The sequence below is a fragment of the Apium graveolens genome, chromosome 5 (genome assembly GCF_009905375.1).
Source record: "Apium graveolens cultivar Ventura chromosome 5, ASM990537v1, whole genome shotgun sequence".
In the NCBI taxonomy this organism is placed as follows: domain Eukaryota; kingdom Viridiplantae; phylum Streptophyta; class Magnoliopsida; order Apiales; family Apiaceae; genus Apium; species Apium graveolens.
In genome coordinates this window covers 237,468,293-237,540,381 of record NC_133651.1, presented here as the reverse complement: position 1 = coordinate 237,540,381, position 72,089 = coordinate 237,468,293, and the positions used below count along the sequence as shown (strand labels likewise).

The following is a 72,089-nucleotide window of genomic DNA, read 5'->3' as shown; positions in this document are numbered from 1 at the left end:
AATTATTTGAGATTCTAAATGATTGACGAATCACAAAAGACTGTTTTTGTCACTTACCCTCCTAAGAGAGAGGCCACCCGCTGGTGAAAGGCCAAGGAAGGCACGGAGCAAGAGATTATAATAAACTGATTTAAGTTCAGTCAATTGTTTTCAGGAAATTACTTCCCAAGGTTATGGAGATAGTGTAAAAGCTTTAGAGCCAGAACAAAGGCAGACGAGTATGATGAATTATGAACCTAAGTTGTAAAAGTTGTCAAGATTCGTTCTGAGGACACTAATCCAGAATGACGGGATGTTTGAAATCAATGTTTATGTTGTGTTGGTTCATGAAATAATGATAAGAGAAAGGAAAATAAAAAGAAACTGAAGTGGAAAGGAATATAAAGGAAATAGAGTTGAGAAGTGATAAGGGAGTTAGGTATGGGAAACCCTAAGAAACCCTTGCAATAAATATAGAGAAGTGTGTCATCATCAGCGCGATGGTGACTGATCATGAGATAAATTCAAGGTTTGAAGGCGTAAGCGATACGTATAGTTAATCCCCTTGAAGTTGAGAGTATTCGATTAAACTTTGAGATAGACCGATGGATTAATAAGGAAACACGGATGGACTGAGGAGACAGGATAACAAGAATTTAGTAAAATGGGATGAAGGAAGTGACCTTCAAGAATGTGAAGTGTAAGACCGGTGGCTTGATACCCAGAAAGGGAGACACCAGGTATGAAAGATATCCCAACATTGAGATGACTGTTGAGATAAACAACAAAAGTAAATAAGGAATTATTAAGAAGAAGTTCACGTTGAACACGACCAATATCTTCCAGAACATCCATGTGATCATTACCAAATTAGGAAAGAAAAGTAGATAACCATTATCATTTTTTGGAGGCCATATTGATTGACCTCATTTTGAATACAGATGTTATTGTAAAATTAGGCATATACTATCGAGATGCGAATGATTGAATAAGACACCCTTATCAGGAATACATGACTTGATTTATCTATGGAAGGATGCAAGTACCTTTTTAAAAAAGGTGGAATTAAGGATGGAACCTCGATAACTTGAGATGAACCATAGAGGAATGCGTAAAGGTTGGCATTTCACCCTTAATAGGGACATTATGAGTTGGGTAGTATGGAACGAAGGACTAAGGTAACAACAACCTTTAAAGATCAGTAGAGAAATTTTTCAGAAGTACTTAAACAATGGTTCTAGTATTAGTAAATGGTATCTTGATATGCCCTGTACCTAGGGAGTACCGGATGAAGAATTTAAGGATAACCTTAGAGGTTTTACAAGGAAAAAGGTAATATTCAAAGTTCTCAAGAATAGAAATTTTGATAAAGAAAATATGACATAATTATAATAATGCCAGGTGGGCACGTGTTGAACCATAAGAAAGTACAGATCGACCCAATGAAGGTCGAGATTGGTGAAAACGAGAAGGACCCAAGATAAGAGACGTCCTAAGTATGATCGAGAGTCAGTCGTGACAATGTTCACATCTAAAGACTAAGGCAATGACTTATGGAAAAATGGTGATTTTTTTTCTCACCAGGATTTAAGAAAAGCATTTTCACATAAGCAGTGATTGAAATGAGGTAGAAAATTTAGTTGGAGGTGGTTAAAATGACATTGATTGTGAGGAAATTTTACTATCAGGAAAGGCCAAAGAGGTGGCCGACACTTTAAATATAAGAGGATAATTATAGGCGCTCGTGCTAGAGGAATACAGTGATGATGGTTGAAGCCGTGAAGGTTGTATTATGGTTTGGAAGATTGACATTCCTTCCGATGACTGTGCAATACTCAACCGTGATAGTAGTTTGGTAAAGATTTAATTTATGTAATCACCGTGAGCGGGCTATCTATCTTATAAGGACATATCTTGAGATAAGCCAGGACCATGTTACGAAAGGACTAAATGAACCTTTGAGCTTCATGTCTCCTGATAAAGACATATGATTAAGAATGGTATTACCTGCTATCGTTGCTTTTATTGAAACTCTTCTATAATTTTATCTGCTTCATGTCATGAAAGTACGTCAGGATCTGGAGTGTTCTTCATGAATTATGAATCGTGATTATGTTAACTCATTAGAAGAATTTGATATGACAGGTATGGACTCCGTATGGTTAGCTATTAATATTCCAAGGAAAATGAATGACGATAGTAGGTCAGTGGTGGACCCTAGTAATGCAGCAACGATTCTTTGAATAATGAGCCGATTATAACCGTGAGAGTTGTAGTGTAATGGATGTTGAGATTGGGTACCACTAATCGGGTTATGGTGATGTATAAGTTATCATTAATAGACTAATTAAGTCGATTATTTACCTATTGAATACTTATTTCTTCTTATCAATAGAGAGTCGTATTACTATACGAGGAAGGTTGCGATGCAAGCATAGAATTCTAGTAATGATGATGTCTAGAATGAGATCCCAGATTCGATTTTCGATGTCGAGGGAGTTTCAAAGGTGATTGTCTATAAGCTCGAGCAAGAGCATGGGTCCATAGAATGATGGACAGAATATCAAAAATATTTAGGCATGTGAAATACGATGCTATAATACCTGATGTTGATATATATACGTATATGTTTTGTTCTCCTATGACAAACCTCTATAGTTCAGAGGTAGATTCCAAGCCAAATATTTTGTGGCAGTATATTTTATATATATACAATTCTCTTCAATTCATTCTTTTCTCTCCTTTTCATTTCATGTAAGCTGAGAAGAACAGCCCTTCCAGAAGGGGAGGTATTGCTGCATGACTATCTATCTGTGTGATAGAAGCCTAGTAGGATACCATATATTGTTTAATTGCTTCTCAAATACTAAAGGCTGGCCACCTTCTGTACTAACTATGTGATGTAACAAGTGTTCATGATCATAGTGATCTCTCAGTAAAATCTTTTACTTCTATATGATAGATCAAGCTTTCGAAGATGGAAGCAGCTAGAAAGGACTAGTATCAGTGCGGTGGTATTCCGAATCTAACACGTTCGTGATACTAAGGTTGACGTGGTTATTAAAAGGTTATAGAACAATAACGGGCAAAAGTATAACCAATATAATATTAGGAACGGAAGATAGTAACGATTACGAACTAGAAAAGAATGGGTATTGAGAAGCAAAAGCTATAATGCAAAAAGCTATGATTAGATTCTGTGCAATAGACTTGAAAGAATTTGGAATGATCACTTAACGCGGATTGAGTTTTCTTACGACAATAGATCATATGTCAGTATCGAGATGTCGCCTTATGAGATCCTGGAGAAAACACAATGTTGATATCCCTTATGTTAGGAAGAAGTTATAGAGCGCAAGATGCTCGGACCAGCAGTAGTCCAAAGGACCAAGGATATAATAGATCTAATCAGAGGACGGCTGGTAGTAGCCCAAGATGGACATAAGAAGTATATTGATTTAACGCGAATGGACAAAGAATAGGAAGTAGGGGACCTAGTGATGTTATAGGTATTCCCTTGGAAAGGATGGATGTGGTTCGGAAAGAAAGGAAAGCTAAGCCCACGAATTGTTGGACCCTTGGATATATTAAGTCGTATTGGGAAGTTAACATATGAGCTAGCCTTACCCCGAACCTTAGAAAGTTCATAACGTGTTCCATGTATCAATGTTAAGGAAGTGTAATTCGGATTCCAGACAAATAGGGGCATATAAGTGCATAGACATGCAACCAGATGTAACCTATATGGAGCAACCAGGAAGGGTTATAGATCGAAAAGGGACAAGTGCTTAGGAGAAGGGTTATCAAACTAGTCAGAGTTGGTGGTAGAACCAAAATATGGGAAAATTTACTTGAGAGTTAGAAAGTGCAATGCTAAGAGAGTATCCCTATTCATTTTCTATCTGATTCCGGGACGGAATCCTTTTAAGGAGGGGAGACTGTAATATCCCCAAAATTTTGGACTTTTTGTAACCCTTATGAATAGTGATTTTGCTGATTATGCTGAATAAGAAAACTTTTCATGCCACACCTTGTAGAGGTTCTGTTATTGTTATTCTGAGATCTTATTAGTACTCTATATGGTATATAAGTGTATGTAAAGATCGTCAGAATCCAAATTCGAACACTTTGATTTTTCCCGAAAATCCACCAGATACTGAAAGAATTGAGTATAAGGTAACATGATAAAAAGGATTTAAATTCAAGGATTTTAAGAGAGGATCATAAAAGGAATATAATGTATTGAGAAAGGTTAAGGAAACCCAAGTAATAAGATCCCGGGTATGATCCCTCAAACGATAAACGAGAACGAAAGTTAAGCGAACCGTATAACAGATCAGCGGTCATTAGCCACGTAATTAGGAGTTAATCAAAGAGGTTAATGATGATGATGTCATCACACCAACAAGAAGAGGACAAGTGTGGGAAGATGACATAGGAAAATGACATAAGCATGACCAAAGGGAAGGAAGTGTTGGTTGATTATAAACCACACAAAATTTACCATGGTTAAAAGGTAATTAAGCAAAACAAAAGGCAAAACAACCAACAAAACAATTCATAACACAAAAACATAAAGTTGACCTTCATTTCCAACAAGAAGCTCTCGGCCTTTATCCATTTCAAAGGAAGAAAAAACTCAAATCCAAGTTCCAAGCTTTGTTAATTAGTGAGGTAATTATCTAAGGTTCCTTGTACATAGATATAGATATCCTATAAGTCTAAGCTTCAAATTCCTTCACAATCTCTTCCTAAAATTCATGGAAGAAGAGAGTGAAAAGTGTTTTTCAAGAACTTGAAATTTTGATCTTGTGTTTTTGTTTAGATAAAGCTTTAGTAAGGATTTCCAAGGTTGCTTCAAGCTCATTACTTACTCCTACTCACAAGGAAGGTATAATCTCTTAACCTAGCATTGTTATTGAATGTTAAGAGCTTATTATGAGTAGTATAGTTCATGGGAGGCATGATTATTGAATATTTAGAGATTGGTTAGTTTTGTAATGTTTTTGGAGTTGTAAATCTTGATGATTAGTTAATGAACTTAAGTAAGCTCTTAGTTCATGATTGAGAAGTAGTATAAATTGGAAATATTGAGTTGTTGGGGGCTGTTTTTAGTAAAGAATGGATGAAGTTTTGTTGTAGTGGTGATTGTGGGTTGAATTGTGAATTGATTGGAATGGTTTAAATTTGGTAAACGCGTAAACATAGCCATCATAATGCCCACTTTACTTTAGACTGTTTTTGTTCTTAACATCAGGAACCGAGAGCTCACTGTTACGTTTTGACCATTGCCACGCTTAGATAGTTCATGTTACGAGCTTCGTTTTGATATGTGGTTCGCTTGAATCCGATGTACGGTTTAGGAGAAACGACCTTTTTAAGTAACGGCGTTTCGCGACCGAACCATTACCCCTCGCCTTACTTTGAAACCTTGGTTAAGGCCCTTAAATGACTAATTGGAATATGAAACAATTATGTAAAGTGGATTAGGCAGTTGGTAGGGTACTCGTGAAAGAATCGCCTTAAAATTCTTAATGGTTAATTTATTAAAAATGGTGGAGCCAAGGGTACTCGAAGGACTTATGTGATTCGTTATGCGTAGAAGTGACCATAAACGAACGTTAAGGTTCAATTAGTTAAAGTCTAGTTTCTTAAGCGACCGGGGTTTAATTCCGACTTATGTTGTTGTTCATAGGTTATCGGACCCACTCTAAGCTTAAGTCTATCCGGGAACACTCAGGCAAGTTTTCTACCCGTTATACTGTTGTTGTGATGTAAATATATGTATATGCATTATCTTGTGATAAGTGCATGATTGTTATTAGCAAATCTTGCGATATATTTGAGCATGCTGATATGGTATATATGCATGTCTGTTTCATAATTTTTATATCTCTTTGTTGATTCAAATGCTTATAAGTTGCATAATACCTATGCTAGAGATAAGTAGTAGTTGGGTATACCCTTAGTATAGGGGACCCAAATGCGAACATTTTCTAAACCGGGAGTCGATGTTCCCGAGTATAATATATATATATATATATATATATTTATATATATTTATATATATATATATTGATATAGTTTTCAAAACTATTAATCGAATAAGGTTTATTCGATAACTTTATTTTATTTAATGAATATTATTTTGAATATTCATTCGAGGACTTACAACTCCGTTTATTTTATTTAAGGAATATTATTTTGAATATTCATTCGAGGACGTATGACTCCATTTATTTTATTTAATGAATATTATTTTGAATATTAATTCGAGGATTTACGACGCCGTTTATTCTATTTAAGGAATATTATTTTGAATATTCATTCGTGGACTTACGACTCCGTTTATTCTATTTAGTGAATATTATTTTGAATATTCATTCGAGGACTTATAACTTCGTTTATTTTATTTAATGAATATTATTTTGAATATTCATTCGAGTACTTACGACTCCGTTTATTCTATTTAATGAATATTATTTTGAATATTCATTCGAGGACATATTGTAATATCCGGGATATATCGTGTAATTATTTTTGCTATTAAATAATTATTATGTGTGTTCAGTATCTATTCTGTGAGTTAATTGTTAAGTGATATATGTACTTAGATATTCAAAAATAATATTAATTGAGTATTTTATTTTTATATGTCCAAAATAAAATAAAAATAATTGTCATATCTTCCTAATTATTTTTATGTTGATTTATGGATCTATATGAATCATATGAAATTTCTAAAATCTTTTTCCAAGTATGTAAAATCTATTTTATAAAAACGGGAATCAACCGACGTCAACCGTTGTTACGTTTTTGGAACCCGAAACTCTTCCGAGAACTCCTTCCTAACCTAATTGTAATATTCCGAGCATATTCCATGTTTCGACTTTTTCGATCCGGCGTACGGTTTGTTCTGCGCGGGTCCCGGCGCAACATTTTCGATACAATATTCGTTTCGGTAAATCAATAAAACCCGTATTTTTGATAAACGGGAGCTTTTTATTAAACTATCACAATTATCACTTCGTAATACGTGTAACCAGGCGCTGAGATCAAGACCGCAGTACAAATTGTACTGATTTGGAAAATTATCCCGAAAACCGATACTGTTTGGATCAGTTTTTATAAATAAACTTACCGTTTTATATCCGGAATGATCCAACGGGATACTAATTTTCCGGAATTATAAATAGTCTTTTACCGTATTTTACTTCGTATCAAAATCATTTGCAGATAGTTAATTTTATAATTTTCAGAGAAAAACCCTAATTACATAAACTGTTCTAAGAATCAAACAGCAAAACGAAGGCGTTACCAATCTCTGTTTTCAAAGCTTGAGTAACCAAAACGAAGGATTTGAAGTGTTCTACCAGATTCTGAGCTTTGTTTTACTGCAGAAATCAAGGTTTATTTTCTATAATTTTATTTATTTTCGAATTAAATTTATTAAAAATATGAATTTTTGTTCGGATGATAGTTTGTATGATTTGATGATTGCATGTTATAGAACTTGTTTTCCTGATGATTTTGATATATTATACGTCTGATTTGGAGTTCAATAACATGTTCAAATTTGAGTTTGATTTTCGAATTTCAAAATTAGGGTTTATAATCCGTATGAATGTTCTTAATTGAAATTTGGGGGTTTCTTATTCTGGAATAGATTGATGTTGTGATATAGTGGATTGTGTTCTCTGTGAAATTTGCAATCTAGTCGTATAAGTTTTATGAATCACCGAGGTCTGTAGAGAAGGGAGTTGTCTTTTGAAATTTTCCGAAGTTCGCCGGAAACTGGAAAACTTCACGGCCAAATTCCGACCAACTCAGGGATGATTAGAATGATTTGTTGGTATGGTTGAGTTCCTGGTGAAATATAGATGTTATCTGGAGGTGTTGGTGAGGACGCCGGGAACGTGTTCTCCGGCCACCCCTGTATTTTCCGGCGACGGGGCTGAAAATTACAGTTTAGTACCTATAATTTTGAAAACGATGCAGTTGGGTCCCTACAGTTTCCAGACTTTGCAAATTTAGGATTCCTGTTTTAAAAATGTTTAAAAATCATATTTCCTATTTATTTTTAGTATAAAAATTCATTTTTAATTTCTGAAAATTCTAAAAATTAGTATTTTAATTCCGAAAATTATTTTTAATTCAAAAATAAATCTGAATTAATTAGTTAATTAATTTCAGTTAATTTTTAATTGATTAATTGGTCAATTAATTCGAAAATTAATTGATTAATTGATTTAATTAATTATAAATTGATTTTAATCAATTATTTAATTAGATTTAATTATTTAAAAATAATTTAAAAATTCCGAAAAATAGTTTCGAGCTTTAAAATATTATTCTAAATTATTTCCAAGGCTCGATAATTATTCTAAAATTATTTCGGAGCCAGAATTGGCCAACCGAACCCTGGTTATTAATCCCAAATTGATCCAACGACCCGTTCTAATTCTGAAAAATGTTTTAAAAATACTTTTAAGTACCAGAAAGCCTATTTATGACCCGAAATGTCTTTATAAATGATATGTCACTGATTATGTGACGTATTATGTGTTATATGTGATATGTTGGTTGACTATCGGTCTATACATTCGTTGTTTACTTGATTATTGCATAACTTTTAATCCGTTAATCGGATTTGGGTAAAATGAAGGGTAGATAGAAGTATGTGTTGAATAGAATCCTATGAGTTGATGATTGATAGATGCTTATGATATGTGAGCAGAAGAGGCAAGGCATAGGAAAGGGAAACAGGTAGTTGAGGAGTACGACGATTGTGATTGGAAGCGAGTGCAGTGTGGTAAGCTAATACCAGGCAAGTGTTCTGAACTTTCTCGAGATATTATAGTACTTGATAGTCTTGTTGATATTGCAAGTGCTTGAAGCACTGAAACCCAAACCCTGATTCCAGTTATTGTTCTTGAGCCATGAACCTTATTATTTCTATACCATTGATTGTTGTATACCCAAACACGAACCTCAAGTATACAATACTACTCCACAAATACATACATATTAAATATAAAACACGGAACCAGATTGCTTATACCTTCAAACCATTGTATTTTATGCTTTGATAGCCCAAATCTTTGAAACCCTGAAATGTTGATTCCTTTGTTATCCAATTCTTTCATTACCCAGTATCCAAGCTTTTAAATTATCTTATTGATCCTTACAAAGATTGAAACCCTTTCATTGTTAAACACTCATTGTTGTTAATGATTCTGGTTATTGTTTATTATTGCATATTCTGTTATTATGTTAGAATTTGATTGTTTTTATAAAATTGTGGACCAGATTCGTGGTCAGACCATACAATGGTCAAGTTAGGCCAATGTGTGCCTTGGATCCAGTAGTTAGAGCAATGCTGTGTGCCTTGCTCGGGGTTAGTGCGTGACTGATCAGCAGCCTAACCTTGGTTTTTAAATTAAAAGTATAATATCCAATTCTAAATCATAATCCATTGTTCACTTGATATCATAATCATGTTCACCTGATGATCATTATTCTCAGTTTTGTCATTGTGACTTGCTGAGCTAGTTAGCTCATTTGTGCGATGTTGTTTATATTCTTTCCAGTTAAAAAAAGGAACCAGTTGGTAAAGAGGATCCCCAGTCCAGCGCGAGAGCTAGGGGTTCAGGTTCAGGTTGGGGAAGCTGAGCTAGTAGGCTTCTTTTGGGATAATTTAAGGTTGTAAAAGTTGTAATAAAGTTTAATACTCAGTTTTGAGTTTGGAATAGTTGGGATTTGAACGGTTTGTAATATATTAGTGTGTTTGGCTTGTGTGCATACTTTAACCTGTTGCGGTCCGTGGTGGTTGGTAAGTAGGGTCACTGCATATATTATTATTATCTTTATTATTGTTATAAGCAGGTTATAAATAAGGTGTGAGTGTGGACCCCAAACTTCTGACCCGGGTTTGGAGGGCGCCACAGGTTTGGTATCAGAGCTACAGGTTATAAGTCACTGAAACAAGCCTAGGTTGACGGGAATGGGTAGAGGGTTAGGATTAGAAGTAAGGAATAGAAAGATAGAACGTTGAGAGGTTGAGTGTTACAGTATAACCAGTAGTAGTATAATTCGCGTCGTGGTTCGAGATTCTTATAGTATAATTAGCTATACTACCTCCACCTGTGTTGCAGCCCGTACCACTGCAGGCTATTCCACCTCCAGGCATGAGGCCACCTGTTAGAGGACCCCCACCTGCTAATTCAGGCTTTACTAGTCATTCAGTTACAGGAGTAGCTTTTCAGTTCTCTTCCTATCCTGTCCCATATCATCAGTTTGAGGCTTGCCTTATGGAGCAGCGATTCCTTCAGGGTCAGATTCAGGAGTTACTACATATCATGCGTACCAGAGAGGTTGGGAGTGGTGAGAGGAGACTCAGAGAGAGGCTACAGGCATTTCGTAGAGCAGCTGCTGTGAGGATTACTGAGGCTACACATGAGGACATCACCCCTGATTTCCTTGTGGAGTGGGCTAAGTGGGTTCTAGAGGAGCTTGAGGAGATTGGAGGTCCAGACTTGTCCTGAGTCTGAAATTCTGAGCAGTGTTGATATGGTTACATAGTATGTGTATTAGTAAACTTTTGAGTTGTATTTATAGACTAGCTATGCTGACTAGTGAGTAGGTTGTTGTACCCTTTTTGCTTTTACTTCCGAAGCGTCTTTACGCTTGTACTACCTAAAACTTTTGATCTATATATATCAGTACCTTTTTCCTTTCCAGCACTGTCATTTACTTTATTGCACCTGTTTTACCTTACCTTATTTATTGCACCAGTTATACCCCTGTGATACCATGTACCCTATTTTCCATAACTGTTTATATTCTGTAAAGAAGCATGCAATTTATTTAGTTACAACTGTTTTGAAAAAGAAATATTCTATTTTGCAAAACTATTCTTTTATGCAAAAGATTGATTCAAAAGCTAAATAAGTTGATTGATTCTTTACAGAAAATGCCTCCCAAAAGAAATACCCGCACCAACACCCAGAATGAAGAAACCAACAACCACAACAATAACAACCAAGATGATACAAACCCGAATGTGAACCCAGGACCCATAGACCCAGCAATAGCCCAGATTCTTCAAATCTTGGCCCAACAAACAGTTCACCTGGCACAACAACAACAAAGACAGACCAACCCCCAGGTAACTTTTAAAACTTTTCAGGCAGTAAACCCCCCAGAATTCAAGGGTTCCTTAGAGCCAATTGAAGCAACTGTTTTGTTAAAGGAAATAGAGAAGGCATTTGCCTTAGTGAAAGTAAAGGAAGAACAGAAGGTTGAGTTTGCAAGTTACTATATGAAGAATGAGGCCACCTATTGGTGGGAAATGGTGAAGACATTGGAAGGTACAGATGTTATTACTTGGGAAAGGTTTAAGGAATTGTTTTTAGAAAAGTATTTTCATCAGTTTGTTCAGGATCAAATGGAGCTGAAGTTTTTAGAATTAAAGCAAGGGAACATGTCGGTAACAGATTATGAGGGTAAGTTTGAGGAATTGTCAAGGTATGTACCGTCGTATGTGGATACTGACAGGAAGAAAGCTAAAAGATTTCAGCAAGGTTTGAAACCATGGATCAGAGGGAAGGTAGCCATTTTTGAATTGGATACCTATGCAGGAGTAGTACAGAAGGCTATGATCGCAGAGACAGAGAGTGAGATGTTCCAGAAGGAAAAGGAAAGCAAGAAAAGGAAGGTTGAGGGAAGTGAGGGTCAGCCACAAACATGGAAGTTTCCAAATTTTAAGAAGGGCAAGTTTCATCTAGGAAGAAATTTTAATTTCAAGAGACAGAATGCATGAGATGGAGGCTAGAGCAACCGTCCAGTTAATACAAATCAGCCAAGTCAGTTGAGACTAACTTTTCCGGATTGTCAAGTATGTGGGAAAAAGCATGGAGGAGTTTGTAATAAGTTGAATGTGGTATGTTTCAAATGCAATCAGAAAGGGCACTATTCGAGGGAGTGCCGAAATCAGCCAGCAAGAGAACCAGCAAATAAGGATCAGCCTATCCGGAATCCAGCAGTGAAGGTTCCAGCCATTTGATTTATATGCTTTAAATGTGGGAAGCCAGGACATATGGCCAGGAATTGCAAGACACCAGCCCCAGTCAGTAATGCATTGAGGATTATGAGATCTACCCCAACAGTGAATGAGACTCCAAGGGCTAGAGTTTTTGATATGTCTGTGAAGGATGCTATTCAGGATACGGATGTCGTGGCAGGTACGCTTAATGTGAATTCTTTATGTGCCAAAGTGTTAATAGATTCGGGAGCAACTCGATCGTTTGTTTCACAAGATTTTGTTAGTAAGTTAAATTGGCCAGTTGAGTGTTTAAATGAAATAATGACTGTGGAATTAGCAAATCAAGAACGTGTAACTATTAACCAAGTTTATGGGAATTATGAGATTGAGATCTCTGGTAGTAAATTTTGTGTAGATTTGATACCATTTAAGTTAGGAGAATTTGACGTTATATTAGGGATGGATTGGTTATCTAAGCATGATGCCCAGATAGATTGTCGAAATAAGAAAGTAATGGTGAAAACGCCAGACGAAAGAATAGTAACGTTCCAAGGTCAGAAACAAGTAAATAAGTTCTTAACGATGATTCAAGCCAATAAGTTACTACGACAAGGATGTGAGCATTTCATGGCATATGTGATCGACAGAAGTCAGGAGCCAACAAAACTTGAAGATATTCCAGTTGTAAACGAATTTCCAGACGTATTTCCCGACGAATTACCAGGACTTCCCCCAGAAAGAGAAATTGAATTTGCGATCGATTTAGCACCTGGAACAGAACCAGTATCCAAGGCCCCGTACAGAATAGCGCCTGTTGAGATGAAAGAGCTAGCAAAGCAACTGCAGGAGTTGTTAGAGAAAGGAGTAATCAGACCCAGTGTATCCCCGTGGGGAGCCCCGGTATTATTTGTTAAGAAGAAAGATGGAAGCATGAGACTGTGTATCGACTATAGGGAGCTCAACAAGCTTACAATCAAGAATAAGTATCCGTTACCTAGAATTGATGATTTGTTTGACCAATTGAAGGGAGCCAAGTATTTCTCCAAGATTGATTTAAGATCGGGATATCATCAACTGAAGATCAAGCCAGAAGATATAGCAAAGACAGCTTTTCGAACAAGGTATGGACATTATGAATTTCTAGTAATGTCTTTTGGATTGACCAACGCCCCGGCAACATTTATGGATCTGATGAACAGAATCTTCAAGGAATACTTGGACAAGTTCATTATTGTATTTATAGATGATATTTTGATCTATTCAAAGATATAAGAGGATCATGCAGAACATTTAAGGACAGCTTTAGAGATTTTAAGGAAAAAGAAGTTGTATGCTAAATTCTCGAAGTGTGAGTTTTGGTTACAGGAGGTTCAGTTTTTAGGACACATAGTTAGTAATGAAGGGATCAAAGTGGACCCGGCAAAGATCGAGGGAATTACGAATTGGGAGAAACCGAGAACACCCACCGAGGTAAGAAGTTTCTTAGGATTGGCAGGATATTATCGTCGATTCGTTCAAAATTTCTCGAGGATTGCCACACCATTAACAAAGCTTACACGAAAGAATGAGAAGTTTATATGGAACGACAAATGTGAGGAAAGTTTTCAGGAATTGAAGCGACGATTAATCACGACACCTGGTTTGTCACTTCCAGATGATTAAGGGAATTTCGTAATTTATAGTGATGCTTCTTACAAAGGATTATGATGTATTCTTATGCAGCATGACAAGATGATTGCGTATGCATCAAGGTAATTGAAACCACACGAACAAAAGTATCCTACTCATGATTTGGAACTAGCAGCCATAGTGTTTGCTTTGAAGATTTGGAGACATTATATGTATGGAGAGAAATGTGAAATTTATACGGTTCACAAAAGTTTGAAGTATATATTTACCTAGAAGGAACTCAATATGAGGCAAAGGAGATGGTTAGAGTTGATCAAGGATTATGATTGCTCGATTAATTATCATCCCAGTAAAGCGAATGTTGTAGCAGACGCGCTAAGTCGGAAGGAAAGGTTAAATGTGTTGTCCGTACCTGAAGAGATATATAAGGAATTTCAGAAATTGGAATTGGAGATTAGAGTTTGCAAGCCTGAGGAAGTAAAAGTGTACAATATGATTTTCGAACCGGAATTATTAGAGAAAATAAAGAAATGTCAGGAAGATGTAATGGATCAAGATATAAATCGTTTGGTAGGGGAAGAGTTATGCACGCAGAAAGATGACCAAGGTATTATGAGGTTTTCATCTAGAATTTGGATTCCACCGGTGACAAAGTTAAAGAATGAAATTCTACAGGAGGCACATAATTCAAGGTATTCCATCCATCCAGGAAGTACCAAGATGTATAGAGATTTAAAGAAGAATTATTGGTGGCCAGACATGAAGAAGGAAATTGCGGAATAGGTTAGCAAATGTTATACCTGTCAGAGGGTTAAAGCAGAGCATCAGAGACCAAGCGGATTGTTACAGCCATTGGAGATTCCAGATTGGAAGTGGGAACATATTAACATGGATTTCATAGTTGGATTACCAAGGACAAGGGCTAATCATGATGCCATTTGGGTTATAGTGGATAGACTTACCAAGTCAGCTCATTTTCTGCCTATAAACGAAAGATTTTCGCTCGACAAGTTAGTCCATATGTACCTAAAGGAAATCGTAGTTCGTCATGGAGTTCCTGTGTCTATTATATCTGATCGAGATCCAAGGTTTAATTCAAGATTTTGGAAGAGTTTTTAAGAATGTTTGGTAACAAGGCTGAATATGAGTACGGCCTATCACCCCCAGACGGATGGCCAAAGTGAAAGAACAATCCAGAGAATCGAGGACATGTTACGTGTTTGTGCTATTGATTTCAAAGGAAGTTGGGATGAACATTTACCTCTGGTAGAGTTTGCTTACAACAACAGTTATCATGCCAGCATTGGGATACCACCCTATGAAGCCCTTTATGGACGTAAATGTAGATCTCTAGTATATTGGAACGAAGTAGGAGAACACAAAATACTCGGACCTGAATTGGTGCAGCAGACAAAGGAAGTTGTTAAAATTATCCAGAAGAGATTAATAGCCGCACAAAATCATCAGAGGAAGTATGCAGATCAGTCAAGGAAAGACATGGAATTTGAAGAAGGAAGCTTGGTATTACTGAAAGTATCACCGTGGAAAGGACTAACGAGGTTTGGAAAGAAAGGAAAGCTGAGTCCAAGATATGTCGGACCTTTTGAGATCCTAAAGCGCGTTGGCAAAGTAGCTTACGAGTTGGCATTATCACCGCACATGGAGCACATTCACAATGTTTTTACGTATCGATGCTCAAGAAATATAATCCAGACTCCAGGCATGTAATAGAATATACGCCAATAGAGCTTCAGGCAGATTTGTCATAAATAGAGAGTCCGATAGAGATTCTAGAGGAAATGGAGAAAGTATTGAGAAAAAAAGTGGTAAAGTTAGTAAGAGTATTGTGGAGAAACCCAAAGGTTGAAGAGTCAACCTGGGACTTAGAAAGTAATATGAGAGAAAAGTACCCTCATTTGTTTTCTTAGGAGATCTGAGGACAGAATCCTTTTAAGGGGGGAAGGATGTAATATCCGGGATATATCGTGTAATTATTTTTGCTATTAAATAATTATTATGTGTGTTCAGTATCTATTCTGTGAGTTAATTGTGAAGTGATATCTGTACTTGGATATTCAAAAATAATATTAATTGAGTATTTTAATTTTTATATGTCCAAAATAAAATATAAATAATTGTCATATCTTCCTAATTATTTTTATGTTGATTTATGGATCTATATGAATCATATGAAATTTCTAAAATCTTTTTCCGAGTATGTAAAATCTATTTTATAAAAACGGGAACCAACCGACGTCAACCGTTGTTACGTTTTTGGAACCTGAAACTCTTCCGAGAACTCCTTCCTAACCTAATTGTAATATTCCGAGCATATTCCATGTTTCGACTTTTTCGATCCGGCGTACGGTTTGTTCAGCGCGGGTCCCGGCGCAACATTTTCGATACAATATTCATTTCGGTAAATCAATAAAACCCGTATTTTCGATAAATGGGAGCTTTTTATTAAACTACCACAATTATCACTTCGTAATACGTGTAACCAGGCGCTGAGACCAAGACCGCAGTACAAATTGTACTGATTTGGATAATTATCCCGAAAACCGATACCGTTTGGATCAGTTTTTATAAATAAACTTACCGTTTTATATCCGGAATGATCCAACGGGATACTAATTTTCCGGAATTATAAATAGCCTTTTACCGTATTTTATTTCGTATCAAAATCATTTGCAGATAGTTAATTTTATAATTTTCAGAAAAAAAACCCTAATTACATAAACTGTTCTAAAAATCAAACAGCAAAACGAAGGCGTTACCAATCTCTGTTTTCAAAGCTTGAGTAACCAAAACGAAGGATTTGAAGTGTTCTACTAGATTCTGAGCTTTGTTTTACTGCAGAAATCAAGGTTTATTTTCTATAATTTTATTTTTTTTCGAATTAAATTTATTAAAAATATGAATTTTTGTTCGGATGATTGTTTGTATGATTTGATGATTGCATGCTATAGAGCTTGTTTTCCTGATGATTTTAATATATTATACGTCTGATTTGGAGTTCAATAACATGTTCAAATTTAAGTTTGATTTTCGAATTTCAAAATTAGGGTTTATAACCCGTATGAATGTTCTTAATTGAAATTTGGGGGTTTCTTATTCTGGAATAGATTGATGTTGTTATATAGTGGATTGTGTTCTCTGTGAAATTTGCAATCTAGTCGTATAAGTTTTATGAATCACAGAGGTCTGTAGAGAAGGGAGTTGTCTTTTGAAATTTTCCGAAGTTCGCCGGAAACTGGAAAACTTCACGACCAAATTCCGGCCAACTCAGGGATGATTCGAATGATTTGTTGGTATAGTTGAGTTCCTGGTGAAATATAGATGTGATCTGGAGGTGTTGGTGGGGTGAGGACGCTGGGAACGTGTTCTCCGGCCACCCCTGTATTTTCCGGCGACGGGGCTGGAAAATTACAGTTTAGTACCTATAATTTTGAAAATGATGCAGTTTGGTCCCTGAAGTTTCCAGACTTAGCAAATTTAGGATTCCTGTTTTAAAAATGTTTAAAAATCATATTTCCTATTTATTTTTAGTATAAAAATTCATTTTTAATTTCTGAAAATTCTAAAAATTAGTATTTTTATTCTGAAAATTATTTTTAATTCAAAAATAAATCTGAATTAATTAGTTAATTAATTTCAGTTAATTTTTAATTGATTAATTGGTCAATTAATTCAAAAATTAATTGATTAATTGATTTAATTAATTATTAATTTGTTTTAATCAATTATTTAATTAGATTTAATTATTTAAAAATGATTTAAAAATTCCGAAAAATAGTTTCGAGCTTTAAAATATTATTCTAAATTATTTCCAAGGCTCGATAATTATTCTAAAATTATTTCGGAGCCAGAATTGGCCAACCGAACCCTGTTTATTAATCCCAAATTGATCCAACGACCCGTTCTAATTCTGAAAAATGTTTTAAAAATCATTTTAAATAACAGAAAGCCTATTTATGACCCAAAATGTCTTTATAAATGATATGTCATTGATTATGTGACGTATTATGTGTTATATGTGATATGTTGGTTGACTATCAGTCTATACATTCGGTGTTTACTTGATTATTGCATAACTTTCAATCCGTTAATCGGATTTGGGTAAAACGAAGGGTAGATAGAAGTATGTGTTGAATAGAATCCTATGAGTTGATGATTGATAGATGCTTATGATATGTGAGCAGAAGAGGCAAGGCATAGGAAAGGGAAACATGTAGTTGAGGAGTAAGACGATTGTGATTAGAAGCGAGTGCAGTGTGGTTAGCTAATACCAGGCAAGTGTTCTGAACTTTCTCGAGATATTATAGTACTTGATAGTCTTGTTGATATTGCAAGTGCCTGAAGCACTGAAACCCAAACCCTGATTCCAGTTATTGTTCTTGAGCCATGAACCTTATTCTTTCTATACCATTGATTGCTGTATACCCAAACACGAACCTCAAGTATACAATACTACTCCACAAATACATACATATTAAATATAAAACACGGAACCAGATTGCTTATACCTTCAAACCATTGTATTTTATGCTTTGAAAGCCCAAATCTTTGAAACCCTGAAATGTTGATTCCTTTGTTATCCAATTCTTTCATTACCCAGCATCTAAGCTTTTAAATTATCTTATTGATCCTTACAAAGATTGAAACCCTTTCATTGTTAAACACTCATTATTGTTAATGATTCTGGTTATTGTTTATTATTGCATATTCTGTTATTATATTAGAATTGGATTGTTTTTATAAAATTGTGGATCAGATTCGTGGTCAGACCATACAATGGTCAAGTTAGGCCAATGTGTGCCTTGGATCCAGTAGTTAGAGCAATGTTGTGTGCCTTGCTCGGGGTTAGTGCGTGACTGATCAGCAGACTAACCTTGGTTTTTAAATTAAAAGTATAATATCCAATTCTAAATCATAATCCATTGTTCACTTGATATCATAATCATGTTCACCTGATGATCATTATTCTCAGTTTTGTCATTGTGACTTGCTGAGCTAGTTAGCTCATTTGTGCGATGTTGTTTATATTCTTTCCAGTTAAAAAAGGAACCAATTGGTAAAGAGGATCCCCAGTCCAGCGCGAGAGCTAGGGGTTCAGGTTCAGGTTGGGGAAGCTGAGCTAGTAGGCTTCTTTTGGGATAATTTAAGGTTGTAAAAGTTGTAATAAAGTTTAATACTCAGTTTTGAGTTTGAAATATTTGGGATTTGAACGGTTTGTAATATATTAGTGTGTTTGGCTTGTGTGCATACTTTAACCTGTTGCGGTCCGTGGTGGTTGGTAAGTAGGGTCACTGCATATATTATTATTATCTTTATTATTGTTATAAGCAGGTTATAAATAAGGTGTGAGTGTGGACCCCAAACTTCTGACCCGGGTTTGGAGGGCGCCACACTTATGACTCTGCTTATTTTATTAAATAATATTCTTTATTTTTTTAAAGAATAATGTTTTGATAATCAGATTTATTTTCAATTATTCAAATAAAGATCGTACTTTCGTATAAGTATATCTTGGGTTATTTAATATTCATTTCAAGTATGAGTTTTAAAACTTCTACTTCAATCATTTTTATAAAGATTATTCTTTATGATAATATTATTTAAATAATAATATTCACATATTTTCTAATATATTGGGATTGATTTATTTTATTAAATCAACATTACTCCAAACATTCTTAAAAATGTTTTCGAGTCTTCAAACTGATTTTTAAAAGTTAGGGCGGATCTCAAAACTCATTTTTATATTTAAGATCCTCCTTTAAAGGGGATTTAAATACTCGCTCAAAACCTGAGGGATCCGGCTCTGTGGTGTATTTTACATTCACAACGAGGTTGATGTTTTGAGAAAACAGTTTGATTACTTGCCCAATGTTCGGGAAGTAAGCCCATCTAATTGAGCCGGCATAAGCGATAGGCCGGGGTACCGTCTATCAAAGTGTAAGTGGCTGGGTGGCAGTCTATCAACGCGTAAGAGGCCGGGTGGCGGTCCAGCACAAGGTCCTAATACGACCAGGGTGATGACCGGTGGGGGATTCATCCATCTACTAGTAGAAAAGGTTACTTATTGGTATATTTGCCTGATCAGCAAGATATCGGGTTTATGCCAAAATTCTTTTCTTTCCAAAATTCATTGGATATTGCAACTCTGTTCATACTTTACATGACAGAGGTTTTTAGGAAATGTATGAGATATATATATATATATATATATATGGAATATATATCGGGACTTAATGAAGTATCTCGTAACTTCATTTCATTCAATAATATTTCAAAGATTGAATCTATTCAAGTCTTATCTTGTAGTCTCATCTATGTGATGAACTTTTGAAACTAATTATAACTTGAACGGTGATAGTTCTAGTAGTATTCGGAAAAGATATAAGTATATTGGAGTATCTTGTAACTTCATCTTTTAAACTTATATCTAGTAAATGATTATCTTTTGCATGTCAAAGATTTTCAGAAAAACGTTGAGACAAGGTTAGATATATGAGATCACCTTGCAACGATATTTTTATATAGTTATAAACTGGAACTCTGTGTATATTATACATGTCAGAGGATTTCAAAGATTGTGAAAAGTATATATGTATATACATACTGAATATTTTACGACTTGGTCGCATTAAGATAACAAACTTAGTTCATTTCTTCTTGACAAGACTTTCATGAGTACTATGAGAATGCTCATATACTGTTAATTATTATACATATTATTTCGGTGGGCTTGTTGCTCACCCTTGCTTTCTTTTTTCATCACACAACAACAGATAGACAAGATGAACGGGACCAAGCTCCCAATTTGCGAGCGGATAGGAAATATTCCGCAGTTTTTTGGAGGCGTTGATGCCATAGTAGCTGAGGTAGGAATTACCAATAGGCTTGGCTTTCAACTTTTGATACACCAGACTTATGTATCTATATGAATTGTAATAATGGCAAGGAAATGTAAATTTATTCAGAACCTTTTTGAGGTGTAATGGCTTATAATTGTGGAATAAAACGACTTGTGTTATTTTTGGTATTCATCTCTGAGACTATAACTTGTGGTGTGTGTGTGTATATTGTGGGGTCACAATACACAGTAGTTGGTTGTTTATTAAGATTAAGTGTTGTTAAGTGAAATGGAACTCGTGACAACCCGGATCCCCGACCCCGGATTTGGGGGTGTTACAATATTAGTATGATAGGTGTTGATTAAATATTTGACTGTTAGAATTAGTATGTAATGAATAGAATTAGTATGATAATATTAGTATGATAGGTGTTGATTAAATATTTCACTGCTAGAATTGTAATATATTTATAACTTGAATGTAGAAAAAAAATTAAATATATCTGAATATAATAAATAGGATATTTAGATATTATAACTTAATCTTAAAGAGTTATAAGTAGCAGTATTGCCTTATATATAACTACAAAATATGATCAACTCCTCATAAGCAGCTTGAGCGAGAACAGGAAGTAATTAAAGCATGGAAATCATCTAGAGATGAATCGTGTTATATTTATTGTCTTCTTGTAAGAAGTTGCGGTTAACAGAATATAACCTTATTCCTTGGATCTAATAAAGTGATAAGTGCAATCTTCTAATAATGTGTTTTATGAATGACAGTATATGTACCACCTTTGAGCCATCCCTGACAAGGTTTGAGGAAAATTCCGACATGTAATATCATCATTCACGGGTTGTAACACGCACCTGGTTTAAGATATTATAACTAACATTCCAATTTACTATAAACTACCACCTGATAGTGATGATCCGCTGAGACATGTGAGATGCTTCAACAATGCTTAGTTAAGTAGTTGTATCCATAATTTATTTGGAGTATAACACCAAAGAATGGAACTAGATTAATTAAAGACAAATATCATATAAACTACCACATTACTGTCTTAACTAGTCTTTAAAACATTCTCAACTATGGAATTACCATAAAAAATGTGGGATGAATGTTCTCGTATAAGTGATAAGATATTTTATAGTACCCCCAACTTTTCTAATTTCAGTTTTTCAATAATGGTAGAGACATTCATTCCACATTATACTTACCTATGTGTGTAGTTTGTTTTATCGGAAAAATATCTTTTTCGTGAGATGGTTTGAACAATCTCTGAAGATAGATAATATAATTTTTTTTATTTTCTATCTATTTCATTAATTCCAGCATTGCTGGAATATAAGCAATTTATTAGGAGACCATTATAAATGGTCTATAATTATATTCACAAGACCTATTTTATTAGGCGACGCATCATTCAAATTTCTGACCTATCAACTTTCGATGGTAGGATAGTGGCCTACTATAGTGGTTACGGGTGACGGAGAATTAGGGTTCGATTCTAGAGAGGGAGCTTGAGAAATGGCTACCACATCCAAAGAAGGCAGCAGGCGCGCAAACTATGCAAAGAAGGCAGCAGGCAGAAGGCAGCAGATCGAAATTATAATTCTAACACAACATATTATAACCTTATTTCTAATAGTTATTGTCTCCTAACATGAAATTTATTTTTACCTAATATGAATTCATAACTTGATATTTACCTTAAAAGGCTTAATTTATGCATATTGGTAATCAAATAAGGTTTCCTTTAGAAGCATCACAATTGCATGGAAACACTAATGCTTCTTTGTTCTCAAAATCCTGCTTAATAGGCTGCCACATTCCTTTTGCAAACACCCAACGCATGTGACTGTGTTATCACTACCAATGGCTATTTGAATTTGATTATCCGTCGAGACTATGCTTGTCATCCGTATATCACTTCTGATTAATATATGGTGACTACTTTGCAAACTATTATCTTCTCAGATTTATATCGCAGCAAATTACACCAAATATAAGAGTCACATAGATTCAACAATCTGAAAAATAAATCTTATATGATTTATGGATCCTTCCGATTGTTTCCTTGTACTCTTATTCTTTACAAAAGAGTTTTCCAATTAGAATCATATGCAAAAATTCTCTTCTTATGTAAAGTCTACTCTTTGAACGTTCTAAAAGAAGTGAAAAACCTTGTATAGCAGATTGAATTACTTGTTGAGTATAAAGATGATTGCAAGCCAATAAAGGGTGGACATATGCTAATCATTATGCCAATAACGCGGTTGTCACGATGACATTAAATCAGAAACTGTTATCTCTATACGTGAAACATTTCAAGTCTGAGATTTTGGGCATAAATTGGAATAGTTAGCAAACCGTATGAGGTAAATTAATCATAAAAATAAGAAAGTAAAGTTTCGTACATCAAACGAGGCAAGATTGACGGGACAACATGGAGGAATTCTTAATAATAACCTGATAGTCGATTAATATATTATGAAGATGAAGCGTACCTCAATTATGTGGAAGATACTTGTCATGAAGATTCAAGGTGTAAATATTTGTTGCTGAGTAGTAGAGCTGAGATAACAAGGGTTCAGGGAGTTAGATTGCTAGATAAGGCTATACGAGTTCGGTATAGGGCTTAGAGGGCAATTTACTCGAGGAAACATGTGTTATCAGCAAGCTAGTATCAGGAACAAGGGATAAATATTGTTCAAGGTGTAAATATTTGTTGCTGAGTAGTAGAGCTGAGATAACAAGGGTTCAGGGAGTTAGATTACTAGAGAAGGCTATACGAGTTTGGTATAGGGCTTAGAGGGCAATTTACTCGAGGAAACATGTGTTATCAGCAAGCTAGTATCAGGAACAAGGGATAAAATGAGATAAATTATTGAATTTTGTAATTGTATCATTTCAGTGATTAATAATATATTCTATAACGAAGTTGTTAAGGGACCAGGACGTAAATCATTAGACATAGGGGTCGAACTTGGCTAAAATTCAAATAGATTATAAAGTTATAAATCTTCTGATTCACATTTATAGAGTCACTTGCCTAAAAACTGTGCTTAACGAATAACTATTATTTTAAATAATAGTTATTCGTTAATAAGTGAACCTTCTGATTCACCCTTTCTATAATTAATATTCATGATAAGGTTAAGTTATGGATTTATGGATTTGAACATGAGACAGAGAAGGTGGTTGGAATTGATCAAGGACTATGATTGTTCAATTAATTATCACCCAGGCAAAGCTAATGTGGTGGCTGATGCCTTGAGCAGAAAGGAGAAGCTAAATATGGTTCAGATTGCGGACGAATTAGCGCAAGACTTTGAAAAGATGGAGATTGAAGTTCGAGTACCAAGTGGGAAAGATTACCTTCCAACACGCGTTGATGGAAAAGATTAAAAGGTGTCAAGAAGGAGTTATGGGGTATCATATGCAAATATCATATGAAATAAATTATTAAAATTTATCCAATTAAATAGTCATCTGAGTTGCATACATGATATTGTCCAACCAACTGTTGATAGCTCAATTATACAAGAAACATGTTAATTTGTTTAACTTTTGATAACCAGCACCCGGTCTCAACCAACACTCTCATAATCTTGTGAAAGAATTTCTTTGATTTTAAAGTAATGATCAAGCTTTAATGGAATATATAGATTAGTTCACAACACTAAAAATATCATGCCAATCAAGACTTTCTAAATACCAAAGTGCATATATATAAGGATTGAGAATACCGGTAATATGGTCTTTAATTATATATATTTTTAATATATTTTTTATTATAAACAGTAATTAAATTGTATATATATAAATTTTTTAAAAAATATTGAGAGTGGAATCGCTTATATATAAATAATCTATATTGCTATTATATATTTAGATAAGTCATTGAATTATTATAAGTTTTTACAAGTACGATTATATGCTTATAACTTAATGGATGAAAATGGTATAGTTGTAACAAACAAGGCAAGGTTGGTTGCAAAAGGCTACTCACAGGAAGAAGGTATTGATTATGATGAATTACATGTCCTATCCCCAGGGGCGGCCGGAGTGATCCTAAGGTACGAAGGGATAAATTATGAAAAAATATCCATAAAACGGGTCACTTTAGAGGATCTAGTAATTATAGATCTGGCACAAACCCTTATATATATTAAGTTAGAACATTTTTAAAATCTCAAAAAGAGCCAGAATTACATTCAACCCTTGAAACTTTTCTAATTTTAGTTTTTCAATAATGGTAGAGACATTCATTCCACATTATAATTACCTATGTGTGTAGTTTCTTTTATCGGAAAAATATCTTTTTCATGAGATGGCTTAAACAATCTCTAAAGATAGATGATATAATATTTTTTTATTGTCTATCTATTTCATTAATTCCAGCATTGCTGGAATATAAGCAATTTATTAGGTGACAAATATAAATGGTCTATAATTATATTCACAAGACCTATTTTATTAGGCGACGCATCATTCAAATTTATGCCCTATCATGGTAGGATGGTGGCCTACTACGGTGGTGACGGCTGACAGAGAATTAGGGTTTGATTCCGGAGAGGAAGTCTGAGAAACGGCTACCACATCCAAGGAAGGTAGCAGGCGCGCAAATTACCCAATCCTGACACGGGGAGGTAGTGACAATAAATGACAATACCGGGCTCTTTGAGTCTGGTAATTGGAATGAGTAGCTGCGACTAAGAGTTTTTATAAAAATGGTATAAAATTGTGTCATAAGTCAAATTTTTATGACTTGTGATTGCCCCAAATAAACATACGGGTTCATTAGAGTCACTTGTCTAAAATGGAATGATAATTAGAGTCACTTCCAATTAACATATTAACATATTAATGAATAACTATTAAAATATGACTCTAATAGCAAAGTGACTCCTCATTTACACAGTGTGTAATAAGACATGTTATTCACTTTAGTAAATTATCACTTATCATTCAATTTTAGGAAAAGTATATCTTCCATAAGGTTATGACATATGGGTAATTTATGACAAAAATACTAAGGTTTAACTGGTACATTCAATGTTTCACTCCATAAATGAGGAGTTTAGGTATCTGGTAGGATATGTTAGACCCGTGCATTGGACTGTCAGTGTTAAATGAATAGTCTGGTGACTATCCTAACTGATATGTATCAGTTAGACTCCTTAGTCTTAATGCATTATTATTGTCTAATACCCCTATGTCTTAACCTAGTTTCTTTACCCTTTTTGAGATCATGCGTCCCTTCCAATTTTTAACATTTTATTTTTTTAAAAGTAATAAAGTTTTTATAATATAAAAATAATAATGTCCACTATTTTACTCCACTATACCCACTTTATCTATAAAATATTGATTAATCCTACTATTTTTTTTATTTTACTTCGTTAATTTATCATTTTTCTTAATTTTTGAGCTCAACCAAAATATTGACAATTGACTGGGACACATATTTTCCTGTATAAAGTTATTACATCATTTAATATTATACAACCATTTACGTTACATCATCCACATAATATCGGAATCTGCCCGATAACTCCAATGTGCGGGGCTGCTCTTTCTACGCCACGCCGGGATCCTTCTGCGGTTGTGGTGTAGCTGTTGTAGGGTTTCTGCAAAATAACACCAGAAGGGGGTTTGACTCCCGCGACGCCTCCGGTGTGAGAGTAAGAACTCGCTTTGAGGAAGATGAATATAAATAGGAATGTAAGGTGGTTGTGTGTGTATATAAGTGTGTATAACCGGGATAAAAAGGTGTCGTCCTTCTACTAGTAGAAAAGGTTACTATTGTCTCGTAGTACGACCGATCATCGTATGTGGCGGATTTATGGATTTGAACATGAGATAGAGAAGGTGGTTGGAATTGAACAAGGACTACGATTGTTCAATTAATTATCACCCAGGCAAAGCCAATGTGGTGGCTGATGCCTTGAGTAGAAAGGAGAAGCTAAATATGGTTCAGATTGCAGATGAATTAGCGCAAGACTTTGAAAAGATGGAGATTGAAGTTCCATTACCAAGTGGAAGTCAGGAGCTGCTGTACGAGATTACCTTCCAACCCGCGTTGATGGAAAAGATTAAAAGGTGTCAAGAAGGAGTTATGGAACAAGGGTTGGATACTTTGACATGAGAAGAGTTGTGTACCCAAAAGGATAACCAAGGTTTGTTTAGATTTTCTTCCAGAATTTGGATTCCTAATATGACGGAAATGAAGAATGAAGTGTTATATGAAGCGCACAACTCTCGGTTTTCTATCCACCCTGGTAGCACTAAGAGGTACCAAGACTTGAAGAGAAACTTTTGGTGGCCAGGAATGAAGAAGGATATTTCCAATTGGGTTAGCAAGTATCACGTATGTGAGACGGTAATAGCGGAACATCAACGACGAAGTGGATTGTTACAACCTTTGGAGATTCCCCAGTGGAAGTGGGAAGATATTTCAATGGATTTTGTAGTGGGATTTCCAAAGACGAGAGCAAATTATGATGCCATTTGGGTAATCATTGATAGGTTGACCAAGTCAGCGTATTTTTTTCCGATCAATGAAAGGTATTCTTTGGAAAAGTTAGTTATGGCGTTAATTACCATCTCTGTGGCCATAAATTTAGTTATTTTATCAATAGGTAGAAGATTTAGGAAATCTCCAGACTTTCTTAAGGAAGAATGTAGTCTATAATTTCTCAATCTGGGTTTCCATGTAATGCTACAGTGGCTTATATTATTATGAATGGAGCTTGGCTCCTCCAATGCCAAATAATCGCATTCGTCACATTTATGAAGGCCTCTTGTATTAACATAGATAATATTTAACAGATAATCTTATTTCAACCTAATTGTACAACCTTTACACCTCTAAATTTGTGACAGGATTTCATGTACGCAAGCCCAAATGGCTTGATAAGCTTCCTGAGACTTCATTATACTTATATAAACAAAAGCCCAATGAATGCCTAACTTAAAGCATGGTTATAATGGCTCAAATGTGGACTTACACTAAATCTGCCCTGTTATGAGCTCCCCTCGGTTTTGTGCTTCTACACCTACCTCAATGCATATTTTATTCAATCTAAAGCTACTGGACTCATGTATATACCAATTCCTAACTCTACTGAGATTATGTGCCTATTCTTTTAGATAACTTATGTGTATCAACATGTATGTCATTATAGAATTAGAAAATATTCTTACCCTCATATTAGATATTATACTTATAGATACTCAGTCTTGATACTCCTTTCATAGTGGAGTATCATGCCTGATACTCTATCGTCATTAGAACATTATATTTTTTTAAAAAAATTTAAATATATATTTAATACTTTTTTTATTTAAACATGTACCATATTTTAAAATTTTATGATATTTGGATAATATGATATTTTTAAAATATGACTCTAATCAATATTAACTTTATAATTAAATGATTATAATATGATATTTTCATATGATAGATGAACTATGATTTCATCTACATTTGTGACATCAAGGAATTCTCAGACATTGAATTTTTTCTAGATGAACTGGATCAAACTTCTTTAAAAGATCATAAATATATTTGGTTTGACTAATGAATATTCCATCACTAACTTTTAACTTGTAAACCAGGAAAGTAAGTTAGTTCTCCCATCATGCTCATTTCATACTTACCTTTCATCAATTTGGCAAACTTTTTGCAAAGTTTTTCATCTGTAGAGCCAAATATAATATCATCTACATAAATTTGAACAAGTATACTAGAGCCATTAACATTTCTAAAGAATAAGTTTTTGTCAATAGTACTTCTTGTGAAGTGACTATCTAAGAGAAACTTTTACAAAGTGTCATACCAGGCTCTAGATGTTTGCTTCAATCCATAAAGTGCTTTTAAAAGATATTAGATATATTCTAGAAAATTTGGATCTTCAAAACCAAGAGGCGGACTGACATAAACTTCCTCCTCCAAATTTCCAATCATAAAGGCCATTTTAACATCCATTTGAAAGACTTTGAAATTGGCATAGGCTGCATAGGCTAAGAAAATTTTGATTGCTTCAAATCTTGCAACATGAGAAAAATTTTCATCAAAATCTATTCTTTCTTGTTGACAGTAGCCCTTAGCAACCAATCTAGCTTTGTTCCTGACAACTATGTCATTTTCATCCATCTTATTTCTGAATACCCACTTGGTGTCAATTGTATTCTTTCCTTTACGCTTGGGTACCAGCTTCCATATCTTGTTTCTTTCAAATTGGTTTAGCTCTTCATGCATAGCTAAAACCCAATCAGGATCCAACAGAGCTTTTTTACCTTCTTTGGTTCTTCCTTAGAAAGAAAGTTGCTATATACACATTCTTCTTGAGTTGCTTTCCTTGTTTGAACTCTAGAAGATGCATCACCATTAATATAAGTTAATAACACGACCCCTTTTTACCTGGGCAAAAGATCATATATTAATAAATCATGAAATTTTTACAGAGAGTTGTGTTAGTTGAGAAATAAATGTTATTTTCGAGTTAGCCTACCTCCCGATTTCTAGTATTTTCTAGAAAAACTTATATATTTATTTAATCGGAGGACAAATCGTGTTCGTTAACGTATATAAGGCACCTAAAGTTCAGAATATAACAACCTCTTATATTTTCGGGTACAATGTGTTTGATGATAAGAAGATTGTAGGACTACAAGATGGAGATTACCATGAGACCCTCAAATTTGATAATGTGGAGATGGTTAGTGATGATAGTGATGATGAAAGTGATCCAGGAAACAATGACAAAGGATATTGCAGAAAAATCTACTACTAATGAAGCACAAAATTCAACATATGTTGAGTTGCAAAATGCTTCATCCGTTGGGAGACAATCAGCTTTATCCGTCGGGAGACAATCAACTTCATCCGTCGGAACTCAAAATACACCATCCGTCGGGTCATCAAAAGAAGCTGAAAGTCCGAATAGATCACTCACAGACAGTTCCCCTTTCTCAAATCAAAGATCCATAAACTCAGGGGGAGTTTCTAATAATCAAAACTCAATCAGACATCAAGATAACAATGAGGCCTCTTCATCTAGAGCTAATCTACCTCAACAAAGAAAATGGACAAAGGATCATCCCTTTGATCTCATCATTGGTGATGTATCTTCTAGAGTTCAAACAAGGAGAGCAACTCAAGAAGAATGTCTATATAGCAGCTTCTTATCTAAGGAAGAATCAAAGAAGGTAGAAGAAGCTCTGTTGGATTAATTGGATTTTAGCTATGCAGGAGGAGCTAAACCAATTTGAAAGGAATAAAGTATGGAAGCTGGTACCCAAGCCTAAATGAAAGAATCCAATAGACACCAAATGGGTATTCGGAAACAAGATGGATGAAAATGGCATAGTAGTTAGAAACAAAGCTAGATTGGTTGCTAAGGGCTATTGTCAACAAGAAGGAATAGATTTTGATGAAACCTTTGCTCCTGTTGCAAGACTTGAAGCCATCATAATTTTCTTAGCCTATACAGCCCATGCCAATTTCAAGGTCTATGAAATGGATGTCAAGAGTGCTTTTCTAAATGGAGATTTGGAGGAGGAAGTCTATGTGAGTCAGCCTCCTGTTTTTGAAGACCCAAATTTCCTAAATCATGTCTACTATCTTTTGAAAGTACTCTATGGACTAAAGCAAGCACCTAGAGCCTGGTATGACACTTTATCAAAGTTCCTTTTGGAAAATCACTTCATAAGAGGTACTATGGATAAAACTTTATTCTTTAGAAATGTTAATGGCTCTAGTATACTTGTTCAAATCTATGTAGATGATATTATATTTGGCTCTACAGATGAAAAACTTTGCAAAAAGTTTACCAAATTGATGCAAAAGAAGTATGAAATGAGCATGATGGGAGAACTAACTTACTTTTTTGGTTTACAAGTTAAGCAAGTTAGTGATGGAATATTCATTAGTCAAACTAAATATATTCATGATCTTTTAAAGAAGTTTGATCTAATGGATTGCACGTCTGCAAAAACTCCCATGACCACTGCAACTAAGCTAGAATTCAACACTACTGAAAAGTTTGTGGATATTTCAAGTTATAGGGGTATGGTTGGTTCACTTCTGTACTTAACAACTAGTAGGCCAGATATAATATTTGCTACTTGTCTTTGTGCTAGATTTCAGGCTGATCCTAGAGAATCTCATTTAGTAGCTATTAAGAGAATTTTCAGATATCTCAAGGGAACACCAAAACTTGGAATTTGGTACCTTAGAGATTCTGGTTTTGATCTAACTGGTTATTCAGATACAGATTATGCAGCTTGTAAAATAGACAGAAAAAGCACAACAGGAAGCTGTCAGTTTTTAGGAAACAAGCTTGTGTCCTGGTTAAGTAAAAAACAAAATTTAGTTTCTACTTCTACAGCTGAAACTGAATATATTGTTGCTTGTAGTTGTTGTGCATAGACTCTATGGATGAAAAACCAATTGTTGGACTATGGTCTACAAGTGGATAGGATTCCTATTTTCTGTTATAACACAAGTGCAATTGCCATTACTGGAATTCCAGTACAGCATTCAAGAACAAAGAACATAGACATCAAGTACCACTTCATAAGGGAATATGTGATGAATGGTCTGTGGAACTGTATTTTGTTCCACGTGAAAAATAGCTTGCAGACATATTTACCAAGCCACTGGATGAATCCACCTTCTCAAGGTTGGTAAGTGAGTTAGATATGCTTAATTATTCTTGAATCATTTCAGATATTTTGCAAGTTATAATGTAGCTAGAAATTTAATTAATTTTTCAGTTTTGGATGAAATTTTGGCTAAGTCAAAATTTACATCTCGACGGATGATCGTTATCCATCGAGTTTGATCATCCGTTGTAATACAATTTTTTAATAAAATCAATTATTTTTCGAGAATATTTTATAACTCGACGGATAACTGATTTATCCTCATCCGTCGAATTATCTCAATCCTAGCCGTTAATTCTCTGAACATTATCCGTCGAGTATACTTATAGTTTGTAAGCATAACACGACGGATAAGTGACATAATTTTTACAGTTTATTTTTAAACGGCTATTTTTGGCAATTTTTATTGGTCACTTTATTTTACTTTATTATTTTTGATAGTTATTTTCTGAGATAGTATAAAAGCAATTACACTTTTATTCATATCTTTTATCATTCTCAAGAATCAGTTGCTCTAATTTCTTTCTTCTCAAAAGCAAACTCACTCTCTCTGCAAATTCCAAATCTCTAACAATGGCACCTGTAGTGAAAATCATGTTTCAAACTGGTTATATCTATGAGAAAAACAACTTCTCAGCTTTGGTGAACAAGGAGATTCAACAGTCTGGTGACTATCACAAAAAAGTAATTAAAAGGATATTAATTAAAGACAAATATCATATGGTGATTATCAGAAGGTAAGGAGTTGGGCACCTTCCGATAATGCTTGGGAAATGAGTATCAAGACTTTCCTTAGTATAAGCAATCTCATTCTCTTCATAAAATGATCTCACTAATGCTACCACTAATTCAATATCCTTTCATTCCTATGGAAAAGGGTTCCTAAATCTACAGATGGAGACATGGTCATACCAACACATTTTGCACCTAAAGATCCCTGAACCTACACCAAGCCTGAAAAAGAAAAGATTTCACTGGATAGCAGTTTACAAATCATGTTGGTCGAGTCTCTTAATAATAAACGTACAATACCATTATCAACTGTGAATCTGCTAAACAAATATGGGATAAAATTGAAATACTGTGTGAGGGAACAGAAGAGGTTAGATATATTCAAAGAAGGATCTTAGTGTCACAGTATGAGGGTTTTATGGCTAAACCTAAGGAAAGTATGACTGATATTTTTAAAAGGTTCAATATGCTGATAAATGATTTGCAGCTTCATGACAAGTAATATGAAGCTAGAGAGGTCAATCTTAAATTCTTGCCCACCCTTCTTGATCATTTGGAACAAAAGATATCTGCTATTAGAAAAGGAAAAGATTTAAGCAGAAAGACACTGAAAGTCTTATATGGGATCTTGAATACCTATGAGTTGGAAATATTACAGAGGAAGTCATTAAGAGCTGGTCAAGGACTTGTTCTTGATGGAACTAGTGCCTTGGTTTCTAGTGACAGAAAAACATCTGAAGATGAACTATTCTAGCATATTTTCTAGTATCTAGTATCTAAAAATAATAAAGTCTCATGTCAAATATTTTAGACATCTTATCTCATTAATTCTTTGAAACTAATCTAAATCCGTTTCCGTTATGTCAATATATTAATCTAAGAAACTAACCTTACCAATAATTATGTGCACGAAATGTTGTTGACTGACATTCTTAGCCTTGACTTGATGCTGCCAAAGAATCAACAGAATTCTGCATTGGATTTTCACCTCCTCTATGACCAAGGATGAAGGTTCAAACTTTGCCTTGCAAAGTTGATCCACTTTGACCTTGGTGTCATGATGTTGAGTAATTTGATTCTGGATCACTTCATGCAATGCTTTGAAAGAATATTTCCTTAGTTTGGGAGTGAGAGAGAGAGCTTGGAGTGTGTCTGAGAATTTATTGAACTTGGTTTTGATTTCCTAGAAAAGTTGGCATCAGCTCATCAATCCTATCATTGACCAACTTCTTTAATTCACTTTGATTCTTGACCAGAGTGCTTTCCATGGCTCTTCCAAGATGATAAAAGGCCTTCAATAGAGCTGTATACAACTCAGTCACAATATCATACACCTCTTGAGGAGCGAGAACCTTAGCATTACTACTCAAAATTGTGAAATATTCCACCTTGAATTTTTCTAAGGCCTTTTCCATGGTTGTTGTGAAGTCTTTTAAGCGCCATACATCCGCATTACCATCTGCTTCATCTGCAAACTTTTCCTGCTGCTCTTCAACATCCTCCTTGTATGAGAGTGGAATTGCTTAATAGTCCTGGTTTGACATATCTGTGTTAAGGAGCTGTTGGGTAATGTTGGCTAGGCCTGCAAGCTGCTCAACCAAAAGATCATTTGCATTAGTTGGACGGGCTTGAGCATCTTGCAGCCATTGAAATATAAGGTGAGAAGGTTGTGTTGTGGTGTTTGAGGTGGAAGGGATGTCTGTTTTGTTTGAGGTAGAGGGTATTGAGGTGGTAGGTAACCCTGTGTCTGGAGTCACAGTTGAACTCACAGTTAAAATTGTGGTTGTGATAGTGTGTTGTTCACCAAGAGTGGGAACCTCCATTTGAATTGTAGGGGATTTGACCAGGTTAGTGTCATGTACCATGGCCTCAAACACTTGTTCTCCTTGCAAACAACTGGCACTTGAATGTGCTATACTTGCTTCCCCAATAGCTGAATCATTGGAAATTTTACTCCCAAATTATATTGACAAAGCAATTTCAGCCAGGGTTTTGAGGGGAGTTATCTCTACAGGAGGAACCTCCAATTGAATTGGAGAGGATTTAGATAGCTCCCCCTCAGGAGTACTACCATCAAACATGTCTATCTGTGAAGGGTCTTCAGTAAAAAAATGATGAAACCCCTGTGTTTTTTATGGTGCCATCATGGTCTACCCTGGCTAGTAGTCTCCCACCATCTAAATGCGGTTCCTGGATGGTGAGCACGGTTTAATAAACTGTATCACTTAATTTTACAACACTTGAGAAATGGATTCAAGTGTTTCATTGTAAGAAGAAGAAATTTGAGATATAAGATTATTGATGTTTTTATTGAGTGTTGGAAACTCCCCTTGAGTGTGAGAGGGAGTTTCAAATGATGCGCCCTCAATTATGTGTGCCATCCATACTTCTTCTTTCAACAACTTGAGAGTGTTCAAGTTGGGGTGCAGACTCTGTACAGGATGCACTAGGGGGAGTGCTTTGTTCAATAGAGACACCTTGTTGAGAAGGTTCCCCTAGAGTCTATTTAAGTCCCACTATTACAACTACATCATGTTGGGAAGATGCTGAGGTGGGTAATTGAGTGGTCAAATTAGGTTTCTTAGTCTTCTTTGGTATCTTGACGAGGTTATAATATATTGGAATTTTATCCTCACCACTCTAATTTACAACAATTAAGGATGTCTGCTTTCTCTTCTTTTTACTCAGTCCACCCTATTGAGAGGATGAAGTGGTTGGTTTCTTAGCTTCTAATGTAATGAAGGAAGGGTATCAGTTGTGGAAGGTCCCTGTTGGTGTTCCTGTGTGTTTACTTCCACAAGGATATGAGCCATAAATGTGCTAGATGTAACACTAGACCTCATGTTAGGCATAGAGTAAGGGTAAGTCTTAAATCTTTCTAACATGAAGTCAGTGATTCTCAGACTTATAGCACTACACCATAAGCGGGCTACTTTATGGCAAGTGTTACAAGGAGCGTTACATTAGTTAAGAGATTTTTGGCCTATTGTAACACCTCTCTTGTATTGTTTCAATAGCTATAAATCTAGTGTTGCGGAGAATTTCTGGTGTTGCACAACATGTAACACCAACTACTGGTGTTACATTATATACTTTTTTAATTATAAAAATATTAAAATAGAAATATTATCATAAATTAGTATTAAATTATATTCTGATTTACTAGTGAATGATCAATGTAATATATAATATGATGTAAATCTAAAATTTCTTATACATAAATTCAAAGATATTTTTATATTCCTATTTAATCAATAACAATTAAATAATTAGCAAAAAACACTAAAATTAAAAAATAAATAAAATATGTACGATTTACTAAGTGAAATATTTGGGCGGTATTCCCCCCCAAATGAAAACACATTCTCGGACATATCTCTCACAATCTCAAGCTTCTCAAACCCTTAGTCTCAGCCTCCTCTCTCAGCTTCACTTGTTCCCGAAAGGTACTCTCTCTCTCTCTCTCTCCCTCTCTCTTCATCTCTCTCTTGTACTGACTACAACAACAATTACAAACTCTTCTTCTTCATTCTGGTTAGATTTCTCAATTTTAGTTTTTTATTTGATTTGGGGATAATATATATGGTTTTGAACTTTTTAGCATCTTCTTCTCTTTGCTTCGATTAGTAATTCATTTGTATTTGACTAATTAAGGTATATGAGTTGGATGTTTGAATAATTAGGGTACTAATTAGGTATTTTGACTGATTAGGTGTCTTGATTACTGGATTCAGCTGCCAAATTAGTTATACACCATTTTAAGTTGATTCTCATTGAATTTTGATCTCTATGTATTGATGTTTTGTGTGATTTTATATAGTTTTTTATGCACTTGCGCAGGAGGCGAAAGTAAGATATCAGGATTTAAAATTATTGATTTTGTGAGTTTAAATATATAAAACATTGTACTCTTGCAAAACTCCGCTGAAGAGGTAGATCATCCCCAATTCATACTACTAATTTTGCTATTACCAATTATATATGTGCGTGTGTGTCTAATCTTCGTAAAAATGATATAAATTGGGTAACAGTCAGAGTCGAAAAGAGGATTCCTCACTTTATACGGTCAAGATCAACTTAGAATCTTAATGCAAATTATAAGCCAAACACAAGTGCATCGATATTTGTTGTGAATTGTAAAATGCAGTGTTAATTTGTTGCGCTAAATATTTGTTTCTTTGTAATTCACATATGTTTTTATAGGAATTATTTGTTTCTTTCTTAATACATTTTTTTCCCGTTAAATTTATTTAAAAACGAGAATGTGTCACTCGAATTAAGCTTTTATATGTAGCTAACAAAACACGGAAATGGAAAAAGCTATATAATGAAGAACAATCACTACACCAGAAACTGAATCAGACAACACCTATTACACAATGGTGGCCAATAAAACTGTTGTCTCAAAAAATCAGACAACGATTAATTGGTAGTTGACCAAAAAGCCTTGTATCATTCTGTTTCACACAATAGTGATCCAACTTATTCGAAATTGTTGTCTAAATGGTGCCCATGTGCTCCAATGAGACAAAGGTTGTATTTATCCTCATTGTGTGACATCTATTGGTACAAGTGTTCTTTAGGTCACAATAAACCGGTGTGCTTTCTATGGTTTTACACAATGGGTTTTAAGGACTGTTGTGCAACTTAGAAAACGGTTTTCCGGTACCAATGTGTTATTTATTTGAGACAATAGTGCAGAAAAACCAATGTTAGAAACAAAGCATAACAGATAATAGTTTATCACCCCTGTTGAGTAAAAGAGTTTCAGACAATGGTGTCTTACTCGTTGTCTGAATCACCTACATTAGAAAATATGTTACAACAACTTTTATGAAAAACTGTTGTCTAATTTTCAGAGGGTTTTAAAAAAATTGCCTAAAACATAAATCTTTAGACAAAAAGCAAACCAAATGCTTTAAGAACATTATCAAATAAATGCTTCCAACAAGTTGTCAAACCAGATGTACAAAAAACTTCTCAACCTAACTGAAAGGTACAAATTACATATAACAATTCTTGGATAAAAATCAAACCAAATCCTTCAAGAACAATGCCAAAACAAATCTTACAATAAACTGTCCAACCAAATTTGATTTAGTACAAATTATAAGCAAAGGGGATAACATAGGCACTTATAGGCAACATCTGATCAGTTTATATAATTATGGAAGTTGAATCATCTCTTCTTCCTCCCGCATGTAACTGCTATTTTCTTCCTCGACTTCATCAACAGTTAGGAACATGGTGACATCTACCTCATTTTCAAGTTCAATTTCTACGGATCCCTCATTTTCATCGTCACTTTGATCATTGAACTTGTTTGGTAATTTTAATACAACTGACCAGAATTTTTCAAGAGGGTCGTCAATGTAACAAACTTGTTTGACATGTTTACCTAACACAAAAGGGTCGTTCAGAAAACCTAACTTGTGTAAATTAACAACTGTATATCCTAAATCATCTATCTTAACCCATTTGTTCATATCTACCCAATTGCACCGAAAGATAGGGACTCGAAAATGGTTATAGTCCAACTCCCAAATACTTGTGATTACTCCATAAAATGTATGTGAAATATGCTCAATGTTCTTATCCTTATCCTGCACGAGCATTGTATCAGCATGAACACAAACACCGCTGCATTGAACTTGTCACGTATCATCACGATCTTTTGTGCTGTAGGTAACACCATTGACTTTGTAGCCACTGAATGTAGGGACATACTTGTTAGGCCCTTCTGCAAGCCACATTACCTCCTTAGATACCATACTTTTCACATCAAGCAATTATGACGAAATCTGTCCAAAAAATAAAATACTAAAGCAATTAGAAATTTACTTGATTTCTTTAAATTAGAAAAAAATTATTGTCTAGCTATTACCTTCTTTTGAAACCAATTAGGGAATGTTTCATTTTGCTTGTTCTTAAGCCATTCTTCATCATTTTCATGTAATGGATATCTTGCCACCAAGAAGGCCATATGTTCACTGTGAGTAAATCAATTTCAGCTTTTGTTGAAAAAAATCATAAAATCATGGAACAAAAAACAGATGTATCTATTGCTGAAAAATCAGAAATCTAAATAAAGAAACTTACTTGAAATATGGGGTCAATTCATTACTGTTTTGAAGAAGACACAGATGTGCTTGGTGCAAATCCTTGATGCTCGGCTTTATCATTGTTGCACCAGATAAGGGTCTGTATTTCTCCTTGTTCTTATCCCTTCCCGGTAACCCAACTGTTGGTTCTTCAAAATTAACTAAACACTCAACCGCCTCTTCTGCAATATAGGCCTCAGCGATGCAACCTTCCGGATGAGCCCTATTTCGAACATATCCCTTGAACGTCTTCATATATCTCTCGAAAGGATACATCCAACGTAGGAAGATAGGACCACAAAGCTCAACTTCTCTTACAAGATGAACTGAGAGATGGATCATTACATCAAACAAGGAAGGGGGGAAGTGCTTTTCTAGCTGGCATAAGGTCTCCACCAATTGAGACTGCATTTTTTCTAATTTATCGACCTCAATGACTTTACTACAAATTGCCTTGAAAAAAAGGCAAAACCTGATAATAGTGCACCTGACCTGTTTTTGAAGTACTGACCGAAGTGCGATGGGGAGCAAGTGATGCAACATTGTATGACAGTTGTGAGATTTCATTCCAACAAGTCGTAGAGTGTCCATTGATACTATACCCTTAAGGTTCGAACAAAAACCATCAGGTAACTTCATGCCAATCAGGGACGAGCAGACAATCTTTTTTTCTTTATGCAATAAGTTCCAAGATGCCATCGGTAACTTCTCTTTTTTTCCAGAATGTTTTGGTCTCAGCTCCATTCTTATTCCCATTTCAGCCATATAAATACGAACAGATTCTCTATCTTTTGTCTTCCCGGGAATATTTAGCAATGTACCGGTTAAAGCCTCGCATATATTTTTTTCTATATGCATCACATCGAGGGTATGGCGAACTGGCAAAAACTTCCAGTACTCAAGCTGAAAAAATATAGACATCTTTTTCCAAATTGGTCAAGGTTCCCCTTTTTTCCACCGAGGTTGGTTTTGTGTCTTACCATAAACATGGTCCGCTAGTGGTAGTACCCTTTCTAATACCTCCTCTCCAGTTAAAGGAATAGGTTCTGATAACTTCTCCATGGTGTTATCAAAGGCTAATTTTTGCCTTCGATATGGATGATTTCTGGGCAGCCATCTACGATGTCTCATAACCACCATCTTTTTGTAAGTAGCCAACCTGGTAGCTTTTGTTTTATCAACACAAACTACACAAGCATTATATCCTTTAATGATGTTACCCGACAAGTTTCCTAAGGCTGGATAATCACTAATTGTCCACAATAAAATTCCTCTTAGTATGAAAGACTCTTTCTTAAATGCATCATAAACTTGTTTCCCATGCCACAATTTCTGCAAATCTTCTATAAGTGGTTGAAGGTATACATCAATATCATTTCCAGACTGATTTGGTCCGGATATCAATAGACTTAGCATAATGTACTTTCTCTTCATACAAAGCCAAGGTGGGAGGTTGTAAATTGAAAGCAACACAGGCCATGTTGAGTGATCACTTCCTGGTCCATGGAAAGGATTAAATCCATCGGAGGATAAAGCTAACCGAAGGTTCCTAGCCTTTGCAATAAACTCAGGCCACCTTTGATCGACATCCTTCCATGTCTTTGAGTCAGCCGGATGTTTAATTTTACCATCATTTTGTCGCTCGGTTTTATGCCAAGTCATGTCCTTTGCAATCTGAGCTGTATTGAACAAATTTCTCAATCTTGGAATCAATGGAAAGTACCATAGAACCTTAGCAGGGATCCCTTCCAATTCTTCTCCTTTCTTGTTTAACTTCCATCCAGATGCCCCACATATTCGGCAAATCGTCTCATCTTCGTCCCTCTCACCGCGGTATAAGAGACAATCATTTGGACACGCATATATTTTTTCATAATCCATGCCTAAAGTACATAAAGTTTTCTTGGCTTCACCAAAAGATGAAGGCATACTGTTGCCTTCCGGAAGCATTGATGCAAGCAAAAGAAGGACATCGGAAAAGCATTTATCAGAAATACCATGTTTTGCTTTTAAATTATACAACTTGACTAAAGCTCTCATTTTTGTAAAACTCTCGCATCCAGGATAAAGTGGTTCATTTTCACCTTGAACATGATTCATAAAATCAAAAGAATCTAACGAAATATCCTCATCATCGATAATATTCTGCCTCATTCTCATGTTTGTAGGATCAACGGATGATTCTGAAGTTTCCTATTCAAAAACTACATGACTCTGTACATAATTTGACTCTCCATGCCATATCCAACACGTATAGGTTTGATCAATACCATATTGATAAAGATCATCCTTAACAGTCTGAGCATTCCAAGATTTACTATGAGCGCATCTTAAGCATGGACAACTAATTTTATTTTCTTTAAACCCATTCAGAAATGAAAAATTTAACAATTCATCCACTCCAAGTTTAAATTCTTGTGTTCTTCTATCTGCTTTCAACCAAGATCTATCCATTTTTACTCAACCAAGTTTAAACCCATTCTTTTGCTCAAATTCCACAAACATATATATTCCATAAAACTCGATATGGACCCTTATTAAAATTCTCCAAATAGATATGAACCCTAATTTCAAGTTCTCCAAATCGATATAAACACCAAATCCCCAAATTGATATGAATTCAGCAAAAACTTACCTGAGTTCAGCAAAGTGAAGTTCCCCTGGATTACTTCAGACATCAAAGAACTGAGACAAATATATGGTTAAGAAATGGTGTATGAAGGAGACAATAAAAGAGGCATAATAAAACATAGATACTTCAGACAGACAATGATCACGTATAATAATGCTAGTCAAACTACTTTATTGCTAGTCAAAATTATTTACACTTTCCCCCTCTTTCACCAGTGTTCCCACTTATATTTTTTTTGAAAAAAATAGAAATTTTCTTAAAGTAAAAGAATTTGGTTTCTTGGTTTATTTAAAACTCAGGACAATGGTTTCAACAATATTGCATTGTAAAAAAATGTAAACACAATGGTTTGTAGCATAGTTAATTTTAAATCTTGGACAACGGTTTCAATAATTTATCATTGTAGTAACACCTACAAACAAGTGTTTTTTCAATAAACCATTGTCGTATTATATCAACTTTTTCGACAAACACAAGGACTATAAATGATTTTGTAGGCTTCGAAGACATGCAACAAGAGGAACAATTGACATGTTAAAACTTACATTATTAAATATATATTTAAATATCACTAATTATTTATGAAATAAATTACAAGTGTCTTCTTTTAATTTGTTACATTGTAATCATATACTATATGTGCATTCAGTGGTTACTTTCGAACTATATAGTCGATAACTCTATATAAAAAATTCGGGATTTGTTAAGTTTTTAAATAGACACTATATCTGTTATAAAAGCGAAACGAGTCATTTTAATGTCGACAAATTTGAATATTTCGCCTTTAATTTTTGTTTGATCTAGGGTTATAGGGTTTAGGGTTTAGGGTTTAGGGTTTAGGGTTTGGTGGAATAATTTTTTCTTACATAAGACAACGGTTTTTGCAATTTCCCATTGTAAGAACATGTAAATTATTGTGTCGTCCTTATCATGTCGTGTATTCAAAATCCAAACACAAATACTAAATTATCGTGGTGTGTTAAAAATTGTCGGGTGTAGCTTATATAAACAACTTTTTAGATACACTTAATTTATACATGACCTCGTTTACTTACTAATTCATTGCCTTTTTCTAATTTTTGGAAAATTACCTTCGGGCATGATACTCAAGATTCCTGGTATGTTATGAAATATTCCCTAAATTTTGCCAACATACCAGGAGAATATTTCATAACATACGAGGATTCTTGAGTATCATGCCCGAAAGTAATTTTCCAAAAATTAAAAAAAGGCAATGAATTAGTAAGTAAACGAGGTCATGTATAAATTAAGTATATCTAAAAAGCTGTTTATATAAGCTACACCCGACAATTTTTAACTCAACACGATAATTTAGTATTTGTGTTTGGATTTTGAGTACACGACATGATAAGGACGACACAATAAGGTACACGACACGAGATACACAACTGAGAAAATTCAAAATTATGAATTAATTAATATCGAAATTATTTAGAAAAAAAATCAAAATGTTACTTCAAAATTTTCCCAATCGTAGATTAAGGATAGATTTAATAGTAACCGTTGTTTAAAAAATATTTAATATTCTCTTCTTTTCAATTAATTTCTAAAAATTATGAATAATTCACTCATCAATCAATTAAAATACACCGTTGGATTGGTAAAATACTAACAATCCAAGCCGTTGGTTTATTCCCCAAAATTATTTCACTTCCCCCTCTTTTCATTTTCATTCCCCCCTTTTGTTCCCCCCTTTGTGATTTCTCTTTTCTTACCCGATAATACTTTATTCCCCTATTTTATTTCTCTTCCATTTTCTTTTCTCAATTTCTAATCGAAGCAAATCTAAGAAAGGTACTTGCATGTTTTAATCTGTTCAGTTCTTGGTTGTTGTTGCATGTTACTTGATTAAGCTTGTTATGTTCAGTTCTTGTTTGCTCTTGCTTGTTCTTCATTGGTTATGTTCAGTTCTTGCTTGTTCTTGATTTGTAATGTTTTTACTTGTTTGTTTTGATTCTTATGCTCTTCTTTTCATTTTCATTCCCCCCTTTTGTTCCCCCCTTTGTGGTTTCTCTTTTCTTACCCGATAACACTTCATTCCCCTCCTATTTCTCTTCCATTTTCTTTTCTCAATTTCTAATCGAAGCAAATCTAAGAAAGGTACTTGCATGTTTTAATCTGTTCAGTTCTTGCTTGTTGTTGCATGTTACTTGATTAAGCTTGTTATGTTCAGTTCTTGTTTGCTCTTGCTTGTTCTTTATTGGTTATGTTCAGTTCTTGCTTGTTCTTGATTTGTAATGTTTTTACTTGTTTGTTTTGATTCTTATGCTCTTCTGCTGTGATTCTTTTATATTTTGGTTCGATTCTTGTGAAACCCTCATATGTTATGTAGTTCTTGTTGGATTTTTATAAAACTCTCATATGACTTGTTTCTTTGGTATTTTTTTAATTGTTGTTACTTGCTACTGATTTAAATGGTTCACTTTGATGATGTCTTGGTTAGTTATTAGATTTTGTTTCTCATAAAACCCACATTATTAGAGATTTTTTGGTGGTTAGATTTTGTTTCTCATAAAACCCATATAATTTCTTAGCTTGGCAAATCCTTCCTTATAATGGTTTGTGGTACACAGATTATGGCTCATCCAAAGAAGAAGACACAAGCTTCTCATAAAAAAGCAAAGTCTTCTCCAAACAGAACAACGATGAGAGTTGTGAAGGCTATAAGGAAAACACAATCATTGAACAAAGTTAACCCCTCTTGTTCTTCTCCTATATCTGTCAAGAAGAATTCGATATCTGAAAATTTAAAGAAGAAGTTGTCAAAGAAGAAAAAACAAGTGGATTCTAAGAAAAAGCAAGTGGATTCTAAGAAAAATCCAGAAATACCGGAAGGACTAAAACTATTGAAACGTGGTTGTGTCACGATGCACAGAATTCTGAGACGGAAGATAATGAATCAAAAGCTTACTGTGACCTTCAATGCAAAAGGGGAGCCGTATGGTGATGAAGCTGGAGAGATGCAGTCGTACATTGGAGTTTTGGCAAGGACCAAAGTCCCCATTTGGCATGATAGTTGGAAGCAAGTTCCTGAGCAGACAAAGAATAAAATTTGGGACTGTGTGCAGGTATAGTAAATTGTCTACAAACACATGCCTATCTTTCTCTTTGATATTGGTTTTTTTCTTTTCTTTCTATAAATTTTGTTCATTCGTTAACTTGCATATTTGAATTTTTTTGTTTCTTATGTACGTAGATGGCCTTTATTATACCTCCGACAGCAAGGAAACTGGTATGGGAATCCGCTTGTCAAAAGTGGAGAGAGTTCAAATCCCGGCTCACGACAGAGTACATCCTTCCACACCGGAATCAACCAGAAAAGCTCACTTTTCCTCCGGCTGACTACACGTTCATAGAAAAGTCGCACTGGGAGATGTTTGTTGCTGATCGACTCAGAGATGATTTTAAGGTAAACTTTTTATTATTTTAATTTATTTATCAATTTCAATAATTGGATAGGTATTTAGCGTGATGTTTTAACCTTGTTGGTGCTTTTTTCTACAGAAAATTCATGAAGAACAGGTGAAAAGAAGCCGGATGAATGAGTATCATCATCTAATGTCTCGAAAAGGTTATGCCAACCTAGAAATGGAATGGGTTAGTGATGACAACCTAAATCTACTTAGTCTTTTTATATACTTTGTGTGGTCAATATGAATTTGTATCTTTGAATCATTAATAAAACATGTCGTACATGCAGTTGAAAAAACATCCAGAAGAACCGATAGATCGATCGGATGCCTGGGTCCTTGCAAGGAAAGACAAAGATGGTAATTTTAAAAATGAGAATGTTAAAGAAAAAGCTGAGAAAATAGTAAGTTATTCATTTATATTTCAACCGAGAATATTCATCATAGTTCCAATTTGATTTATAACTTCTTCTATACTGTGGTGTTTTTAGGAGTTGCTCAAGAAGAAGGTTAAAGAAGGGGAATTGGTAGAAGAAGGTAGAAATGATGTGTTAACCATGGCGCTCGGTAAGCCTGAGCATGGAGGCAGAGTACGTGGGCAGGGGAGCCACGTGAAACAGTCTATCTATTTTGATCTGCCGAGACAGAAAAAATCAAGGACTATTGAGGAGAGGATACATGAGGGGGTTAAAAACTTTATGGCTGAGGAGACTCCGAAAATTATAAAACAGAGAGATGCATTTTGGACTGCTGAAATTGAAAGATCAGAGCAGAATTGAAAATGGCTAAAGGTATTGGTCAAAAGGGTAGCCCAATCATTGATTCCCAACAAGGAAGCTGCTCAGATTTAAAGGGCGTGCCTCAGTTCGTAAACGAGAATGATAGGAATGATATTGTGAGGAAAAAGCTGAACGTGGAATCTGGGGATGAAGGTTCAGATCATGGTGATGAGGAGAATGTAGAATGTTTTTCTAAGGACAATATTGGATATAAAAATATTGAAGAGGAGAATGAGCATAATGTTTTTTTCAAAGGTGAGGAGGCCTTTATGGTTGACGCTGATAATGAGTTTGTTGAAATTGAGAATCATCCTAAAGGGTTGAAGTTGGATGGTTTATCCAGTGTTTGTTAACTGGCAATAAGATCAGTAAGCAACATCGTAGCATATGGCCGGGTTGATGAAATCCCTCTTGCTGAAGGATGTGAGCCGACTCTTCACGAAATATGCCTTTCGAAGGAAAATGCAAGAGTGTCCATTTCTTTTGCAATTCAAGAGGATGCTAAGATCCCATTTCCCGTAGGAGATGAAATTGTAACTGTGAAACAAGCAATAGGTTCTTTTATTGCATGGCCAAGGGATCTCGTGGTGGGGAACACAAGCAGTACCCAAGTTTTGTCTACTCCAAAGGTAAAGATTGATGATAGTGTGTGTGTAATTGATATATTTTGTTATGTTTTTACTGTGTTGACGTGCATGTTTTTATTTTCAGAATGTCAAAAAGCGTGGTGCGAAGAAAGTTGGTTCCAAGAAAACAAAGAAGCATGTAGTGATAGAAACTGATAATGTGGAGGATGAGCTTCATGTAGAGATGGGTGTAAATTACCCATCATCTTTAAAACGGTTGTGGATGTGGGCAAAGGATGCTTTAAGCGATGGAAGAACCGTAAGTTTTCAGTTATATGAACAAGCATTTGCTGTCACAAAGAAGCAGGTGATCTTTCTGCAAGATATACATTCCCTATGTGGTAGAGGTGAAATATCCGGATCGATCATTACCATATTCATTCAGTAAGTTTCCACGTACATTAGCTTTTTCAATTTGTTGTTAATTATCTTGAATTAAAAATGAGTGCATTCTTATTTTAATTGTTCTCTAAATAAAATTAAATTAGATTCCAACTATTGTTTAATTTGTTTACAGCTTCTTGTATGAGTTTTTGAGAAAGAATAAAATGACGAATATGATTGCTTTTGTGGATCCGGGTATGGTTGGAGCCATTGGTTGTGGCAATGCAGGGGAGAGGTCACGTGCGCTTGCCAACCGTTTTATGAATGCTAAGGAAGGACAATGCTTTCTTATTCCTTTCAATGACGTGTAAGCATTTCTCACTTTATAAGTACACTTCATATTTTATGATCTCATTAAGATGTTTAAGTACTTGTAATTAATTTTCATTTTTTTTATATTTTTAGTGAATTTTAGAAATTTGTAGAATATATTTGTATGGATGGAACTTTAAATTTGGTAACTTGTAAATTAATTTGCTAACTTGTAAATTGTTAAATATATAATTAAATGAGATATAAGTAATTTATTTAATTATTTCTTCAAGTTACCTTTGGTTATTTTTGAGGTAACATCTAACTGCATAATTAAATTTCTGAATGACACATCTTCTCATGCTTTGATAGGAATCACTGGTCACTAACCGTTGTTGTTCCAACGACGGAGGTAGTATACCACATGGATCCTCTTAAGCGTCGTATTGCAAGCGATGAATGGGTAGAAGTTGTTGATAAGTGAGTCAATATTTTTAATTGCTTTAGGTAATTTACGTAAAATGTTTTTTGTTGACTTGTACTACTTTCTAACAGTTCGATAAAGATGTACAAAGAGAGGCTGAATAAGGTGAATAAGGTTGCCAGGAAGAAAATTTGTTGGGAGAATATGACGGTAATAATATTTTTTTATAATTTCTCATATATGCAAGTAAAATATGTGATTAATTTTATTTTCTATTTTTTTTCAGGGAGTTCCTTTGCAGACAGTGGTCCGGGACTGTGGCCTTATTGTCATGGGATATATGAAAGAAATTTGTTATGACAAAGAGCTTCAATTTGCAACTAAGGTATGATTTTTTCTTGTTTTTAATTTTAAATTACAACTTTATGTCGGCTGGTACTTTATTTTCACTATCAACACAGTGGCTTACAAAACTGTCAAAACTTTATTTGATTTTCAGTGGATTCGTAGAGGCAATCTGGCTTACAATGAGGATGACTTAAACGTGATCAAGATGGACTTCGCCAAATTCTTCATGAAGTTTTATTCATGTTAAGTTAGTCTCGCGAATAGTTTATATGTAATTTGTGATGGTAAGATGAACTAGTTTAAGTTATATTGACGTTGTTGGTATGGTGTTTAAGTGGAGTTTTTCTGAACTTTTTATGGTTGTTGAAGTTTGGTGGATATATGTACTTATGGTTGAAGTGGATCTTTGGTGTAGTTGGTAAATTATGAAGTTTATCGGATGTTATGGTATTTATCGCATGGTACATTTGGTTTTTGAATGGTTTGGTATTTGATTTTGAAATTTGTATTTGTAAAGGCTTTATTTATAAATAGAATAGGTATAGAACCATTGCTATATTTGATAGACAATTGTTTAGTAAAATAAAAATACCTATTGTGCTAAGTTATACTAGACAACAGTTGGTACATAAGTAAACCATTGTCCTAAGCTATATCAGACAATATTTGGCACAAAAGTAAACCATTGTGCTAAAGATATTCGACAATGATGTTTTAAAAGGCATACACTTGTATGAACCAAACTTATACAACTGAATAGTAGAACTTAAACATTGTGCCTTAATGATTTGCACAATAGATCAAATTATTAACACCATTGTATGTACAAATCCTAACAACACTCTGGGATCACTACATACCATTGTTAGATTAGCTTCTAACAATATCTTGGTCATTACAAAAACTGTTGTGAGCATTGCTAAAACACAATACCCAAAAACAAAAAACTGTTGTCTAAAGTATGTCATACATTTGTTTTCTTAATAAAAACCAATGTGTAACTAGATGAAATAAATACATAAACCGTTGTAGGAGTCAATTCACATAACACTATTTTTAACTATTGTGCCTCTACATTATTACAACGGCTAGAAAACTGTTGTTTGTAGAATATTAGAAAGGGTCATATGCGTTGTGTGAATAAAATGAGATAAAGGCTTTATATTCAGTTGTGTGATGTATTTGTTACAATGGTGCGTAACCATTGTATGAGTACCAAACACACCGCCCCCGGATAGACAATGAAATATTCATCTTTTAGACAACGGTGTAAAACCATTGTCTGATTCAATATTTCTTGTAGTGAATGAAAAACTGGATTATTGAAATTGTTGAATCTGTTATATGAGATGTGTTTATATAACTAGTATAGATAAATTCTAGAGTGGTTTACAAGTTGTAGATGTACTATCTTGCAAGTATATTTAAACTACTAGTATATGCACACTACTAGTGTATGATTATTTATTTATATATTTTGCGGTTAAGTTGCTGGGGATCTTCTGTACTCTGCCAGCTACACCATGCAATCAGCTGTACTCTTGTACATGGACCTTTATTTTGTTTTCATCTTAGTTTGAGTATCTGTCTATTTTTTTTATTTAATTTGTTGTATCCATTAAAATACAAATAATACGCACACAAGAAGGTTCTTATTATTTTTTTCATCTACTTAAATTTGTTAATGAGCATTCAATTTACTAGTTATTTGAAGTGTTGTGCAGTTTTACCAACACACGAAGAGCTGCATGCACCAAGCAGTTCAGAAACTGATGGCCGGTAATTGGTGACTACTATATTTACTTACAATAATTGTTGTCCCAAAAATGAATCTAATTTTTGAACTCCTAATTTCTCAATTATTTATTATTATTATCTGTACTTTTATGTTTTTCTTCGTATTCTTCGTTTCACAATTAATTTTACCAACTAATTTTATTTAATTAATAAACGTAGGACTCAGATAAAAATCATCATTGTCCACCGTCGGCTTGCCGAGACTCATCGCCGACGGCGGTAAAATTTATTGGTGCTCGATATCATTCGGGTTTCCAAATAAATTCCACCGATTAAATAAAATATCCACACAAAATTATATTTTATTTCACGAAATCCATATCAATTCATTCTTGCATAAATTAATAGAATAATAATAAAAATCGAATCAGCCATCTCATGCACCTCACGCGCTGCAAAGCAACAGAACAATAAAGCACGTTCGGAAAAACACATAGCCCAGGCGGTAACACCGCCCCACCACCACTGCAACACACCCATAACCAACACACACACATGTAAACATACACACACACGATTTACATACCCACAGACACAATTAAACACACATATACACGATTACACACACACACATGCACGTATATACAACATATATATCCACGCAAGAGACACACACACATACACAAGTCCACACGCGCCACCCGCCTCGCCGGAGCAGCGAAGGAGGCGGCTGATGAACAGAAACAGAGGTGGCTTACCGGAAAAAGCGAAATCAGGGACACGAAATAGTAGGGAAGGGGGAGAAAGCAGAGGAAGAAGAAGAGGGAGAAAGAAGACGGGAGAGAGTAGAGAGAGAGCAGAGAAATAGCGAGAGATTGAGAGAGGAGAGAGTCGGTGTGAGAAAAAATTGGGGGGAGACAGTCGGTTGAAAGAAAGAGAAGGCAGGGGTAATAGAAAACACGAATGGGTATAAATTAATCTTTATCTGATTTTATCGCGATGTTTCTAACTTCCGACCCCACAATTTAAAGGATTCAATGATCACTTAACGGGCAAAATAATCCAAAAATCCACGAAACTATATTTAATATTCTCAAAATATTCCAACTTAATCAAATATGATTTTTATAATTTTTAAAGAATTCTGAAATTAAATATTGATTTTACAATTAAATGAAATCAGAAAATTAATTAAAGTTAAATAATCAATAAAATATTGATTTCTATACTTTATAAATCCCTAAAATAAATAAATAGAATTATAAAACAACAAAAATAATTTTTTAAAATAATTTTAGCATTTATAAGAATAAATATTCAATAAAATCATTTTAAAATAAAATAATGCCATCCAGTTCAATAATTAATTATACAAATAAGGTTCGTATCCAACAATTACCCAAAATTGACAATAAGATAACACACAGCTAACATACTCATCACATATTTTATTTATTTAGTAATTTGATAATTACATTTACGTATCGGATCCGAAAATAGGTTACTTAGTCGCTAAGTAACTAAAAAGACGATACGATTTTAATACCAGACTTCGATAATTATCAAAACAGTGCTTCCTATAAAACACTTTATACGAAAATAAGATAATAATATCTCGTCTTTTAGGAATACGGATTTTTATCAATCTATAAAATGATTAGTGTATCAAACCGTATCCCGGATTGAAAAAGTCAAAACACGGAAAGTGTTCAGAATTATCAGATTAGGTTAGAAAGGTGATTTCGGAAGAGTTTCGGGTTGTAGAAACGCAAAAACGGTTAAAGTGGGACGATTTCTGATTCTAAAAAGTAATTTTATAATTATGTAAAAATAATCATTATTAATTCTATAAATCCTTATAAAATCATATAATAATCCAAAAATTACTAGAAAATTATCAAAATTATCTATATTTAATTCTGGATAATTAGAAATTAATATATCCTACTTTTTCAGATATCAAAACACAAATATTAATATCAATCATCAAATAATTCACCAAAATTCACTTAAAAATCACATAATAATTATTTATTGATAAAAATAATTACATAATATTTCCCGGACGTTACAGTATATATACAGATGATATAATCATCATATGATTATACAACTATCACGAATATCATATATTCAAAACATATATATAAATACGCATATATAAACATAACAACATGTAAAACATACAAAATCACATACATAACCATCATGGAATATTGCATACATATTATCATCATAAAACCAGTAAATACATAAAGGAATTAAACACTTTTCGCAAGTAGCTCTGATGCCATTATTGGGTTTCGAGCACATAAACGCAACGGAAACAGTAATTAAAAACGTAAAAATCAGAATTTTCGAAACCCACCGCAGGATCCAAGTGAAAAACATATATTTATTTCGTAGATCATATTGTTTACCTTAAGAAGCTTTACCAATTGGTTGACTAATGGAGATCCAAAACTCGTTCAATCATCACGCATCCCGCTCTCGCGATCTACGCTCTATCGGTGTCCACACGAATGCTTGAACTCAAGGATTGAATGTGTACTAGCACAAACTCGTTTCTTCTTGCTCTCTCCATCTTCTCCCTTGGTGGCTAGGATTTTAGTAAAAGTCTTGCACACCAAAATATCAGCCACACAAGAGATATTATATAGAGAGTAGAAAAACAAATTATAACTCTTAACTAATTAGGAGTTATTATTAATTCGAAATTCCTATTTGTATTATAATTAAGTCTCACTTAATTATTTCACTAATAAATTTCATAATTAATATTAGTAAATTTGAATATCATTATTTATCTAATTAATTAAGTCAAACTTAATTAATATTATAAATAATTCAAATTACTTTAATTTAATTTAAATTAAATAATCCTTCAAGCATTCTTTGTGTGTGACCCTATAGGTTATTATTACATTGACAACGAATTTTAAATCTAATTTTAAATCGTAAACAATTAGCGACATCTAGTAATACATCATTGCTACCCAAGTAATAATAATTGAATCGGTGATCGATTAAACCTTTTGTGAATAATATACTATGTAATATAATCCCTTTAACCACATATTATAGATTAAACTAGAGGCATTTAATGTGTCATCCTCATTAATGTCTAATCCAGGTTTCCTTGATCAATGAGTAGACTATCATATCAAATCAACATTTGAGCGTGGCCACGCATTTCGTAGTCTAGCTCACACAAGAGGCCAATAATATCACTCCTAGAATAGGAGGGTTAAATCCCTTCTAGATAATTCATATTTCTCATACGATTCATAATATACCCAATGTCCACTTTTATTATTACCCGGTCAATGATAACTTTTAATGGAATCAATGTATATTAATTCTCCTGTAGAAATATAATGACTTCAGGTCTACGGACCGGTACATCATTATCAGTATGAGAATTACTTATGACACAATAGACATGTAGAATCTCACATCGGGTCTGTCCAGCACCATGTACATGTACATCTGCCTGTGTCTTTTACTTTAGTATCACTTTACCTACGATCAATGTGATGTGATCATCAGTCAATAAACACACTAGTTTTAATGCATTATTATTGACCCTTAATAATAATACTCGACTAGGGACCTTTAGGAATATTGATATTATTCTCGTAATCCAAATATCTTTAACTAAAACATCATAGTGTTGTCTCTAGGGTACAAACACTAACATAAAGAAATTAGAGGTCAATTGGGTTTTGAAAAATTAGGGTTCAAAAATTGCACGTTGATTTTTTGTTCTTGTTTTTATGTATATTTTGTTGATTTATATTTGATTTCTTGTCTATATATCTGTGTATCTCTCTGTATCTCACAATCTCTTTTTTCACTATACCTCTCTAGCTCTCAATCACTCTATCTTGCTTTGTCTATATTTCTTACTCTCTATGTGTATCTATGCAGGCATTTAAAGACCCTCCCTCCTTCCTTCCTCTGAGTAACCTCTTCTTCCTCCCTTAGTTCAGTAGCATATTAACTTGTTTGATCCATAAACTGCATATACATATTTTTGTTTTTTAGTTTTATTTATTTTCTTTGTTGAATGTTTTTTATCATTATTGATATTTGTAGGAAGATGTATTAGATCCTTCAAAAGATTATTTCCGTATCAGAATGGTTATAACGCTTCTCGAAACATGTGGACATTATTTTGACTGAGGTTCCTCAAAGAGAAATCTTGATAGATTCCTTATTCAGTTTTAGAGAAATCTTGATGGTTATAACGCTTCTCGAAACATGTGGACATTATTCTCGAAGCAAAGGTGTGGTGCCACTGGATATAGAGTTTGACTTGCAAGTTAGATTTTTAAATGCTCTTTCCTTGTGATGAAGGTGTTCCTCACACTAGATTTCAAGATTGACCACCAATTTACTCCCTCTTAATATATTTTGGTTGTGAATCTGGTGTTGTTGAGCTTAATTAGTCGAATAATATTTATTATTAACGGGGCTGGGGAATTTTACCTCTGGTTTTTCTGAGCCTAGTTTGCGTATATAGAGTTGTGGGAATTGTCACAATTTTGTAAATGTTTTATGATAGTGTTCTTTCCTAACAATACAACAAGAATTATAGAAGGGGGGTTAAATATAATTCTAGCTTCTTTTTCAGATTTTAAAAACAGTTCTCACTTAATACATATAACAGTGTTTGATTTGCTAAGGTGCGGAATTGAAAGATAATTGAAATCAAAAACACTAAGTAATAAAACACAGGCTTTAAAACTTTCTGGTGGATTTGAATGTATCCACCAGATATATATATCAGTTTGAGAACTCTGTGTAGCTTAAAATGGCTCACAGCTGCTTTACAAGTAGAACAAACAAACTATAGAGAAATTCTTGACAAGTACAGCTTTTTCTATCTCTCTTTGAAATGTGTTTGCTTAGTTGAATGTTCTACTAGCTACACGGTTTATATATCACCAAGTTTACATGACAATAAGATAAGATAATAAATCAAAACATATCTAATCTAACTCCATGCTACTTCACTACTCTATTCCAGCATCTTTGAATATCTTTACAATTGCATGGAAATGGTAATGCTTCTTTGTTCTCAAATTCCTGCTTAACAGGCTGCCATATTCCTTTTACAAACACCCAACGCATGTGACTGTGTTGTCACTATCAACAGGTATTTGAATTTGATCATCCGTTGGGTACATATTTGTCATCCGCCGGGAAGCTTTGTTGATCATCCGTCTGGTAGCTTTGTGATCATCCGTCGGGTATCTATTTGTCACTTGACTCCATTTCACTTATATAGAATTACAAGACATCTCATATTTACAATTAATCAACCTATTCTGTATATCCACTAGTAGTCAACATGACTCATATACTCCTACAGAATCTACACAAAGTTGTTTGCAGAAATATGCTATAATTCTTATTATTACATAAGCTACTCACTCGATGGATGTTAATTTATCATCCATCGGGACTGTAAAGTTTTTCGGTCGGGCTATATTAGATCATCCGTCGAGTGCTACAAAATTCACTAAATTAAATCTACTAAGGTATTTTGTTTAATTTATCATCAAGTTCACAACATATTCCTAACAATCTCCCCAAATTTATGTCTACTGAAATTGTAGCCATAAATTAACAGAAACTTGATGATAACAAAACATCCTAAAGACACAGATTGAAAGGTAGTAGATAAAACTGATTAGTGCTATAATATTTTTACTTAAAATTGAACAAAGTAAAGTGTACAAAACGTTGCTCCAATTATTATCAAGGTGCTCCTCTAGTCAAAGCAGATAAACCTATTTCCTTGATTATATGGATTTATTCCCAAGCCTCATGTTGTTCTCTTCTATCTGATTTTGGAGTTGTCTGTGGAATTCAAGTTCATCGGCTTCAGATAAATCTAACATTCCTTACATTTCCAAATGAGTCTCATTGCTAGAGATACTCAGTTGGTCATCCAGTCAGAAGAATCTTCTAACTCCTTTATCATCAATGAATTCCATCAGCTAATAAGGCCTCAAATGTACTCTCTTTCCTGTGAAGGGAATTGATAGAGTTTTTGGAAGTGCTTATTTGGCTTTATTACTTCTTAGCTCTTTTATCCTTTTTAAAACCAGTTTTCTTGCAGTTACATTGAACCCAAAGTTCATATTGAAGGATGAAAAGACTTTTATCAGAACAGATTGGCTTTCTTGAAGAATCTTGTGAAGTGGCCATCTGATCTTTTTTCCTCCCTTGTATTTGAATAACAGCCTTTCAGGAAGATGTTTATAAGCATCAATCCCTCTTACTTCTTCCAATTCATCTAAGTAGAGGTTTATGTCAGAGAACTCCTTGATGTCACAGATGTATAACAGATCTCCCTTGTTGACTGTAGATTGAGATTTGGTTAGGGTCTTGGATCTGAGAGTCACATGCTTCACTTTCTTGATTGCTCTAGTCTTTATTTTCATTGGCTTGTTGAAGATAGGAAAGTTTAGTTCAAGAATTGGTAAACTATCCCAATCTACTAGCTCATCTTTTGGAATTATGGGCTCACCATGAATATTCCTGGTTGGATCGACCACCTTGAATTCTTCAAATACCACTGAGGGTTTTGTTGACTGAGTTGAAGTCGTAGACTTTTTTGGAATGTAGTCTTCTATTTCCTCATCACAAAAGTCCAATTTTATTTTAGAGGGAAGCTTTTATCTGAATCTTCTTTTCTGTTGTGGTGCATCTTGCACTTTCTGATCTTGAAGTTCACCAATTACAGATGATTGTGTAGAAATCTTTGTTGTAGTCTTCACAGCTTGAAGTTTGGCCAAGATAGCAGCTTGCTCCTTATTTTGTTTGAGCTTCTTAGCATCTAAGGCGGCCTGCTTCTTTTCTTACCTTATTATTTCCTTCTCTTCCTTCTTAGCTTCTACAAACAGACGGTGTCCAGCCACCACACAAATTTCTTTACCATTTCTGTAGATTTTGGCAATTCTTCTTTTAAGTGCTGAATCAGTAGGATCTTTGAAAAATGCAATTGACCTAGCCAACAGCTTCTTCTCATCTGGCCTAGGTGTCTCATACACAATATCCATAGGATTTTTATCTGAAAACCTTGAGTAGTTTCTATTAGGCTTCAGGACCAGATTTGCTTTTGGAGATTTGATGCAAGATGTTTGACCCTTTTCTAGATAATTCAAACTCATTTCATTCACAGAAATCTTCTTGACTTGAGAGTGATGATTAAAGATTTTGTCTGGTTTCTAAATTGGTCCAAATTCCTGTTGAGTTTCTGCATCTATTTTCCTCCATTTTTCTTTTAGTTCCTTCTCAGCTGCTGCTACATCAATCTTTAACAGTTTGTCATTTGATTCCAGTTTTGCTGCTTCCGGATTGATGATATCAATGTTGTCCATGGATGGTGGCTTAGTGAAAGCAATTGTTGGCACAATTACTTTGCTGACTTGAATATTGAGTTGTTTCTCCCCCTTAATTGATGAGCCTTTCTCCCCCTTTTTGTTAGCATGAAGTTGGAGACTGGAAGGGAGTTGAGCAGCCACCAACTGTTGGAGCAGAGCAGTCCGAGTTTATTGATTGTTAAGTATCTTGGCCATTGACTTCTCCACGTCAGATAGTCTAGAATCCATGGCCTCAACCTTTCTATTGAGATCGGCTTCCTTCCTTAGTTTCTGAGTTGTCTCAGTCATGGTGGTTCCAGGAAGTCTAGCATCCATCCTTGCTATGAAATCCTGTTTTACTTCAGAAACTTCTTGCTTGATTTCATCCACACTTTGACTGTGTTGGAGATCTTGAATCTTATGCAGCTGAAGAGCTTCAAGATGTGTTGTAAGTAGTCTTTTTGTGCGGGCATTTGTAGATGCTTGAATGGTTGTTTGGGTGTCATGAATGAGCTTGAATAGTGTGGATTGGAGATGGGAGTAGGAGCACTCTTTAGTTAGCATCCAGGCAGGAATATCTGCATCTCCCCCTATGCTAATGCTGTCTTCCTCATCATCCCCACCAGCATCCCCAAATGAGTCTTCAACTAGTTCAAAATCAATGCCAATATTTGAAGGCATAGTAATGATTACATCATTTGGTCTTTTTAGAGATTGAGTAGTGTGTACTAAGTTGATCATCTTTTCAGCCTTATCATTTCCCTGTACAGCTGGGGTTTGATAGGCTATAACAGGATGAGTAAATGTCTCAGCATCTAGGGAAATACAATCTATGACAACTTGATATTCTTGCTGAAATAGTCTTTTCCTTTCTGCATCACTGATATTCATTGACTCACTAGCAATGGTGTCCACCCTTATCTCTCTTATAACTGCATTTCTCTCATAATCTCTCTTTTGTTGCATCAAGGGCTTCCCTTGGCTTCCCACCCTCACACCCTCACCTTCACCATCTAAGGTGGGACTCCCCTCACTCACTTTTTTCCGGTCCTGAAGAAATGGACTGCATAAGTTCACTCATTTTCTCTCCTTTTGCCTCGGAGCAACCCAACCTCTCACTCAGTTCACTCTCTTCCCTCAGTCCTAAGAGTGATTGTACTACGACTAAGTCCTCTGCACTTGTGATAATTGAAGAAATTTAAAGTTGTGCAGAGACTCCCGACGGATGAAGAATATCCATCTGCGTAGTATTTTGGCTAGCCGACGGATGACTACTGTTAGGAACATCCGTCGGGACACAATCACTACTCGACGGATGATTGATATCCATCGGGATAGAAGAAATGAATGAGTTTGGAGTGGAGACTATTTTAGACTCTGTGCAGATTGATGAAAATTTGGGCACAGATGTCTCAATAGACTCCAAAAGAATTGGCAAGTGAGCCAACAAATCATCTAAAAGATGAAAGTCACTTGCTTGGATTTTTGACTTCTCCAACAGAGTTAAAGATGGAGAATTTGGAAGTGATGTATTAATCATGTCTACATCCAATGAGTGTGTGGGTGAATTTGGTGTTTCAGGTGCTTCCATCACTAAAGATTTTGGATATGACTCCATATTTTCTGGAGCCATATCAACCTGAATTTGAGATGGTGCAGTGACCGAGTCTATTGCTTCAGTTTGCACTGTGTGTGTTCCCTGTGCATCCCCAAGGGTTTTTGATCTTTTCTTTCTAGCATAAGTCTGTGGTGAACTTGTGCTCCTGGTTGGAAGCTTGTTTCAATAGTAACATCCTTTTGGGAGGATGAAACTAGAAGTGAGCTTATTTCCTTATTAATAACCACAGTTTGTTGGGAAAATGTGGTGTGGCTAGGCTTAGGTACACTCATCTCACCCGCCTTATCCTTAGGGTTTCTTTGATTTTCACCCTTTCCCTCACCTTGCTCACTCTCCTTCACACTCCCCTCTTTGTGTTTAGTAGATTTTGCAACTGATTTCTTTTGAGAGAAACCAGAGGGGGCTTTTTTAACTTTGGATTTAGAAATTGTTGTTTTGGTAGCTTGGGTAGGCATCTGTGGGTCATTAAAACAAATGTCATTGCTACACTTGAAGCAAAGAAATGTTTGTGGTTGGAAGAGTGGAGACAGTGGTGCTTACCTCACTTACCAGAGGTCCCTCCATGATTGGAAAGTAAAGGAGGGGCATCTCTTTGTGATGATTTTCCCTGTTGACATCAGAAATGACTCTCCTTTCTTGAACCCAATAATTGAGTTTGTTGGTTGGGTTCTCAACAACAATATTATCAATAAGATGGTTATCAAGCATCATAAAGAATCTAACATAATAGACACTTTTACCTCTCTTATTAAGTTCTCCTAACTTATAACTTAACTCAAACAAGATCAAGTCACTGAAATTAAAGTACTTATCAGTAACTAGCATATAAATCATGTTAAGCATGGAGATGTTAATAGAGTCAAAATTGCTAATTTTACCAGAAAATACTTTAGTTACCACATCACACAGATAACTCCATTCCTTTCTAAGACCTAGCCTCCTAATTTCACTTAACCTAGAAGTAGGAAGTGCATAACCTATAGAATTTATCATGTTAATTATATCAGTGTCTGTGTGTGGAACAGTAGTAATGTTATCTGGAATTCTAAAGCATGCTTTGACAATGTCACTATTAATGCAAAACTGCTTACCTTTGAGAGTGAAAGTTATGGTCTTGTCAGTAGAGTTGTACACGACATTTGTCCATATCTCCTCCACAACTTCACAGTAGATTGTGGATGATTCCATCATAGCATAACTGAGTTTACAACTTTTCACAAAATTCATCATCTTGTTAAAGTCTAAAAACTGATGAATCTCCTTATTCACAAGAGCTGCAAAGTTGTTCTTTTCATAGATATATACAGACTCAGACATGATTTTGACTACTGGTGGCATTGTTAGAAAATGAGAAATTTGCAAAGAGAATATTTGATTTGGAGAAGAAAGGAAGTTAGAGCAATTGATTTGAGAATGATAAAAGAGTAGAATAAAAATGAATTCTGCTTTTATACTATCTCAGAAATAAACTGTCAAAAATAATAAAGTGAAAGAAATTAACAAATCAAAATAGCCCAAAATAGCCGTTTAAAAATAAATAAACTGTAAGAATTATGTCACTTATCCGTCGTGTTATACTTACAAACTGTAAGTATACCCGATGGATAACATTCAGAGTTTTAACCGCTAAGAGTGAGACAATTCAACGGATGAGGATAAATCAATTATCCGTCTGGTTATAAAATAATCCAGAAAAGTAATTGATTATTATTAGCAAATAATATTCCGACGGATGATCAAACTCGATGGATAATGAGCATCCGTCGGGATGTAAATTTTGACTTAGCCAAAATTTCATCCAAACAGAAAAATCAATTAAGTTTCTGGTTGCATTAAAACTTGAAAAAATATATGAAATAGTTCAAGAATAATTAAGCATACCTAACTCACTTACCAACCTTGAAAAGGTGGATTCATTAAGTGGTTTGGTAAATATATCAGCAAGCTGCTTTTCACTTGGAATAAAATGAAGTTCCACAGTACCATTCATCACATGTTCCCTAATGAAGTGGTACTTGATGTCTATGTGATTTGTTCTTGAATGTTATACTGGATTTTCAGTGACGATAATTGCACTTGTTTTATCACAAGCTTGTTCCCTAGAAATTGACAGGTTCCTGTTGTACTTTTTTTGTCTATTTTACAACTTGCATGATCTGCATCTGAATAACCAGTTAGATCAAAACCAGAATCTCTATGGTACCAAATGGCAAGTTTTGGTGTTCCCTTGAGATATCTGAAAATTTTCTTAATAGCTACTAAGTTAGATTCTCTAGGATCAGCCTGAAATCTAGCACAAAGACAAGTAGCAAACATTATATATGGCCTACTAGATGTGAAGTACAGAAGTGAGCCAACCTTACCCCTATAGCTTGAAATATCCACAGACTTTTCAGTAGTATTTAATTCAAGCTTAGTTGTAGTGGCCATGGGAGTTTTTACAGATGTGCAATCCATTAGTCCAAACTTCTTTAAAAGATCATGAATGTATTTCGTTTGACTAATGAATATTCCATCACTATCTTGCTTAACTTGTAAACCAAGAAAGTAAGTTAGTTCTCCAATCATGCTCATTTCATACTTACTTTGCATCAATTTGGCAAACTTTTTGCAAACAAATTCATCTGTAGATCCAAATATAATATCATCTACATAGATTTGAACAAGTATACTAGAGCCAATAATATTTTTAAAGAATAAAGTTTTATCAACAATACCTCTTGTGAAGTGATTTTCCAAAAGAAACTTCGATAAAGTGTCATACCAGGCTCTAGGTACTTGCTTCAGTCCATAAAGTGCTATCAAGAGATAGTAGACATATTCTGGAAAATTTGGATCATCAAAACCAGGAGGCTGACTAACATAGACTTCCACCTCCAAATCTTCATTTAGAAAGGCACTTTTGACATCCATTTGATAGACCTTGAAATTGGCATGAGCTGCATAGGCTAAGAAGATTCTGATGGCTTCATGTCTTACAACAAGAGCAAAATTTTCATTATAATCTATTCCCTCTTGTTGATAGTAGCCCTTAGAAACCAATCTAGATTTGTTCCTGACCACTATGCCATTTTCATCCATCTTGTTTCTGAATACCCACTTGGTGTCAATTGGATTCTTTCCTTTAGGTTTGGGTACCATCTTCCATACCTTGTTCCTTTGAAATTGGTTTAGCTCCTCCTACATAGCTAAAATCCAATCAAGATCCAACAAAGCTTCTTCTACCTTCTTTGGTTCTTCCTTAGGTGGGAAGCTGTTGTATAGTCATTCTTCTTGAGTTGCTCTCCTTGTTTGAACTCTAGAAGATGCATCACCAATGATGACCTCAAAAGGGTGATCTTTAGTCCATTTTCCTTTGTTGAGGTAGATTAGCTCTAGATGAAGAGGCCTTATTGTTGTCTTGATGTATGACTGAGTTTTGATTATGAGAAACCCCCCCTGAGTTTGTGAATCTTTGATTTGAGAAAGGGGAACTTTATGTAGGTGATCTATTCTGACTTTTAGCTTCTCTTAATGTTCCGACGGATGATGCACTTTGTGTCCCGACGGATGAAGCTGATTGTCTTCCGACGGATAAGGCAGATTGTCTCCCGATGGATGAAGCATTTTGTAACTCGACAGATGTTGAATTATGTTCTTCATTAGTTGTAGATCTTTCTACATTATCCTTATTCACTGTTTCTTGATCACTTTCATCATCACTGTCATCACTAACCATCTCCATATTATCAAACTTGAGGCTTTCATGTAAATCTCCATCTTGTAGTCCTTCAATCTTTTTGTCATTAAACACAACATGTACTGATTCCATAATAATGTTGGTTCTTAGATTGTAGACTCTATATGCCTTTCCCATAGCATATCCAACAAAAATTCCTCCATCTTCTTTAGCATCAAACTTCTCATGTTGATCAGTTTAATTTCTTAAGATGTAACATTTGTAGCCAAAGACATGAAAAACATTTAGAGTTGGCTTCTTATTCTTGAAAAATTGGTAGGGTGTCATGCACTTTGCTTGATTAACCAAAGAGATATTCTGAGTATAGCAGGCAGTATTCACAGCTTCAGCCCAAAAATATGTTGGTAACTTTGATTCTTCAAGCATTGTCCTTGCAGCTTCAATAAGAGATCTATTTTTCCTTTCCACTACTCCATTTTGTTGTGGAGTTCTTGCTGCAGAAAACTCATGCATGATCCCATTCTCTTCACAAAATGATCTCATCATAGAATTCTTGAACTCAGTTCCATTGTCACTCCAGATTCTTCTTACTTTAAAATCAGGATGATTGTTGACTTGCCTTATGTGATTGATGATGATTTCACTAGCTTCATCTTTAGACTTTAGGAAATATGTCCAAGAGAACTTTGAGAAATCATCCACAATTACTAGGAAAAATCTTTTCCTTGAGATGGACAACACATTGGCTGGTCTAAACAAATCCATGTGTAGCAATTGCAAAGGTTCTTCAATTGTTGAATCAAGTTATTTTCTGAATGATGCTTTGATCTGCTTTCCTTTCTGGCGGGCATCATACAATCCATCCTTATTGAACTCCACTTGAGGAATACCTCTAACCATTTCTTTTTTGACAAGCTCATTCATGGTCTTGAAGTTTAGATGGGACGGCTTTTTATGCCATAGCCAACTTTCATCTTGACTTACTTTACTGAGAAGACAAGTGATAGATTCTGCATTAGATGAATTGAAGTCAGCTAGATACACATTTCCTTTTCTCACTCCAGTGAGAACCACTTTGTTGCTCTTTTTATTTGTCACAACACAGGCTTCTAAATTGAAGGTTATTGAATTGCCCTTATCACAAAGCTGACTCATACCCAAAAAATTATGCTTGAGACCGTCCACTAGGGCAACCTCTTCAATGATGACATTTTCTTTTGAAATCAAGCCATATCCCATAGTATAACCCTTGCTGTCATCTGCAAAAGTAAAACTTGGATGATCTCTTTCCTTGAACTCAGTTAGCAGGGTAGAATCTCCAGTCATGTGCCTTGAGCAGCCACTGTCCAGATACCAAAGATTCTTTCTATTTCCCTGCACACATCAAAATCAAATCAAGTTGATTTTGGTACCCAAGTTTCCTTGGGTCCTGCCTTGTTAGCTTTCTTCTTTAGTTTCTTAGGTTTGATCACATTTGACTTGGGGATTTCTGATTCATCCTTAGTCATTTGAGTTGGACCTTTGAAACCAGTCATTAAAACATAATTATCATGCACATTTTGATTTACAGGGAAAGGCATGTTATTTGCAAACATGTTATTCCAGTAAGGCATGCTAAATGGCATCCGAGGCATCCTAATTACAGCATAATAAGGATTAGGTGCAAATGGCATCTTAAAAAATTGTGCATTCATATTCTGAGCAGACATAACATTTATAGGCATGGTAGGTATGGGAGTCATGTTGGGAAAAGAAGAGGGTGCATATATAGTAGTAGGCATGGCAAGTTTACAATTAACAAACAAATGATTAACACTACCACACTTAACACGGACTTTTCTTGGAGCATATTTATTAGGTGTGTAGTTGTTATGTTAGTTAATTCCTACTTTCCCATTTCTATTCTTTTTCTTTTTAGCTTCTGTTTTAACCTCAATCTTTTCTAATCTGTCATTTAATTGCTTAATGGACAGATGACCAACATTAACTTTCTTTTCCTTCTTGACTTGACTTGATTCTCCTGGAATAAAGTTCTTAGAAATTGATCCATATTTTTCATTCAACTTAGCTAGCTTAGCTTTGCTAATAGGTTTACTCACAGCCGATGGATGTGGCTCCTTGTCACTCGACGGATAATCCTTCTGATTATCTGATGGATGATTTTCATCATTCGTCGAGTCCACATCTATTAGCAATCCTTCAACCAAATTGGACTCAAGCTTCTCTTTACTCTTCTTCGAGGCTGCATCACAAAATGACTCAATACCTTGAACTTCAGTGATTTGAGAATGGACATCTCTGGATGATTACCATGCCTTAATCAAGCTGCTTCTTTAAAATCTCTTTTTTTTCAAGGATTCAGTTAATTCGTCCTCAGGAATCTTACACTCAATTCTCAATTTTTCAAATTCAATAACTGAGACTCTAGCACATTATTCCTCTCACTTAAAAATAAATTATTTTCTTTAATTTTAGCATTTTCCTTAGTGATGGACTTAAGTGTAACACGCAAGTGATATAATTCTATGGACATGTCATTTATTGCATCATTACACTCAGCTTTAGATAAATGTGCTAGGTTAGTGGAGATTACCTAGATTGCTTGAAGAACTCGTTCCTATTTCATCAGATTTGGCCATTAGGGCTAGATTGACATAGTTTGTTTCTTTATCTTCATCCAAACGATCTGCAGCCCAGTCATTCTCCTGTGTGATGAAAGCCCTTTCCTTTTGTTTGAGTAACTCAAAGTATTCCTGTTTATAATCAACATGATCAAACTTCTTCTTGCCAGAATCATACTTTCTACATTCACTTGCAAAATGCCCTGCCAAGCCACTTTTGAAACATTTGAATTTGGATTTATCCACCATGTTTCTACTTGGCTTGGCTGCTCCAAAATTCTTTCTGAATTTGAGATTGGCAAATCTTCTGGATAGGAATGCTAGATGTTCATCAGTATCATCCATGTCATCTTGGCTCAAGTGATCTTCATTTTCAGCTACCAGCCCTTTACCTTGCTTTCACAGACCTTTGATGTAGACTCAACAGCTTCTACCTTCATCTCTTTCTCCTTCTCTAACTCAGCAACCAGTACTATGGACCCTCCTTTCTTCCTTCCTTTCTCCATCCTCTCATCTTGCTCTATTTCAAGCTCATAAGTTTTTAAGATGCCATACAGTCTCTCCAAGGTGAACTCCTTGTAATCCTGAGAATTTCTCAATGAGACTGTCATTGGCTTCCACTCTTTTGGAAGAGATCTAAAGAACTTGAGGTTAGAGTCTTTTGTTTGATAGACTCTTCCATGCAACTTCAGAGCATTTAGTAGCTTTTAAAATCTACTAAAAATATCAGTGAGAGACTCACCTTCCTCGCAGTGGAAATGCTCATATTGTTGAATCAGTAGCTACACCTTGTTCTCCCATACTTGCTCGGTACCATCACAAATAATTTGGATTGTATCCCAAACCTCTTTGGTTGTTTTACAGTTAATGATGTTATCAAACATATCACCATCAACTCCATTGAACAATATGTTCATGGCCTTTTTATCTTTCCTTACTTGCTCAATATCAGGATCTGGACATTCAGGCCTAGGTTTGGGAACAGATGGTTCATTGCCTGTTGCAGCTCTCATTGGTACATGAGGACCTCTCTCTATGCAATCCACATAGACCTCATCTTGAGAAAGAAGATGGAGGTGCATCTTCACCTTCCAGTGGTGATAATTGTCTTTGTCCAGAAATGGAATTTTGACTCCAACATCCTTCTTGTTCATCATGTTGTTTGTTGTGATCTTTACACTCTTTGTACCTCAAGAGCTTGCTCTGATACCAATTGTTATTCCCTAACAATACAACAAGAATTATAGAAGGAGGATTGAATGTAATTCTGGCTCCTTTTTTAGATTTTAAAAAATAGTTCTCACTTAATACATATAACATTGTTTGATTTGCTGAAGTGCGGAATTGAAAGATAATTGAAATCAAAAACACTAAGTAATAAAACACAGGATTTAAAACTTTCTGGTGGATTTGAATGTATCCACCAGATATATATATATATATCAGTTTGAGAACTCTATGTAGCTTAAAATGGCTCACAACTGCTTTACAAGTAGAACAAACCAACTACATAGAAATTCTTGACAAATACAGCTTTTTCTATCTCTCTTTGAAATGTGTTTGCTTAGTTGAATGTTCTACTAGCTACACTTGGTTTATATATCACCAAGTTTACATGACAATAAGACAAGATAATAAAACAAAACATATCTAGTCTAACTCCATGCTACTTCACTACTCTATTCCAACATCTTTGAATATCTTCATAATTGCATGGAAATGGTAATGCTTCTTTGTTCTCAAATTCCTGCTTAACAGGCTGCCACATTCCTTTTACAAACACCCAACGCATGTGACTGTGTTATCACTGTCAACGGATATTTGAATTTGATCATCCGTCGGGTACATGTTTGTTATCCGTCGGGAAGCTTTGTTGATCATCCGTCGGGTAGCTTTGTTGATCATCCGTCGGGTACCTATTTGTCACTTGACTCCATTTCACTTATACAGAATTACAAGACGTCTCATATTTACAATTAATCAACCTATTATGCATATCCACTAGTAGTCAACATGGCTCATATACTCCTATAGAATCTACACAAAGTTGTTTGCAGAAATGTGCTACAATTCTTATTATTACATAAGCTACTCACTCGATGGATGTTAATCTGTCATCCGCCGGGACCGTAAAGTTTATCCGTCGGAACTATATTAGATCATCCGTCGAGTGCTACAAAATTCACTAAGTTAAATATACTAAGGTGTTTTATTTAATTTATCATCAAGTTCACAACATATTCCTAACAGATAGTGTTTTCTATGTTTTTCTGTTTGTTTATATAGAAATGAACATGTATCGTTCCGAAATGTATACATCTAAACTTTTTTTAAGCAGTGTCACGATGAATTAAGTGAAAAGCCTGTTTGTGTTATAATCTTCACGTTCTTTGTTGCTACCTGTATATGGTTGATTGTTGTATGTGGCCTTGCTACAGGTAGAATAAGATCAAAAGGACCCCGAAAAAGATCAGGAAGGTTCAAAGGGGCAGGAAAGAGCATGGAAGATTCTGTAAAACGAAAGATGGAACATTTTTATGAAATAGGAAAGAGCTGATGGCTTCCCTCTACATGTTCAACCACTTTGGTGGCCTAAGAGAAATAGGAATAAATTGCATGCTTGTTGGAAATTTTGATCATTATATTCTGATTGATGCTGGTGTCATATTTCCAGAGTAAGTGTTTGTAAATGCATTACATTGTATTGTGCATTAGAATACACATTTAAGTTCCGAGGCAAATGTTAATTGGTTGCTCAGTATGAACTTCACCTAGCAAGTATAGTTGTAAATTATATGGTACATTTGCTGATTTGCTCAATTGTAAGTTGTAACCTGCTTTTGACTTTCTAGATTGATAGAGGATACATTTTCAGATTGATGGATGGCAATTTGAGATCAGAAGCTGAAGATGCTCACATTAGGCATACAACTAAGCACGTGAATGGAACGAATGACACTAAAAACTTGACATTATGGGAGATTTTTAACTTAGTTCTGGTAACAGGAAGTGAAAATTCTTGGTCAAATCTGGCTGAAGATTTTATATCTGAATCAATTAAACCTCTATTTCTGGAATTACATGCTACTACAATGCTTGTCTGCATTTTGCTGAATGCATGTCCCCAGATGCCAATGTGTGCATTACATTAATGAGCTACCTGTACTCATCAGTGAGTGAGGAAGTTGTGCTAAATCGCCAATTAATGGTATGTTTTTTTATATTTTACTTGCTACATCTCATATTGCTTTTAGCAATAAGAAAAAATGTCGTATGTTGCAACTTGAAGATAAAAAAATTATAGCGCTTAATATTATGCAAATATTTCTTTAGAATTACATTGTATAAGGCTTTAGCTATTTCGGTTATATCATCCATGCCCCTCTAATATTTTAACTTTGTTTTGTACGTACATTATATTTGTTTTGTAAATTCTACCATGCCTTTGCACTCTCATGAATGCGGTTTACTGTTTGTCTCCCTAAATCATCTATCAGAAGTGCTTAATGACTTTTTTTTCTATCCTAATTTATCAGAAGTGTTGTCTAACTAATTTATGCATTGTTATCTTTGGGGTATCCTACAGTTAGGGACATGTTGGTAAAGGAGGACACTAAACAAAACGTGGACCAAACACTTGCATCTGAAATCGAGGAGAATGTGAAGAGTTTCTAGTGTTACTATTTTATTATGTTTATCTTTTTTTTCTAATGTTTAGTAAAGAACCTGAACTATTTTGTTTTGTTAAAATAATTGTTGTTGTCGTAGTTTTAGACATGTGATGGTTTGAATGTTTGAGTTGGTTTGGATGTAATACATTTTGTGGTATGTAATGATATTTTCGATTTTGAATAGCAGAATTTCATGTAGTATTGCTTTTTACGTATGAAAAACATGTTAATGGTATATGTGTTCAATTTACAAACAAATCCTGTCAAATTAATATAATACAAATCATTATAAAAAATGGGGCCCATCTGTGGGCCCCAATATGGGCCCCACAAGTGGGCCCCATTTTTTTGCAAATTCAAAGTGCAAAGGTAACATATATAGTGTGATACTATAGATACACATTGATGTTACCTTTGATGTCTATTGTAACACAAAAGTCCATGTCGCACCAGGGCAAAGGAAATGTTACCTTAGGGGCCAAAGGTAACTTGAAAAAAGGCAACTTAATTTTTATGTTACCTTAGGTCTTTTGGGTGGCTCTGGTAACATTTTTTTGGCATGTGTAACATTTTTTGGGTGTTGCTGTAGGCCATCTATGGCGTAGTGTATTATGATTATTATGAATTGAAACCCTTTTTCAAAAATTATAAAAGTTATTTCTGCATGTGTAAATCGGATGACAAGAATGTAGAAATAAACTCTGATGTAAAGACTTCAGCTGCAATTGTCAAAACTTAAAAGGGCCAAATGATCCAAGCAAGTCTGTGTCCTTAAAAATTCTAATTAATGGCTTAACTGATTATAGGGTAAGAAGAAAAATTCTTTAATCTCGGACAGTTGATATTCAGGATATATGACTGGAAATAAAGCCCTTCTATCAGAGTTTAAGGAGAAGGTTTGCCCAAATGTTTTTGGGATATGACAATATCAATGTAGCTCTTGTTGCAGGACTCAAGCATAATTTCATCAGTTTGAGTCAAATCTGTGACAGAGATTGCCATGTGGATTTTTATGAAGAACATTGTGAAACTGTTAAAAGTTTAGATGACAAAGTTACAATGATCGGTTACATACATGGGAACTTATATGAAGCCAGAGTTTCCACAAATACTGATGGCTCTGCTATATGCTTGCTAAGTAGAGAAACTATGGATGATAGGTGGAACTGTCATAAAAGACTTTCTCATTTGAACTTCAATAACATTACTGAACTTATGAAAAAAGATCATGTAAGAGGATTTCCGAATACAATATTTACTCCTGATGGTGTATGTGATTCTTTCCAGAAGGCTAATTAAATTAAGAAAATCATCTTTTAAGAGTAAGACTGAATCCTTAATTCTTGAAGAATATCACTTATTGCATATTGATCTTTTTTGGTCCAGTAAATTAATATCTATAGCTAAAAAGAAATATGCACTTGTGACTATATTGATGAGTACACAAGATATACTTGAATATATATTCTGCATACAAAGGATGAAACTCCATCCATTCTTCTTGATCATGTGAGTGGAAAAATGATCAACACATAAAGTCAAGATAATTAGAAGTGATAATGGAACTAAATTTAAGAACAACACTATAAAAGATTTTTGTAAATACAAGGGGAAAAAACAGGAATTTTATGCCCCTGGAACTCCACAGCAAAATGGAGTTATTGAAAGAAAGGACATAACTCTTATAGAAACTGCAAGAATCATGTTTGAGGATGCAAAATTCCCAACTTATTTCTCGGTTGAAGTTGTGCAAACTGCTTGTTTCACATGAAATGCAATTCTGATAAACAAGAATGGAAAGACACCATTTAAGATGGTGAAAGGAAAGAAGCCGAACTTGAAATACATTCACATTTTTGGATGCAAGTGTTTTTTTCTCAAAACTCATCCTAGAGAGCTTACAAAATTTGATTTAAAAACTGATAAAGGAATTTTTGGTGGATATCTACTGGCAACAAAAGCCTTTAAAGTTTATAATCAGAGAACAAGGGTGATCATGGAATTTATTCATGTATCCTCTGATGACAAGAAGATTACATGTCTAGAAGATAAATATGATCATGAAGAATTGAGATTTGAAAATGAAGTACCATATGCTGAACAACTAAATCCTGATGGACTGACAAACTCTGATAATGCAAAATCTGATATCACTTTAAACTTTGATGAGCCACTTTTCAGTGGCAACAATACAAATACCGAAGCACATGTTGAGTGGGAGCAACATGATTTACATCAAGAGTCAAGCTCAAGTAATTCAAATCAAGAAATATGAGTAAATACTTTATCGAACCATGATTTATCAAATATTGATGAAGCAAATACTGATACATCTGAAAGTATTAATTCAGGGGGAGCATCAGGAAATAATAACGGTGCACATCAAGATGGAAATAGAGACTTCATGGATCAAGGGGGAGGATCTACTTTAAGATATCAACTTCCTTCTGTAAAAAATGGACTAAGTCACATACTCCTGATTTAATCATTGGAAATCTTAATAGTGGTGTAAAAACTAAAAAAGCCACTCAAAATAAATATCTATATCATTCTTTTCTATCTCTAACTAAACCTAAGAAAGTGGAGAGGCTCTTTAAGATGTTGATTGGATCACAGTTTTGCAGGAGAAGCTCAGTGATCTTGAAAGGAACAAAGTCTGGACTTTAGTGCAATAAGTAAATCAATAGTTGGTACTAAGTGGGTGTTCAGAAACAAGACTGGCAGTGAGGGAATTATTACAAGAAATAAAGCAAGTCTAGTTTCAAAGTTATATTCTCAGCAATAAGGCATTGACTATGATGAGACTTTTGCTCTAGTTGCTAGGCTTGTATTAATCAGAATTTTTTTGGCTTATGCTGCTTACATGAAATTCAAAGTGTTCCAAATGGATGTAAATAGTGCATTTTTAAATGATGAACTAAATGAGGAAGTATATCACTAAGCCATAGATGACCTATCTGAACATTTAAGCATGGGTGTTGCTTTAGCTGATGTTACAATAGGTATGAAATTTTGGACCTAACACAACATCACACTTATGGGTGTTAGTATAGAAATAAAAGTGTGTTGTTGTAAATAAGGTGTTACACACACCAACACGTTAGATTATGTTACTATAGACTGTGAAAAAACAAATTTTAATTTTAACTAATTGACTTGAATGAAATAATTTATGAATTTTTCTTAGAAAGTTAATGTATGTCGATTTATTTAATTTAATATCCTTTTTAATCGAATTTAAAATTAAATTAATCTTCGAAATCAATTGATTTGAAAAAAATAATATATGAAATTTTCTTTGAAATTAGAAATATATGAAATACATAAAATATTTATATTTTTATAAAATAGTAGAATATTTATTTGAATTTTTAATGTATACATTTTTACTAAATTAGTATAAACTAAATTTGATTAATTCAATAACTCATATATACTGTTATAGAAAATAAAAACATGCAATATTTTTAGAATATTAAAAAATATATAATTAAACTCTTAAATAATTAATTATAGTAATTATAATGTATGTAATAAAAATATTGTAAATATGATTAAATTGAAAAATGAAAATGAATTGTCATATGAACTGGGCTACAAAGACAATTGTGGTGGGCCGATAATATTTGTGTTGGGCTGCTAACAGAAATACATATAGGGGGTTTGAAAATTTCAGACAAATTTATACGGGGGATTGATTTGGGTAAATATACACTCATTTTGTTACATCTCACAGGCACTATTTTCACATAGCGGAAAAATCAGTGTAAGCAAATTAGGGTTCATCGGGTTGAATGAGCAACGAGTTCAAGGAGCAACGGGTTCAATAAAATTTGAAAGGGTTGGAGTGTTGGGTTACGAGCACATAAACGCAACAGAAACAGTAATTAAAAACCTAAAAATTCAGAATTTTCAAAACCCATCGTATGATCCAAGCGAAAAACATATATTTAATTCGTAGATCAGATTGTTTACCTTAAAAAGCTTTACCAAATGGTTGACTAATGGAGATCCAAAGCTTTTTCAATCACCACGCATCCCGCTCTCGCGATCTACGCTCTATGGGTATCCACACGAATGCTTGAACTCAAGGATTGAATGTGTACTAGCACAAACTCGTTTCTTCTTGCTCTCTCCATCTTCTCCCTTGGTGGCTATGGTTTTAGTAAAAGTCTTGCACACCAAAATATCAGCCACACAAGAAATATTATATAGAGAGTAGAAAAACAAATTATAACTCTTAACTAATTAGGAGTTATTATTAATTCGAAATTCCTATTTGTATTAAAATTAAGTCTCACTTAATTATTTAACAAATAAATTTCATAATTAATATTAGTAAATTTGAATATCATTAGTTATCTAATTAATTAAGTCAAACTTAATTAATATTATAAATAATTCAAATTACTTTAATTTAATTTAAATCTAATTTAAATTAAATAATCCCTCAAGCATTCTTTGTGTGTGACCCTATAGATTAT

General features: G+C 34.5%; 1 protein-coding gene across 1 annotated transcript; it reads right to left on the bottom strand.

The window, feature by feature from the left end:
• Positions 1-33,086: 33,086 nt before the first annotated feature.
• LOC141660813 (uncharacterized) lies at positions 33,087-40,187 on the bottom strand. Its single transcript, XM_074467797.1, has 7 exons — positions 39,048-40,187; positions 38,026-38,930; positions 37,811-37,916; positions 37,185-37,529; positions 36,674-36,728; positions 33,789-33,859; positions 33,087-33,428 (listed from the first exon to the last, which is right to left on the bottom strand). The coding sequence occupies exons 1-7, from the start codon at positions 40,185-40,187 to the stop codon at positions 33,087-33,089; spliced, it is 2,964 nt and encodes a 987-aa protein (XP_074323898.1).
• Between the last annotated feature and the right edge of the window lie 31,902 nt (positions 40,188-72,089).

Excerpts from the sequence above, each read along its gene's own strand:
- LOC141660813 (XM_074467797.1), bottom strand. The coding sequence starts at position 40,187 with ATGAGAATGAGGCAGAATATTATCGATGATGAGGATATTTCGTTAGAT. Across the intron at positions 37,530-37,810 it reads CTAATTGGTTTCAAAAGAAG|GATAAGGATAAGAACATTGA; the intron begins GTAATAGCTAGA and ends ATGCTCGTGCAG. Across the intron at positions 33,429-33,788 it reads AACAAGTGTTTGAGGCCATG|GAGGATGTTGAAGAGCAGCA; the intron begins GTACATGACACT and ends CTCTCATACAAG.